The sequence below is a fragment of the Malus domestica genome, chromosome 14 (assembly GCF_042453785.1).
Source record: "Malus domestica chromosome 14, GDT2T_hap1".
Classification (NCBI taxonomy): domain Eukaryota; kingdom Viridiplantae; phylum Streptophyta; class Magnoliopsida; order Rosales; family Rosaceae; genus Malus; species Malus domestica.
Genome location: NC_091674.1, coordinates 26,202,459 through 26,258,423, shown reverse-complemented (window position 1 = coordinate 26,258,423; position 55,965 = coordinate 26,202,459). Strand labels below are relative to the sequence as shown.

The window sequence follows — 55,965 nt, the reverse complement described above, 5'->3', positions numbered from 1 at the left end:
CTATGGGCATATTGCACCACCAAAAGACGAGCAACCGGTGAGACTCATTTCTCTTTGGCATTTGGCTAAGAAGCAATCATTCATCCCAATGTCATCAAGCCAAGTATCACCGCTCTACTACCAAGCATTGAGCAGAACAGTGAGAAGATAGCCACAAGATCTGGCAGAGGAGAAACGCGAGCATACAAATACCCGCATTGCAGCCTACTAGCAGCAGCTCTTCTCCAGCTACAACAAAAGAGCTAAGATTCGGCAGTTCTAGCCCGGAGATCTAGTCCTAAGAAAAGCCTTCATCACTGCCCGCGGAGAGGACTCCAAAAAGATGGATCCCATCTGGGAAGGCCAGTATAAGATCAACAGAGTAGGCGGCAAGAGTAATTACACCTTCGCCACTATGAAACGACAAAAAAGATCGAAAAGCAGTGGAACGACTACAATCTGAGGAAGTACCATGTGTGACCTCCCGCTACATCAAAGCCTGAAGACTCAAACAGCTCGACGGGCACCACCTCACAAGCTGAGGACTATCCAGTTGTTATGCAGTTCCTACCTTACAGTTAAGTTCTCGTTCGTTTCACTCATTTTTCAATGAGAAATTCAGAAGTAATCACAACTTGGCTCGGCTGCATGCTTACAACAACTGATCATTCCTGCACTTCAAAAGAAGACTGCGCCTTTCTTAGGGACTCATCGCAGGAATTGCGCCCCCCGAAGGACCAACCATGCTCTCCAGTGCGAGAGGGTAAACCAATTCCCCGACACCCATATGGGTCAGCTCTCCAAGACGAGAGGATAAACTTTACACTCTGAATATCCAGACGTGGATAAGCCTGGCTGCCCTAGTATAACTAGATCCACGATGGCTTGCGCCGGGATTCCTAGAAGTAGCCACAATGGTCTTTTTCAAGGCTTAGCTAACTGAAGGATTTTGGGTCTCTTGGCCTAATCCGTGGGGAACCGGGCCCTAGAGACGGAGGGGGCACATTACGCAGTACGCCCTATAGACGGCTGCCCTGGAACCCTAAAGCTGCTACCGAGTGCACTAAGGTAGCCTACGGATTCCGAAAGACTGCCTACGGCTTGCCCTTCGAGCAGTAAAGCCGCACTAGACTTATATAATCGCACATTTTTGTGAAAAGGTTAAACAAGCTAGCGCGCATATACGAAGTTTTATCCACTGCCGACATGCTACGTAGTCGATAAGCTTCACATCTGCCAAGCGCGGAACAACCTACACCAAGTCCTAAAGTGTTGTGATACTTGCTACGCAACCTACGGAATTGAAGAAAGTCAAGGTTAACAGCCTAGTGGTTACGCGGACTTGTCTACTTCTGTAAGTAAGGCATCCGGCTGCCAACCCTATGGCTAACAACTTTGCAAAGTTCTACACCAACACCTACGGCTGTATAGGCTACACGAGCTTGTCTGCTTATAAAAAGTAGCATGCCTGCCACTGGTCTATCAAGTCTAAAGGTTAGGGCATGAGCAAAATAAGCGAAGATGAAGAAAAACGAAGGAAAACATATTTATAAACAAATAGCAAAGGCCGAAGGAGTTCAAGCAAAACAAGAGCTACAAGGAAAAACAAAGAAAATCCTAAAGGCTACCTAGAATACTACACTACAGTAGCTTGGACATCCCACAACTACTCGGTCGCCACACCTTCAACAGCCGTAACGCTCTTAGCAGCGGCATCATCCGGCGCTTCACCCCTGGCTGCCCCAGCCTGGGCACTAACTTCTCCAACTACTTCACCAATAGAAGCCTTAAAAGTAAAAGCAAACAAGTCTTCCGGAGAAATAGAGAAGCTCATCTACTCCCTTTTCAGCATAAGCAGCATTCAACTTTTCATCCTTTGCATAAGCAGCAAAACGAAGCTCAGAAACTGCAAACTCAAGATCTTAAATCTGAGGTATTGTAACATTCAATCTCCTTCTCTGTACTTTCATACTTAACTTGGATCGCATCAAGCCTAGTCTTCAAGTCAACAATCTCGTGGCGAGCGGTCTCAAGCTGCAGAGAAGCAGGGGCATAAATAGACCACTTCAAAGCAACAAGCTCAGAATCCAACCTCTTAATCTCCTCGACTGAGGAATAAGCTTCAGCTGCCATAATCTTCGCCACCTCTTTGACGGCCTTGCTATATATGCATCATAGCAAGCAAAGCAGTTCTATATTGGGTCGTATGTTTCGTAAAGGAACTTGGGCAAACAACCTTTTTACCGCTATAAACAAACTTGGCACAAACATTCATGACTTCAAGCAGATCTAGTTTTAAAAGCACATAGATCGCAACAGCATCCCCAGAAGCAGGCTTAGTGGATTTCTCATAGCTGCCCACGCGAGCAATATCTTCTTTCCTAGCAGGCGAATCAATCTCAGCAGCAAAGAGAGTAGGCTTTGACGCCACTTTAGCAGCAGAGTCCACTTTACCACTCTTCATAATAGCAAGTTTCTACAAAGGTGAACCAGACATGGCTCCCAACGAACGTCCTGGTACAGACTTCGGCACTGGGGGCATGATAAAACCTTTACGCTGAGTAATTTTATCAACAATTGTACTAGCCATTCCCAACATGGAAGACGCCACATGCTCAGATCTAGCAACCTTATTTTTCTTCCCATTGGAAGAAGTCATGTCAATCACATACCTCTCGGTAGCAGGCGGACCCTCATGAGCAGCGGAAGAAGCCTTCAGTTTTTTCTTAACTGGCATCTCATGAGCAGGCGGGGAAGATCTCTTCTTTCCATCTTCATTCATAGTAAGCTTCATGACAGCGATCAGACGAGCCAATGCATCCGCCTTGATCCTCTTTACCTCCTCTTTCGGGAACAACCCACATTTCTCTCAGCAAAGAGGACTAAGCAGCCAACGACATTCATGGTACTCAGCAAGGGAGCTCAACCCAACATTCCAGCAGGCAGGAGGCCTGCATGCCCAACATTTCAGCAGCCCATGAGACCCACAATCTCCTCATTTCTCTCAATCGCCAGCCTGGCCCAAGTCAGGTCCAAAAGCCCAAATGACATGAGCTATGCGGCTCGCCTAGCACTGCGCCCCAGTGCCACAATCCGCGACCCCAGCCGCACAAACTGCCCTTAGCTCAAGCCAAGCCAAGTTGTCCAAGCAGTGGTCCCTGCCACGACATTTCCTCGGCCTATGCCGAGCCAACTCCTGGCCCTTGCTAGCCGACGTGCCGCACCACCCCGACGATTGCCCCGCAATAGCACTATCCGAGAAGAAGGCAAGAAAAATTAAATTTTTCTTACATCGGTGCGGCACGGAGAAGACGAAGAAATCAACGAAAGACGGTCCTTTGCACGGGCAAGATGTAGAAGATTGCTAGAGGAGGGGGAACAAATATCCTCTAACTTTCTCTCTCTTGTGTGGTAGACTAAATTGCTCTCCAAAGTTGATTTAATAACCCACTTAAGGTGGACTTAAATAGGCTTTGAGAGAAGTTTATTTTCCCTTCCTAGAAGGATCTAATTTCCAATTAAAGAGAGAATCTACATCAAAATAGGAAGCAGTCCTAAGTTTCCTAAAGCAAGAAGATCTCTACACCTGCTGCCCTTTTCTGCGAGCAGCCCAACAGGTGTGGGGGCATTTGTGGAGCCAAAAATATTCACAAGGCGACATGTGGATTTTTGGACAAAAATGACAAAAATACCCTTGCAGTACAACGAGGTTCCTACGCGCAAGCAGCGGGCAACCCTCTTTCAACCAAGACAGAAGTGCCCAAAATAGGTAACAATTCAAAGTCCATCTCATCAAATCCTTTCTACAAGGTAATTCCCAAACACATTCCTTTTAAAATTATGTTAATTGGCTAATTAATGGGTTTATTGCCTAATTAACCCATTAATTGTCAATTAAACCATCCATTATATCCAAATAACCACAAAATACATCCAATTCAACCCTAAAACACTACATGGCCGGCCATCCCCTTAGCTTTCTACCTTCCCTATCTTTTCCCACTTTATTACCCAAATAAAGCTAATCATTCAATTTGATAACCCCCCATTTATTTCTATCATATTTTATTAGCCAATAAAGTGGCTAATTAAACCACAAATTCACCAAAAAATGGACAAAGTGGCCGGCCACTTCCTTTGAAAAGTGGACCAACCTAGTCCTATAAATAGGGACCCATTTTCACCAAACACTCATTCCAAACATCTTGCAAAAAATCTCAAATACTCTAAACACTATTTCTCTCTAAAATTCTAACTTTGGCATCGGAGGTTCTTCGGCCAAAGCCCCCCCCATTCATCGTGGGCGCGTGAGGCTTTTGGCCTTAACCTAAGGTGCTAGTTGTTTTGTAGGTGCAAAATCATCCAAGATCGAGGAGGAGAAAATTTGCATCCACAACTGCGTTTGACACACTCTGACCGGAATCGAGGCATGCTGCCCGTCAACCGAATGTGATGTAACCAAAAGTGTAAGTGATGTAAAAATGTGAATAAATTAAAACCGAAACTAGAACTTATTTAAACTAATAAAGTGAGTGCGCAGTAGTGGGTAGAACCCATATAATACAAATATTCAAAGCATAGATGACAAAAGAGTGTGCAGTCGAAACTAGTTAAAGTACTTAGTACATAATCGGGAAAAGTCCCTACATTATTTATGGATATGTCATAACCGCCGGATATTCCTCGTCAAGGTTCTAAAAAACGCTAGGCACTAGTCGGGTGGCCGGCTAGGGCTTAGCGCCTAGGCGGTTGAGGCGGATTTAAGTATATGTGTAAAATTTTAGGACTTTTTATGTTGATTCTGTAACATTTAATCAGCCCATTTATTTTAATCATTGTTGGGCCTTTGTTTTTCATTAAAAATGAATTGGGCCTTTGTTTTTCATTAAAAATAAATAGGGCCTTGTTTTAAAAAAGTTCCTAACCAAAATAAACCCTAACTCTAATTGCAAAATTGGACAGCCACCCATTTTCTCTGCAATTGCAAATACCTCTACCGCTTTCTCTCTGTATCTCTCTGTCTCTCTCCCTCTTCATTTCCCCAACCAAGCTGTCCCTCTTCTTTCTTCTTTACCTTGCAATTGCATATCCACTATCTCGTCCCACATCTTTACCCTTTAATTGCAAATCGCTGTCTATCGCTCTCATCCCAGCCAAATCGTCTCACTTCATTTTCTCTACAATTGCAAATCGAAACCCGTCGGGATGGTCGCCCAATCGTCCAACCTCATTACCACATCGGAAGAACGGCGTTGTAATTGACTTACCATCAAAGCTGCTTAGCGATCACCGAGGCCGCCTAGCCCGTCCAATGCCCGTCTAGGCGTCGCTTAATACCCTTTCCGATTTCTTCGACGATTTTGGTTTAATCGCAGCGGCGAACCACTGCCTAACGCCTAGGCCGCGTTTTCGAACACTGTTCCTCGTACACCACATAGTAAATCAGCTAACTAAGACCTGTAGGGGTGAAAAACAGAAGTGTGAGTGGGCAAAAACAAAAGTTTATAAAATCTATTTATTTTCTGAACATACTAACCCCTCACCGTAAAACATTTATAGTTTCCAGAAAATCATATTACGTATAGGTATGAAATCAAATGCAAATCAACAGTAAATCCAGAAGTATGCCACATCACAATATCTCAACAGTAATATAAGTAAAATCAAGTGTTCATTCAATCTATACTAGCACACAAGTCAAAGTCGCCTAATGCTACCTGTACGACTGAACTGATGCTCATCAATCTATGTTAGCACATGAGTCGGAGTTGCCTAATGCAACTTGTACGACATGACTAGGTGTAATCATAATATACGATCTAGTGCTACAATCACGTGAAGACTTGTGCTATTCACGGTCACCTACGAGTCGGAGTTGCCTAATGCAACTTGTACGACAGGACTGACACCTACTTGAATCCAAGGCGAGTGTGCGATGCGAAGGTGAACATACACATGAAAGACTGGTCCTGACCCTAGGTGAACACTAACACTAGGGTGCAGCAATGATGAGCATACTACATAATATAAGGAAAACTAACTAAAAGTCTAAAAAAACTTCCATTTTTAATGAAAAGTCTTTTTTAAAGGTATAGTGAATAGTGACAGTTAAAGGTAAAAATGTGGTTTTTCATTTAAAATGAATAGTACCGGGAGTGTTTTGTTAAAACTCCCTAATATATAAGCATGTCATAACGATTCAATAATTCTAGTCAACATAATAAACTTACCTGCGCATCCCGTAGGATTATTTTAGCATTTCACATTCACAACAGTACAACATTTCTTATAACATTATTTAAACATGGCATGATATACATAAATCAATTCAAAAGCATTTGTAGAAACTATAAAATATATATAGGGATATGATCAAGGGATAAACATTTTGACAAATATTTTTACACTCTTTTTAAGCCTTTAGATCACATGACATCCAAGGGCTCTTATTTATTCATTAAATGACATGGATGCTTATGTGGAATTTAAGAACATACGTCCCTAATTTTCTATGTAATTTTATCCTCGAGTGTGTAAATTGACAGTTATGCCCTTTTTGGCAAAAGTGGAACATGACGTGGACATACTTATTCGGCTTTTAATTATTTTCCTTATTATCGTAATTAAATAGTACTCGTTGTTACGATCGCGTGAGAATGAATTAGACCCGAATCAGATCTGTAACGAAAAAGTTACGTTTATTTAAAGTGCATAAACAACGGGAAAAATAATTAAAAGCCGAATAAGTACATTCACGTCAGGTTCCACTTTTGCCAAAAAGGGCATAACTGTCAATTTACACACTCAAGGATAAAATTATATAGAAAATTAAGGACAGATCGTCATAGCGTTGGTAAAAATCCCGTCACTTGTTTGTAAATGATTGACTGTGCATATTACTTCTCAAAAGAACAACGTTATAATCTCTTTTCGACACTAAAAAGAAAAATACTACTAAATTAAAGATTTATATATATTTTTTTTATTTTGTAATTTTTTAGGATTTTATAAAAATGAAATGGATCACGAAGGCAAAATATCCTATCAAAAAAAAAAAAAAAACAAAGGCAAAATATTTCGTTTTTGATTTTCTGTTTACAGTGGCCAAATATTTTTCAAATTATTAGCGAATGAAATATCGACACGTAGACAATAGCTGCTCCCTCCCATCTAAAACCCTAAACCCCGAACCGGCTGTCAGAAACAGAACACAAATCCAAAAGCTCGCATTTTCGCTCCATCTATGGCGATCAAAACCGACGCCCTGAACTCCCTGAAAGCCACAGAACCGACGCAGCTACTGGCGCCGAGCCCCGCGCTCTCTCAAACGGCTCGAGCCGCCCTGCAGAGCCTCTTCTCCTCCATCAGGCCGTTCACGCCCAAATCGCCGTTCGATCAACTCTTGGTCGACGGATTCGACGCCGAGCAGATATGGCAGCAAATTGACCTCCAATCGCAGCCGCTCATCTCGACCCTCCGCCGCGATTTGAAGCAGCTTGAGAAGAACCCGGACGAGATTAAGACGCTGAAGGTGGTCGTGCAAGGGGAGGAGAAGGTTCTGGAAGCTGGGAACCAGGGTTTGAAGGCGGAAATCGGGGGCTTTGACGAGGAATTGGATGGATTTGACGACGAAGGTGACGACGAGGAGGCGGAGGAGGAAGAGGAAGAAGATGAAGGGAGTGAGAGTGAGGAGGTAGATAGAGAGGATGACGAGGAGAGAGAGGAAAGTGAAAGCGAAGGGGAAGGTAATAATGCGATAGAGGATGGGTTTTTCAAGATAAAGGATTTGAAGAAGTCTTTGGAGGAAAGTGAAGCAATGGAATATGGGCTAGATAAGACCGATAAGAAGAAAAAGAAGAGAGGGGATGACGACGACAATGAAGACGACGAGGATGAAGAAGATGAGGGGGTGAGGATGTGCTTAAATGTTATGTTTGTTGGGTTTTGGCTCTATGAATTTCGCTGAAAGCTATGTCTTTTTCGGTTTCTAACTCGATCTTGTTTTGTCAATTTAGCTTGGAGATTTGGCCATTGGCGACGATGAGGATGACAAAGACAAGTTTGCAAGGTGCTACATTTATCATTTGTCCTAATTGCTTTCTTTTCGTTTCTATGTTTATTGTACGATTGTTGATTATATGCATATGGATCAGTCAGTAATTGATTGCAAATTTATGGTTCATCCGCATTTGTTTCTCTGGTATACCGTATACAGTTTAGTTATTTCTTTGTCAGTGCATCCATTATATGTGATTCATCTGTGAATATGTATTGTGAGCATGTATGTCTCTATTAGTATATGCTTAAGCTTAACTGTTGCTTGTGTGCGACAGATATGAAGACTTCTATGGAGGAAAAAAGGAAAAGCCTTCTAAACGGAGATCAAAGTTGGTTGATGAATCAGAAGATTTGGGGACAAACGATGGAGAAGAAGATGAAAAAGACGAGGAGGAAGATGATCAAGATGAAGATGATCAAGAAGGAGATGAAAATGAACAAGAAGATGACAAGGTACTTTCAAGCCAAGTAATGTAACGGAATTTGAGAGCATGGTCTTGCAGTTGTAGATTCTCCATATTCTCAAAAGGAGTTTTATCTCATTTATTTTTATATTTTTTAATATACAAGCAAACAGCCCTTTCGACCCATGAAAAGAAGCTTAAGAAGCTTCAATCCCAAATAGAAGAGATGGAAAAAGCAAATCTGGAGCCAAAAAGCTGGATCATGCAGGGAGAGGTAATTTTTCTGTTTCTACAGTTCTTTTTTATTTCTATGCCGGACAATAGTCGTATTAGTTATGTCATTGTCATGATACCATGTATCTTTAAATGAATTACATATTTCAATTGTGGCTTTGGGAAACAGGTAACTGCAGCGACAAGGCCAAAGAATAGCGCGCTAGAAGTTGATCTGGATTTTGAACACAATGTTAGACCTGCCCCAGTAATCACAGAGGAGGTTACAACATCAATTGAGGATATGATCAAGAAAAGGATCGAGGAGGTAAACAACATCTTGAGTGAATACATTCCGGGGCTTTGTTTTCTTGCCATCTTTTTCTTATCTAAAATGTTCAGTTCAAAGTTAGCTATTTTTTATGAACCGCATTTTGATCGCTCACCTCTACTTGAAAGTTTTCGACAATTTATATTGATCCCTATAAGTCAGAAATGAAATTTAATTCTCATATTTTTTTTCAACGGTCAATTTTTATTTCTTTTGTTGCCATTTGATTTATATTGTTGCTTGTTTCTTCTACTCTGTGTGTGTGTGTGTGTGTGGAACAGAACCAGTTCTAAAACTGCAGTTAATGTCTTTTACAGGGGCGGTTTGATGATGTTCAAAAGGCTCCTACTTTACCCTCTAAAGCACCAAGAGAATTTAAAGAGTTGGTAAGCATTATTTTTTGCTATATTTGCATTCTAATTTCGATCCATTGTTTCTTAATGAAGCAACTTGTTCAATTTGTCTGATCCTTTTTGTTCAATGTGTAGGACGAGAATAAGAGCAAGAAGGGTCTTGCCGACGTCTATGAGGTATGGTGCTCCTGATGCAAAATGCATCACTAGATAAGCTGCCCAACATGCTTCCAAGTTTTGATCTCCTTAAGCTGGATTTCCGTCCATGTTAACATCTAATTGAGAAACGTAACAATCTTTTGTTGTTCAATTTTCTGCAGGAAGAGTATGTTCAAAAGACGAGTTTGTCTTCTGCTCCATTGTCATTAACAGACAAACAGAAGGACGAGGTGCATGCTTTTATCTTTTTTCTTCTATCTTTTGTTGTTTCATTTGTGTAATAGTTGGAAATTAATTTCCATGTATGCACATGTGTAGACCTGGCATTTTGGACCCGACCCCGTTAACCCGACCCGTTAATATTAGTATTTGGATGGATGATTAATGGGTCGGGTCGCTAATGGGTGAACCCGTTAAATAACGGTTCACTTTGGGTCAACCCGTTAGACCCGTTAGCACCCGTTAGTTGAGGATGTTTTAGTAATTTCAGTAAAGTCTTAACAACAAAAAATAAACTGTATGCCAAAAAAAAAATAATAATTGTTAACGGGTGTTAACGGGTGATCCGTTAGTTTAACGGGTTGGGTTCGGATGACCCGTTAACTTAACGGGTCGAATTAAACCCGACCAAAATCCGATAAACCCGACCCAAACCCGATAAACCCGACCCGTTTACAGGTCTACACATGTATATACTAATATATGTATGTGTTTATATGAGTATATATTTAGATTTTGTTCTACATTTTCTATCCTTATATTTTCCTAAAGGTGCTCATTTACTAACCTTGCGGTCGCTATCTTTGATCAGGCAAGCAAGCTGTTCAAGAAACTTTGCTTGAAGTTGGATGCTCTCTCTCATTTCCACTTCACTCCAAAACCTGTATGCTTCTCAGTCATAAAATTTATTTGTTTATATGCATGCAGTGTATACTTATGTAGTTTGTTAATTGCTTTTTCTTGGACTCGATGTACGCTATCTGGTAGGTTATCGAGGATATGTCGGTACAAGCCAATGTCCCTGCTCTAGCAATGGAAGAGGTAATGTGAACTCTACTTTTTCTACTATAAAGTTGACAATCATAACTGAAGTGTGTGTTATCTCTTCACTGGGCAGATTGCACCTGTGGCCGTGTCTGATGCAGCAATGCTAGCTCCTGAGGAAGTGTTTTCCGGCAAAGGTGACATCAAAGAAGAAACAGAGCTTACACAGGCAGAGAGAAAGCGGAGGAGAGCTAACAAGAAAAGGAAATTTAAAGGTAAGTTTGGACGACAAAAAGTTAGATTATCCTCTTCGCTTTTCATTTCTTCTTCTTAGTGACAAATACTTGCGGCCTTACAAGCGAAGCTCAAACCTAGGCATGCCCCACGAAAGAGGTAGTTCGTAACCACTAGTGTCCCCATGCTTATCCTGGGGTTACTAGTGGTTAGGAACATTCGACTCTTTCGGCCAGATGACAGCTTATGTTCCGCACAAGCTGAATAATCATCTGGTCGAATGACTTGCTGAAGAAAATATTTCTAGGATTGTCTTTCAATTGGACGTGTAGTAGCATTTATTTTAAGGAAAACTAATGAAAAATGTTTGAAAACTTTGAGTTTTAACAAAAATGACAAAATAAAGGGTAAAGTGAATGGTATCAGGATTGACTTTTTAGCGTAAAAATGTGGTTTTTCGTTACAGTGAACAGTACCGAGAACTTTTCGTTAAAGTTCCCTTTATTTTACTCTTGTAATGTATATCTGCTTGTTCATCCCATTTTTATTTCCAGTATTCACCTTTAGTTATGGACAACATTACAGCTAGGGAAGTAAAGAGGGCGATGAAGAAGCCCCGGGACAGCCTGAAGGATGTGAAATAAGCCGTTATACAGCAAGGTGCTCTCCACAAACGAATGAAAATGCTTTCGTAGTTTGATTAGTGTTGCTTTCGCGGCTCTAACCGTTGTGTATGTTGCAGCCAAGGAAGGATAATGAAATGGTGCTTAAGTTAACTCAAGCCGTGGTCGCCACTCATTGATTGATTAGAAGAGAAGAAAGAAGACGAGGGATTGGGGGAGTGAGCAAAAATGGCGTCTCGAGTCCCCCGGTTGCAACGACAACCCATCTGCAAACAATTTCTACGTTGACGAATTCATTTTTTGGGTGGATCTGGAATAGCTCAAAAATACAATTCCATGATTGTGTTTGCAATTATCATAACACTTTTTAATGAAAACACCTTCAAAATATTCACCAAGTGTCGTTATTCCTCAATAAACGCAACAACAAATAGTGCAAAGTTCTTAGCTCATCTTACTACTTTTTCTCGAGTTCCATCCTTCTCTTTTAGTGCTGGGCAGCGGGGAAGTCTTGCCTCGCTGAATCTTCTGTTCTACTTATTCAAGTTTTCTTCCAGCCTGTCAATTGCAGCACCAACACCACTCCTTGCTTCTCTTTGATCTGAATCAGGATGTGCAGCCAGATTCCCTTCATTTGCCTTCCCTACCAGCTTCAAATGGGCCCACCCTGCCACGAAATGCATCAACCCATGTTAGCGACTATAGAATCGACTGAATGTACACTTGGAAAATGACATGGTTGAAAGTGTTACCAAGTGGAAAACCAAACGCCGCCCCTAGGGCAGTACCCAACATCACGTTTCTTGCTCGCCAAGCCAACGATCCTGGCACTGGTTGAAGTAGGAAACAAATGTTATATAACGAGAAGACATTGCATTCCATTGAATTACTTTTAATTCAACATTCTGAAAGGGCCACAAGCATCCACTCAGAAGTCGATGCTTCGGCACATGCCCAATGACAACAACCAGTTAACCAAAAGAAGCCCAAAGATCAGATATGACTCGTACTTATTAGAGCAAACGTAGCAGCAGTGGCTGAACCGGCTCCAACAACATTGAAAACATCATGCACGCCCCTTTTCTCGGCAAGCAGATTCTGCATACCACAAAAAGTTGCAGTAAACAATCCAAGACGCACTCCACCAACTATCGAGCCCCGAGTGACACGAATGAACCTCTTCTCCATTGCATCTCTCATGAGACGATATTGTTCACGCTTGTCTGGCGTGCTCCCCAGCTTCAACATTACTTCTGCATCTTTGCTCTGCCAATCAAATATGTCTGTCGATATCCAATCTTTTCGAAGATTACAACACTAATCAAACACCTCAGTTGTTCAAACATTGTCATGACTAACTACAAAGCATTAAACAAGCACTTTGGAACATTGTTAATTTAGATACAAACTTACAACTGAAGCAGCTGCTTCCTTGCTACCACCGTAAAACAAGCCTGCAAACACCCCGATGACAGTCGCCGTGCCCCAGTTGACAGTTCCTGCTAGTTTCGGAGAATGCTAATTCAAAGAAAACAATGCCATCGTCACTCTCACAGGAATTTCATCAAACACATGGTGGGCAATTCGAATATGATAAACCCCAAGTTCCAATAACATTTAGCAAATCAAACCCAAGTTTCAAATTCTCCAAATTTAACATTTTTTGAGGACCCAATTAAACAAGTTACGCTAAGATCAATGATCATAAACTTGACCCAGAAATGATGATCATAAATTTAACGTTTTTGGAGAATTATCATATCAGAATAGCAGAAAAGTTGAATTTTTGAAAGGATTTTCAGCAAGTAAAGTTAGCAAAGGATGATCCATTACGTTTGAGACGCGGTCTTCGGGAGCTTCCATTTATCAAACAGTATGCTATTTACATGAACCACCCAAAGAGAAAGAAGGCCTTCTATAACACTATGGTGTTTGGTTTCCGAGAAAATTTTCAGCCAAACAGAAGATAGAAAGCAGAATGCAGTTAAGAGTTACTGTTATTCAGGGCAGCCAAACACAAGGTAAGAGGCAATGCGGACGGTGGTAATGAGTCTCCGCCACCGCCAGATTTTCTCGCTCGTGTGCGGTGGCACGTGGAAACTTCAATAGTCAAAGTGAGTATCACAAAAACGACGCGTCGTTGTTTTTCTTTCTTCTTCAGACGTTTGGCATTAGGGTTGAGATGGTGGTTTGTTCACGCCATCATGAGTATTTTAGCCATATCAAAGCTCATTATCCACGTGGTCAACTTTGATTGGGCGTGGTTAATTTATGTTTCCACAAAGGACGTAGAAGGAAATTTTTGTCAGTAATTTCATCTCGGATAATGTTTGTGTCCTCCATAAGAGAACTTACTTGTCCTCTTACTTACGATGAATGAATCTTTACTGTCCGAATATCATAATCGAAACTATTCATTCTTTTTATCATCTATAGACCATATATGCAAAAAAATATTCATTTGGAGCTTTTAATCATTTATAGCACAAAACAAATAAACGGTGCATCATGATAATACTACTTGTTACTAAAAAAATTTATTGGTTTAACACGTAGGGATAACTAAACGGTCTCCAAATTGAATATTTTTTTTTTTGTAGATATGAAAAGAATGAACGATTCTAATTATAATGTTCAGATAATAAAGATTTGTTAATCGTAAGGGAAAGAACAAGTGGACACAAGCATTACCATTAATATCACCTTTTAGTTTTCATATGCTTTTATTTCACCTTCTTTGTTTTTTTTGTTTTTTTATTTATTTTATTTTATTTTATTTTTTTATTTCACCTTCTTTGTTAAGTAGTCATGGAAAAGCAAAAACAATGGAACATAATGCAACCCCATCGGAATCATTTCATGCAATTTTATTACCCTCCCAAGACCCAAAAGCAAACTAAAGCTTCTGCAATATTTCAATTTTTCAAAAGCATACACTAAAGTTTTATAAACAAATAATTCTCCCACCAAAAAGAGGAGCAAAACCCATAAACAACTCGCCAAAAGGAATTCTCAACGCAAATCATTCAAGCAAGGAGAGATTTTTCTGTCAGTAGAGAATACAAATTGATATATTAAGTGTCATAATACAAGTAAGTAAATGTTTAAAAAAATAATTTCAACCACTTATATTATAACATTTTATATACCAGCTCATGTTCTCAGCACACTGAAATATTTCTCAAATCATCCAAGCAAGGTATCATTCATTTGCATTATCCACAAGGTCACTCATATCACCAACCACACCTCTCACTCAAAACTCTCTCTCACTTGCTTCCATGAGTAGCAATACTACTACAACTATGCTCATAATTTCCAGCTTCCTCTGTCTCATATTTTCTTCGTTTCTTCCATCAAGTTCGGCCAACACCTGCAGATCGTATTGCGGAAACCTCACCGTAGATTACCCGTTCGCCGTCCACTCCGGCTGCGGCCACCCGGGTTTTCGAGATCTCTTATACTGCATCAACGATGTGCTCATGTTTCACATAAGCTCGGGATCTTACAGAGTCTTGGACATAGACTACGCTTACCAAGCCCTCACGTTACACGACCCTCACATGTCAACATGCGACAACATGGTGCTAGGTGCCAAGGGCAACGGCTTCTCCGTCGAGCAATGGCGGGCCCCGTACATGAACCCGACCGCCGACAACGTGTTCATGCTGATCGGCTGCTCGGCTCAGTCGCCGCTCTTCCAAGGCTTTCCGGGGAAGCACTTGCCATGCAGAAACGTTTCCGGCATGAGTTGCGAGGAGTACTATGGTTGTCCAGCGTGGAATTCGTTGGGCCATAGGAGGGTGGGCTTCTGGTCTGGGTTGGGCCCACCTGAGTGCTGTGCAGTGCCGTTTGAGGCCATCAAGGCCGTTAATCTCACCAAGCTTCAGTGTCAAGGGTATAGCAGTGCTTACAATCTGGCCCCACTGAAGCTCGATGGGGCCCACGGGTGGTCTTATGGTATCCGAGTGAAGTATTCTGTTCAAGAAAACGATGAGTTTTGTAGAGCGTGTGAGGCAACCGGTGGCACGTGCGGTTACGGTACCGATGGCATTAAGCAATTGTGTATGTGTGGGAGCTTCAATTCCACATCAAATTGTGATTCCGGTTAGACATCCCCATCATGATTCTCCTTTCTATGACTTAACTACGCAATCTGTATATTTTAAACGACTCTAATTTACGAGTAGGTGTATTCGTATTTGAGCATTAAGAGACGGCTATACGATCCTAGCTTGCTCGCCTAGTCATTTATTAGTGCGTAACTTAATTGATGATTGTTCTGTCTGATGTGCAGTAAAATCGGCATCAACAAGAACATACCCTATGGTGGAGAGTTACACATTGAGAGGTACTTTCTTCTGCTCATCGTTATAGTACAACGATTCGTGTCAAATTTGTCATTTTAGCAACCTTGTAAACGCACAAACTAGTTTCGAATGATATAACTTTGGTCTCTGATTATTAATGAGTTTTTTTTTTTTTTTTGCAGGATTACTGTTGTGTCTACTAGCTTGGATTACAAAGAAACATTATTGAAATGGATGTAGAATTTAGCATATGTATGCATTGAGAGAGAGAGAGAGAGAGAGAGAGAGAGAGAGAGAGAGAGAGATGTAAACATAACTTTGAAACTTATTTGCTTCCATTGTTTCACATATTCATAACACTTGGTTTTCGAGTTGCAGAGGAAGAGAGAAAACACAGAGAACAGTAATTATACAAAATACAACCCTTTCCCTTATTTTGTTCTCTCAACTGCGTTGACCTTGCGTAAAGCGGGAGCCTTGTGCACTGGGTACGACCTTTAACTGCGTTGACTCTACAATGGGTCTTCATCGTCGAATCTGATATCCAAACACGTACCAGACATCGTCCTTAGTAAATAATTGTATCCTTAATCATTGTCTGCAGTCATTAAACAAAACGGATTAACGAAATTGATACGTTTAATCACAAAATGAAGATACGAATATATGGCGAGACCACTTACATTGGAGATTGCTACCCATTGGTCAAGGATCCTAATAGCTTTCCCTGACATTTGTGTTTCACGAGCCAAAGAGATACCTTCAGCTAAGGTGTTCACCCGACCGCTGACCAAGAGAGCTGCTGCAGCGGTTAAGATCTGGCCAATAGTTGTAATGAGTAGATTTATCAAACATAGGAAGAAAGTAACAAAGTTCATATTTTGTTGTAACGATTAAGGAAACATACAAATGCATCTGCAACGGAACCCTTCTCCCCTGACAATACACGCTTTAGTGCATCAGCATTATACTCCGGGTCTCCACCCCGCAAATCATCTAAGGTGCAGCGAGGAATTCCAAAATCCACTGTATACAGGGAAAATTACGAATTGATGAGAACAGTGAGTTGAACAAAAAAATCATCCAACAAACTTTAAGTACAAGAATCAACAGTCGAAAACTAGAGACAAGATTCTCACATGGATCAAAGGAGAACTCCTCAATCTTATTAGGAGTCACATCAAGGATATGCCCGGGTCCTATATTCAAATCAATCACGTAAAAGTGAGGCTTTATGTTAAACTAAAAGAAAAATAGTGATGATATTGTATTAGCTCGGACGTAATCTAAAATAAAAAAGGAATTTTACCAAGTGGACTCATTTCATCCAAGCCTTCAGAGTGAACGACTAATGCTCTCTTCATTCCAAAGCTTTGCAAAGCTTTGGCCATCTTTAAGACCTATCCAGATACATGCAGCTCAGTAGTTATAGTGTAAAGTCCAACCTTCTCCAAGTTATCATCGTTAATGCTAAAATTCTAAGAATAAACACTCACCAAGTCATCCTTGTATACACCAACAACAGCAAAAGGTACTCTTGCTGGATTCAACAAGGGTCCCAATATGTTAAACACGGTCTTTACTTTCAGTTTCTTTCTGACAGGGTGGACAATATGCATTGCTGGATGATATTTGGGTGCCATCATAAAGCCAATGCCTACTTCGTTCACACATCTAGTTACCCCCTGTTTCAAGAACAATCCCAACCTGAATGAGCATCTGTCTGGCCAAATTTGAGATCACAACTGCACATTTATTTGAACATTTTAAAAATAAAATATTTAGTGCACCAACCTCAGGGTCCAAATCAATTATTATCCCCAAAGCATCTAATACATCGGCACTTCCACATGCAGAGGAACTCGAACGGTTTCCTTGCTGAGATACAAACAATTGTCTGATAGTATTAACTTTGATACGAGAAACAAAACACAAAAATATCACAATATCAATATAGATGGATGTTACCTTTGCAACTTTTGCACCACAAGCTGTAGCAAGTATTGCAGCCCCTGTGGAAATGTTTACTGTGTTTGCGCCATCACCACCAGTTCCAACAATGTCAACCACATCTCCTAAGCCTTCTATCTTCAAACTGTGCTTCATCATCGCCTTTGCCAATCCCACAATCTGTTTAATAATAATAACCATTAAAATAATTATCCAGGAAATAAGCTATATCACGATATGCTTGACCTACTGAAACAACAGGATCAGATCAGAAAAACAATAGAAACAACCTGAAAAAACCAAGCCACCACAAATGCAGAACAGACCAACAAACTAATAAGATGGCACAACCAGAAGAAAAACTATCAACCCAAGTTCTGTTATCATGCACCCTCGGAACAGAAAGTGATGCGGGAGCAAGCATACAACTTGGAAATTGCTCACATGCATTGGAATTGGAATAATAATGGCAGTGCACTTTTAATTACTTTGAAATTTGTTAAGTCCATTTAGAATATGGTGAGAGTCTTTTAGGAAGTTGTAATTCATTTATACTTACTTGATCTTTGTTTCCTTTAAATTATGATGTAATACAATCATTTGGGGGAGAAAATGATTAATGAAAAATAGTTTATTTGCCTTGTGATTATCAACTTATCACATGGATGCTTATTATTAGAAAAAAAAAAACATTCATATTTTTCCTAGACGAGGCTCTGTAGTAACTTACACATTCAATCACCAGTTCGCTGATTTCTACTTTGTTCCAAAGATGCCATTATGTAGTCAGTATTCCTTGCTAACATACTTATTCTAGACAAAAGTATTGCATGCATTGTAAGCAATTTTCAGATTAACGAGGTAAGCCTTTTCAATCAGCTGCAACCATCCACCAAGAATCAGATCCTGTGAACCGGATTAGTTATGATCTTTCACATGACCGACTAAAAATGCAAAAAGGTCCCTGCTTCCTAGAATAGAGGAGCACAGAAGAAAATCCCATTGAAAGAATCTGTCTGTACATTTAGATACCGAAATTTCACTCACCCTTATGACGGCTAACTCAATCAAATTTGAACGGATAGATGCACAGAAAGGAGGAAAAAGTAGCCTTTCCAACAATTACTGTCAATGTGGACTCTATAGTTCACAAATTTCACAAACAAAAGTTCACAGTTCTCTAATGGTAGCATTATTATTCAAAATAAAATCGATTTCCGAACGGATTATAGATTCTAGATTGGCTTGAGTAACGAATAATATGTCCACGACGAAAACACAAGTAAAAGAATGGCCAATGCGTGAGAATGGATGCATTCGCATAGAAGTGCAATCACATAATTTGATCTACTCAAAATTCAAAAGTTTCTTTTTTCATAAAGAATACTTACTTCTTCATAAGTCTCTCCTTTGGCTCTCAACAACACAAGAAACGCACTGATCAAAGCCTCATTGGCACCATCCAGCAAGAACTCCAACGACGCTTCAGCTTCCTCCTCCGTCAAATCCACCCGACTAATCAAAGACTCGATCAACTGCACAAACCATACCAAAATCTCACAACCCAATTCATGTTCTCCCCCAAAACAAAAATCCAAATCACAAAATCCACAGAAAAAAATTTAAAATTTAAAGAACCTCAATTGTCACCTCACTGAAAGAAGCTATCTGCGGCTTCGAATTTGGTTTCTCAGAAACGCTGGGCGCGGAGGAGAGCACGGCATTGACACGGCCAGCAGCTGAGCTTCTCTGCATTGTTCTGGTAACTGAAGGAATGCAGCAGCTGCTTCGGAATTCGAGCTTAGTGCAGTGAGTCAAGGAAGCAAGACTGGTCACAGATTGGAGCTGCGTTGAAACTGCCATTGCAGCAAAACCTCTGAGGTTTTGGAACTGAGAAGAGTCCTACAATGTCTATAAATTTCAATTTCCAAGACGACAATCCAACTGCCCAATAAAAATTGAGCGAAATCTGGGGATTTTGAGGACTTTTGCTCCGGATCCCCTCCGGATTCAAAAAATCTGGGCGTAATGATAAAATAATTCAGACTATTAAAATTTGATCCAACGGTTACAAACAGTGTCATCTAAAAATTATGATAATGTAGCCGTTTGATCAAATTTCAATGGTCCAGATCATTTGATCCTTGGGCTCAATTCTTTTAGGTCCGGAGGGGATCCGGTTCCTGAGCCTAAGGATCAAATGATTTAGACTATTGAAATTTGATTAAACGGCTACAAATAAGGTCCCTCTAAAAATTATAATAATTGTAGCCATTTGATCAAATTTTAATGGCTCGGATCATTTGATCCTTGAACTCGGTTCTTTTGGATCCGGAGGGGATCCGGTTCCTTTATAAACATTCACAATTCCCTTTTGTGGAAAATCAGTTCCCATTTCTTTGGCTGGTAAAAAATCAATTATTCTTTCCTTTATTTTGTGATTTTCTTCTAAAATGCGCACAAAGTGCAAACCTTTTTCTATTTACAGAGGCATATCAGTTGGACCAAAAAAAAAGGAGGTGTCTTTTAAAGAGGAAATAAGAATCCTCTGCAAATTTTTTACCTTTTTAAAACTAGACATTCGTTTCATTTTAAAATAAGAAAAACTAAAAAAAAATTTAGTTTTAATGAAAAATAACAAGTAAAGGTGTAGTAAATAGTACCAGAGAAAGGTAAAATATGATTTTTTGTTACCGGATATGTTTTGTTAAAACTCTCTTTAAAATACGGAGGTATTTAATATTTAATTTTTTTACCTTTTTTAAACTACCCACTTAGTACTACGATTTAATGTTATTTTTCTTTATTTGTAAATGAAAGTCTTAGGTTTGATTATCGCCAAAAGAGAATTTGAACTATTTTTAAAAAATAACAAACAATTAACCGAGATGTATTCAATTGGGAATTTGAGAGATTTCAATGAATTTATAAATCCATGGATTTTTATGGAGTCTAATTGATTTGTAGAGATTCCATGTAAAATTTTGATTCAATTCTATAAAAATCTCATATAAAGAGGTGAGATTTGTGGATACTTAAAATCCACTACAAAATCTCTCAAATTCCTCAACGTTTTCGAATTCTTTAAAATCAAATTCTAATTGAATATACCTGGAATGTTATAAACTTCTTTAAAATTCTAATTGAATACACTCGGTTTCTAAGGATTTTAATACATTATTTTAAAATCCTAATTGAATACACATTGAATTTTAAAGAATCAGTTAAAATCCTGATTAAATATCCCTAAATTCATTAAAAGAATTAAAAATCCCTTAAAATCTTAATTGAATACACCCCCTGTCACATCCCGGCCCGGGCCCCCACCACATCCCGGGCTCAACTTCGTCGTAGCACAATATTGTCCGCTTTGAGCCCCGACCATGCCATCACAGTTTTGTTTCTGGGAATTCACACGAGAACTTCCCAGTCGGTTACCCATCATAGGAATGCTCTCGCTCGAACTCGCTTAACTTTGGAGTTCCGATGGAACCCGAAACCAGTGAGCTCCTAAAAAGCCTCGTGCTAGGTAGAGATGAGAATATACATATAAGGCTTACATGATCCATTCTTCTAAGCGATTTGGGATGGTACAATCCACCCCCCTTAGGGGCCCAACATCCTCGTCGGCACACTTTCGGACAGGGATTGGCTCTGATACCAAATTATCACATCCCGACCAGGCCCCCACCACATCCCGGGCTCGACTCCGCCATAGCACGATATTGTCTGCTTTGGGCCCCAACCACGCCCTTACGGTTTTGTTTCTAGGAACTCACACGAGAACTTCCCAGTCGGTCACCCATCCTGGGAATGCTCTCGCCCGAACTCTCTTGACTTCGGAGTTCCGATGGAACCCGAAGCCAGTGAGCTCCCAAAATGCCTCGTGCTAGGTAGAGATGAGAATATACATATAAGGCTTACAAGATCCACTCTTATGGGCGATGTGGGATGTTACACCCCCTAAGTGTTGTTCATGAATTAAAATTCATGAAAAATAACCTGAGATTTATATAGAGGGAGAGAAAGAGAGGTTGAGAAAGGTGAAAGAGGAAAAAGGAAAAAGGATAGATGAGAGAGAAGTGGGCAAGCGTGAAGAGGAAAATATGAGAGAGTTAAAAAGATGGACTCATAATTCTTGTCCAACTTTGATTTATGCTACCACATTCAGGATCAGACATACCATATACTTATTTAAGGACTTACAGATGAGTTTTAGCCCTTTTTTTAAGTTTTTATAGATCGCTCACTAAAAGAAATTGCGAGACTCAAACCTAAACCTTGATCTAACAAAAATAACGATCAGTACCCACTTAATTAATCTTGTTGGCGGACCATGTTTCAATTCTTCATCTACCTTCTACCTCGTTTTTCTTGTAATACATGAGGCTCTACACAAGTACCATTTAGTAAATAGTGTCTTCAAATTGTTGGTAATTAGTGTCTCAATTAACATGTAATTATTTAAAATAAATTGAAGGCGCCTCCGTAATCCTTTGCCTGATTTATACATCTCAATTCCCACCTACCTTAGATTTCACGAATCGTTATGCTAATATAACCAAAACGTACACGGGTGTGCACATGCTTGAAAACTCAAACAGCATTAATGGGGGATCAAGCATTAATTGAATACTGTGAGACTATTAATGTAACATCCCACATCGTCCAGGGAAGAGGATCCTGTAAGCATTATATGTATATTCCTACCTCCATATAGCACGAGGCATTTTAGGAGCTCACTGGCTTTAGGTTTTATCGGAACTCTGAAGTTAAGCGAGTTTACGCGAGAGCAATCCCATGATGGGTGACCCACTGGGAAGTTCTCGTGTGAGTTCTTAGAAACAAAACCGTGAGGGCGTGGTCGGGGCCCAAAGCAGATAATATCGTGCGGCGGAGCCGGGACTGAGATGTGACAGAATTGTATCAAAGCCACCGGACAATATGGTGCTACAGTAAATGATGAGGTTATTCCTTCCTAGTGCTACAAACATGTTGAGTATAAGAACACAAGTAAGGGTGTCGAATCCACAGGGACTAATTAGACCTATATAACCACTTGTTTTGCAAGAACCCTAACAGAAAGTAGAACTAAACAATTTAGGCAGTTTTGAGGTTGTAACTTGAAATACACGGAAATGAAATGAATACAAGTAAATGAATCACAAGTAATGTAATGAGGTAGAACCAAGGGAGTTGAGGTTAGGGATTGTAACAATATGGAGAAGGCTAGGGATTCGATTTCACCTTTTCTAATCAATTCCATATTGTTAATTCAGATTATGCTCATCAATCTATCTATTTCTTGAGTTTGTTTCACTTAGATATGATCATCCATATGATGTGTGGTTTTGATCAAATATTCCTAGTCATGAACCTAATTGTGATGTGCAACTTTGGTTCCTAAACAAGAATGTATTAAGCATAAGAAACTTTCACAAAACCAAAGGAAACACTTGGCATGATGTTTGCCAAACATTCCCTTCAATCATTCCCATATCTGCCAAGGTTATGCATGATGTGTGCTCTAAGATTGGCTAAACAACTTATGGTTAATTCAAATGGTGATCAAGCATTAAAATCAACACACAAAGTCACAATTAAATTAGAGAATGAAACAAGAAATAGAATGATAAACTGAGCATTCCAAATTAACTACATGGCAATCTTTCTAGGCTACATCGAATCCCTATAGAGAGATTAGTTACACTTCATGTTTACAAAGATTTGACATATAAATATAACACATGAGTGTACATAAAATTGAGAAGAAAAACCCCTTGAAGCAAAACTGGAATCGAAGATCACTTGAGAATGGCCTTCGGTGTTAGCTCTCCAAGTGTGGTGTAACTCCTCCAAGAATGATGTATAAATGAAGGTGGTACGGTTGTGGTGAAATGGTTGGTGTAATATGGTGAAGAGGATGGACAGAAAATGGAGAGGTTGTGTGTAAGAAGAATAGAATGAATGTGTAAGGAATGTCGAATCTGGAGTGGGATAGATAGAATGTAGGTTATGGAATGTAGTGTATATAATGGAATGTAGAGTTGGTGTCCAATTGAAGATGGAATTCCGAGAGTTTCAGATTTCTTGAAGGAGCTCACTTAAAGGGAATGGATGGAATAGCTTTTGGATTCAGATCCAAGATTGGATCTTAACAATTGTAAAATATGGAGTGCTAGTGTGTGTAATGATGGGGTAATTCCTTTCTGAAATGGATAGTGCACGGCATGGGGTTGAATGGGCAAGCATGTGGTCATTTAAATGGAGGAGCATGTGAAATCTGCAAGGACAGGCTGTCAAGGATTAACAATGCACGGCATGGGTGAATTAGTGGGTGAAATGTGGCTGAATGGTGTAACTAATGGGGGGTGAATGTTCTAGGTGAAGAAAGGGGGTTGAAAGGGTAACCAAATGCATGGCAAGGTGTGTTAAACCTCCCAATCTGAATCCAATGCATGTGCCATGCATAAAATCACCCAATCTGGCCGAATTGCACCCTTTGTCAATTCCTGAAATTCTAGCAACCAACTTGTCCTCAATTCTTCACTTGGACTTCAAGTTAACTCACAAGATGTTCTCCATGCTTGAACTAGCTCTCGGTCACAAAATGTGGTGTTTTTGCTTCATTGCCTTCCAATTGATCCTAAAACAAACTTAACTACACACTAACACCAAATAATGTAAAATGCAACAAGTTTGATCAAAAACATCACAAAGACACAAAATATGAATGCTATAAATGCATATGAAATGTGAACTAACAGTAAAGTCGAGCCCGGGATGTGGTAGGGGTCTGGGCCGGGATATGACAATTTGGTATCATAGCCACTCTGTCGTGTGGTGCGAATGTGCCGATGAGGATGTCAAGCTCCTAAGGGGGGTGGATTGTAACATCCCATATCGCCTAAGGAAGGATCATGTAAGCCTTATATGTATATTCTCACCTCTATATAACACGAGGCCTTCTGGATGGTGCTACAGTGGAGTCGAGCCCGGGATGTGGTAGGGGTCTGGGCCGGGATATGACAATTTGGTATCATAGCCACTCTGCTGTGTGGTGCGAATGTGCCGATGAGGATGTCGAGCTCCTAAGGGGGGTGGATTGTAACATCCCACATCGCCTAAGGAAGGATCATGTAAGCCTTATATGTATATTCTCACCTCTATATAACACGATGTCTTCTGGGAGCTCACTGGTTTCGGGTTCCATCAGAACTCTGAAGTTAAGCGAGTTCGCGCGAGAGCAATCCTATGATGGATAACCCACTGGGAAGTTCTCGTGTGAGTTCCCATAAACAAAACCGTGAGGGCGTGGTCGAGGCCCAAAGCGAACAATATCGTGCTACAGTGGAATTGAGCCCGGATGTGGTGGGGGCCCGGGCCGGGATGTGACAATTAATCTATGGAGCCTTTCATTAATTGGGTTTGTCTTGGCTAGCCATACACTTCATATTTTATTAACACGCTCTTAACAATATTTATCCGAAATGTATTGAGTTTCAAAGACACTTTCTTTTTTCGTGTAAAAGAGTTTAACTTCATCATGTTTCATTAACACACAATTGACAATGTTTACTCGCCACGTGTTGAGTTTAGTTCTCTCTTTCTTTACTTAAAGATGGTTTAACTCTCTCGTATTGCATTAGCACGAAGTTAACTTTCAACCAAGAATAAAACATGAGCTTACCACCAAGTCATGAGAGAAGAGTCAATTCTCTTTTTCTTAAGTATTGCTTGTTATACTTGTGCCCCACATTTTTCAGTTTTCAATTCGTTTTCATCTTAAAGTTCTAGTTCTATGACCTCATCAATTCAGTACTACACGATTGCGAGAGAGCAGAACGTACTGTCCTGTCATAATTGCGAGTGTTTATAGTTGTGTCTTTTGTCATAGCCAACAAGGTTGAAACTTCCAAGAACAAAATTTGAATTGAGAGGGCGATCTTGCCGATGAACTTACCCTAAACCGACACAGATGAACAAGTAAAGTATACTAGAACTCTTGCGAGAACCATGTCGAACGAACTCGACATAATGACCCGTAACTTCAGAACAAGCGATGCTAATGATATTTCTCTTTATTCGTAAATGTAAAATATTACATTCGAATCTTACGGATAACATGTTCACAACAAATTTATTCTTCCATCTGTTACTTAACGTAAATATCTTAATTTATGTGAATTTAGTTAATGTGAAAGTCAAACAGGCCGAGATGGGCCTGAGGACCAGTCCATCCATGAATGACAGGCCCGTATTACACTCTTAAGGCAAATTGGACTGTTCGTCAAACTCTTTGCAATTCTAATTTGGGTCACTGTTCAGTAGGGGTGGGTTCGGTACAGTTACCGTACCAAAACTCTTGTACCAATTACCGTACCAAACTTTCGGTTTGGTAAAATCTATTACCATTACCGTACCAAATTTTCGGTATACCGAAGTTCGGTATTGCCAAAAATTCGGTTAGCATGGTATGGCAATGGTAATTGCCATTTTGTTTTGGGACAAAATCTGTTTTTGTTTTTTTAACCCAATTCAAGGGCAAAACTTTTTTTTTGTACCTTTATCTCATACATTATAGATTAAATTCATCTATTATTCATTAGTCACAATTCACACACATAATAATTCAAATGATGCATCAAAGATTCATCATGAAAATTAAGCTTACAATCCAAATAGAAGTTATGAACCAAAACAAATAGAAATTAACAATCCAAATAGAAATCAAAGTTTCAAACCAAATGAAAATTGGAAGTAAACTTCAAAAAGGAGAATTCATTGATCAGTTATTCAAGCTTGAGATGTCGAAGCTTTTAGAGGAGGCATTGAACTTGTAGAAGATTAAGTTTGTGTCAAGCATACATTACAAACAAAGAAAACATATTAATTAGTAGCAAGAAGAATTAAAGTTGAAAACCATTTAATAACAAATTTACTAAAAAAATTAAAGCATATCTTTCTTGTTTTCTCTTCTTCCATTTCCTTGTAAAATTGAAGCATATCTTCCGTTGGTTCCTTGTAGAAGTTTACTTCATCTGCCCTAAGCCAACCACTAGTACGCACTATTGCCTTCATTATTTTAGGAGTCAATGATACCCTAAAAAGGTCCACAACCCTCCTCCCTAAGCTAAATGCATTTTCACTAGCAACAGTAGAAGTGGGGATTACAAGGATATTTTGGCTATTTGTGAAAGAATTAGGAACTCTTTTTTGTTTGATTTTCACAATTTTAAGAGATCAAAGTCACCAACAACAATGCTAATATAAGTAGGGTTTTATTTTCAAATTATTGGAATATTATAAATATGTGTTATATAGTTATCTATTATATAATTTATCAATTATAAATTATATTATATTTTCGGTATGATACGGTAATACCGTAGTAATTGTATCCATTAACAATACCGTACCATGAAATTTCGATACGGTACAATACCGTACCATTACCGATTGGTACAAAAAATTTGGCACAAAATCGACATGGCGCAATTCGATTGGCATGGCAATTTGGCAAAAAAATCCACCCCTACTGTTCAGTCAACTGGGGACCATGACTTTAATCTCGATATGGAAAGGGAAGAATATGCCATATTTAGTAAGCATCCCGAAAGTGTTAATGCAAATTATTGCTTTGACCTTTCCCAGTAAACCTTTGGAATTCCGCACATAAACAATTTTCTTTACCAAATGGAGTAAATCAAATGTATGATATCATCGATAAGCATATATATATATGTATCATGTTCATGCATGTATCATGACTGAATATATCATGTATGTATGAATGTCTGTATGTTATGTATGCTGAGACATCCAAAGAGATTCTGCAGAAATCGCACATAACCTCTTAAAGAAGCAAACAGCTAACTGAAGCACACAGAAAATGAGCACTCAATTTTTTCAGTCAATCTGTGCAAAACATGGCCGCTCTGCCCATCATTTGTTGCATGCGGATGGAAGATTTTTGCACCCTTCTATATTACACATACATATCCACACACACACACACACACACACACACACACATATAAAATCAAGAACATCACAAACTTAACTAGCAAGGTGCTAAAAATGACCCGTTTGATATATAACCATTTCGTTTTTAATTTTCAAACAATAAAAATTTGATAAAGATAATACTATCAAACGAGCTGTAAATTGATCAAACATCAGAAAACGTTTGATGACCTCAATGATGCGAGAAATAGACGATAATCAAGCATCATTAAGCTAAAACATGTTTTGCAGAAGAAAGAAAAGATAAACCCTAATGGCATACAAAAGCACAAGGGAGGAAGGAGGAAGACGAAGGAGGCTATGCATATGAAATGAAGAGGATCTTGCTATGCTTTGGTTTATATAAAGGATCTGAGAGGGTCCAGGGTCTTCTAGGGCTACTGGAGAGGGGGTTTGGGGCAACGGGCAGGTTTGTGGCATCGAAGGATGGGTTTTGGGCAGGGGTGTCTGAGCTGCCCAAATAATAAACAAATCTGCAAGTTGGATGCTTATCTCTTGGTAGAGTAGGTGTGACATGTAATGCATAAATGTAAAATATGTGTGTGAAATATACAGTAACATTTGTCAAAAGCACATTATAGCTCAGTGTCATATGAAACAGAATGCGCTCATGTTTTTCCCTTTTTAGGGTCATGAGTCGGTGGAGCAAGACAAACATCGAACTCTCAACTTATTTCGATTTGTTGTTTTATTTTTCTTGATCATTACACTAAAGGTTTGATAATTTCTAGCACGATTTGTTAACATGTAAGGATAAAAAAACAATAAATTTTGGTTAATTTGTTAACGAGTCAGAGATTATCAGGTTACCTGTTAAAAATTCATTAATGAATTTGATCGTTATCAGGTCACTCATTAAGAACTCGTTAAAAATCCGTTAAGGTTACTAATTTGACATAATACGACCCATTAAAATAACAAAAATAACACACATACAACACGACAAACACAATCCGTCTAGATATAACTAGTTCTAAGAGCTTTTGTGGCTCATTATTTCATTCTCTTTGTCGCTTGAGATAATCTCAAGAACTTTCCTCGTGAGGAAACAAATCTATAAGATTAGCCGTGTTTGTTTTTCGTATAATGTCTCTCATAACACATGAGCATGACTAAAGCAAAATGATTTATGCATTTCTGTTCTTCCGTCTGCCCTCCTAAGTGCATCGAAAGAAAAAAAATGAGTGCGAAAATCATTTTCCACGACTAAATATAGTCCTCATCCATATAATCACGAGTGCATGACCAATTAGATTGGCTCATAAAGCTAATAAAATCTTTTTGCTCACAATTTTCACAAGATTTGAGGAAATATAGGTTTCTGATTTCCATAAGATCTTAGAGATGTTATTAGCACGATAAATAAGAGTGCCGTTTAATCACAATTACACAGTTGGGGTTGGGAATTTCCAACTTTCAAAATTACTGCCTACAATATATTGTAAAAGCTGACACTTTTATACAATTATTTGGGACAGTGCTATCCACACACCTATTTTTATTTCTAACACATCCCTCTCAATTTCCGACCGTCCGATCAAACAAATTGAAGAAGACCAATAGCCAAAAATCAATAAGAGCATGTGGGTAGTAATAATAGGTGTGTAAATAGCACTATCCTTACTTTAAATTGTAACTGTAGTACTGTACTGTACTGTACACATATCTATGCATAATACATGAACAAGCTATTCCCAGCAGCACTAGCAATCAAGTTTGTTTCTGGATGCCATGCCAAATGTAGAATCTTGGAGCTTAGGTCGTAACTACTGTCATTACCGCCCGAGCTTGAATTTTCATGCCCTGAAAACTCAGAAGAAGGACGTGTTTCAATCCGCAGATAGAAGCATTCTATATAAGAAAAATGCACGGGAATATAATGAGGTTCAGAAGCCCAACCATGCCGGTAAAATCCTCGTGCCAGGTTGCTCAAGGATGACCTCCTTGCCCTTGGAGCAGTCTGGAGAATTGGCTTCCTGCTTTCAAGTTTAGAAGGGAAGTAAAGGGTTCAGAGAATAAGTTAAACATAACTTGCATCTGTATAGCACAGAAATTATGTACACTTTTTAAGTGAGAGTTGACTTGGTTTCACAATTCGGACTGTCTAGTATTATGGTACACCATTTTGTAAGGGAGAAGTGACCATTTCGCACTGAGAAAATTTAAATAGAAAGTTTGAAGAAAATTTTCATAATCCCTCAAGCCCAAGGAGATATCTACTTCTGGAAGAGGATCCAACAACGAACGGTTGTCCCACGAAAATGGACCCTGCCCGCTTGACTATAAGGTTCCATTGCGCCAACTCGACAAATTACAATTTGAGGGAATTAGGACAGACCTGTTGGGAGTTTTGCTAGCTTCTATTGTAGCTCCTTCACTTCCATCTCCATGGGAAAAAATGCGCACTAGGTTGCTAAGTCAAAATAAAAGAAAGTTGTAACAGTTGGGCAAAAGCAAGCAAATACAAGCTCCACAATTTTGATTGGTAACAACGGTACTGACTGAATATGTGAGATCCTGTCAAAGGGGCATACCTATAAGACCCGGTTGCAAAATGAAGTCCATCTCCACTGAAACAGCACCCGAATTTATCAAATATGCGATCATTGTTATACAACTCAGATAACTGCATAGGAGAAAAAGGCTGTCAGCAGTAGGGACTACGGAGATAGGTTCAGGAAAGGTTGTATATGTGAACTTATGAGTAAAAGCTAATGATACCACATGTCTGCTGCAAGGGCAACTGGGTAAGGGACCTAGTTCAAAGACAAGTTGAATCATAATGACACCCATTCAATTCATTTGAAACTCAGTTCACAGGTTTCAAAAATTAATGTGGTGATATTTTAATGTAGGAAGTTTATGCTCCAATTATCCAAGAACCTCTCTTGGAGCCAAAACGTTGGTTTTTCTCCGCTTACCTTAGGGCGCAGTTGTTCATGAATCTTGTATATTGCAACTGGTGAAGAATCCATATGCATGTCCCAGATCTAAAACAGAAACATAAGCAGCAATCGAATCAAATTTGCACCAACAGAAAGAACTTTGAAAATGCCATCATAAACTTGACGATGACATAACTTTATAAGCATCACATTTTTAGAAGGAAAATCCAAAATCTAAAAGTAAACCTCAACCAAAATAAAGCACCTTTAGATTCATGTAGTCGCGACTTAAGATGTGCCGCCCATCCTTAAAAAATTTTATATCAGAGATAGATGCAATAATTTCTGTGAAAAATGACTTTGGCACATGGGAATCTCCATCTTGTAATCTGTCAATCCCTCCAATTCCAAATAACGAGTATCAGTACATCCTCATGCACTATATCAAAACTAATACCACACAGATCACAAAAACCAACAGAAACTGAGATTAGACTCACATTCTTGCACTGTGATCACATAACGCTGACTGCCGCATGTCAACTAAACGAATAAAACCTCTTGAGCTGCTGTATGCAAGCAGATTACAATGAATTGGATGGAATTCAGCCGCTGTTAAGACCTCTGGATAATAATTCATCATCAGCATATATTTTCATTTGATAGATACATTGGTAGAGCACAGGAATTGTTTTGTCAAAACTGAGTGAACAGGTTGGTCAGATATTGACACCCCTGTTGGTTAGTGTCCCATCATAAATAAGGAACTGCGGTCGAAAATTATGGAAGCAAAACCTAATGCCATGGCTAAATTGAAAGAGGGAGAACCATTTAGAACTTTACAGAATCTGAAATTTTCTCAAAATTCAATTCTCTGAAAACATACAAATTTTAATCTTTCTATCTCAAACATTCTAACTCAATTCCAAACCATCTTTCCCACAATTTTAACCTATATCTTGATCGGTATCTTCCCACAAATGGAACATATCATCATCCGAAAAAAAAATGAAATGTTTGGATGATATTAAGCATGTTCAATTGAATATATAAATATAGGCGTTCATAGAAATTATAAGATGTAAAGACTAAGGGTAGACTACCAGTAAGGTCCTCCATGTTTGGTGGCTTCATATCAAGGATATTGAAACACTGGTCACTGATCTCAAGATTCCACAAGTTTATTCTAAGGTCATCCGCAGAAAGAAATGTTTCACCATCGCTGTACAAGGGTTTAAAGCAGATTATCTTTTAGATGCTATACATTTAGTTTAAAACTTATAAAATCCATGTTATTTCGGCAATTTAAAGAAGCAATAAGGACAACCAAATAAGGAAAAAAATACACGAAGGTGCATCTGCATAGTGGATAAACAAAGTGGCTTCTGAATATCATAATTTTTCTGGCAGAGGAAATTTTTAGCTAGACGAGATACTGATTTTGAAATAAAGCTATCCACAAACTTTACCTATTATTTGAGATGGAGTTAATATTAAAATCATGAGCATGGGCATACACCTTTCGGCATCTTGTATGAGCATTGTCTTCAATGTCAGCAACCTAGTCACATAAACAAGTTATAAATAGTAAATTTGAACACTGTGCAAAACTTCTAACAAGTTACAACACAAGAGCGATGCCAACAGATAAAAAGAAACTTTACTAAAACGCACGGGTACTAACCTTCGTATGCATGTCTTCAGAAGATGACATGTTTTTAGTCATCTTCTCTATCCATTCCCGACGATAGCCATTAGGAAAAGGTGGTTTATCTTCTCTGCTAATGAAACTCCTTTCTGCCAGAAGCAGATTATCCGAAGATGCCAGTGGACAAGGGGTCATTTCTTTTACTTTCTTCACCTTGGATTCCTTAACCTGTTCCCAGAAACAAGAAAACGAACTAGTCAAAAGTGGAAATGCAATATTAATAGAGCTGTGATATGCCTCTAATTTGGTTGTGATAATTTCTTGTTGTTGGACAATAAAACACGTAAAGTAGCATCCTTTTCAACACAAACTGCTCTATCTTTGTTTCTTCACTGTTGTTTTCTCATGTATCACTTGGCACATTAATTTTTCTGATTTTTGGTTTTCTGATGCATTTTTTCATTCAAGAACACAACTCCATTGGCTAGCAGCAAGTGTCCACCATTTTAAGTAAAATGATTTAATTAGAAAAGTTCATACCTTCCACAGTTTTATCGTCTTGTCATTTGTTGAAAGCATGAACTGGGATCCACTAGATGTTGCACACCATCTTACTTTGTTGATCTTCTCTTCAATCTCCACACTCTTTAAGTAGTCAAACTGAGTAAAACGTAATAGCATGATAAAGTAATCATCCCCATCGCACAAATAGAAGCGACAGAACAAAACACATGCACCGGTATTACCCAATTTAGGCATCAACGCGTATCATACATGGTGCATCATTAAATACAAGATTTTAAAACATACCTCAGGTTCATGACTCTGAAACTCAGTCTTAAACTGAAATTCAGGATGCTGGGTGGACGTGAAATCCAACTGCTCCAATTCATGTTGAGGGCGTTGCTGATTTAAAGTCTACGAAGCCAATTAACAATTAAGGGTAAAAAGAACGTAAACCCAATTTCATCCAACATTAGATGCCAGCCTAACAAGGAAGATAGCCCCAAGTGAATTCAAAAGTTTTCATATTTGAAAAATGTCCATTTAAAATTTTCCTGAACGATAAAAAAACGTGTTGGCAATTCTCACATGTTTCCCATCCTTCCTCTCGAATATCACACATCGGCCACCCCGATCTCCAATGGCAAGGAAATCACCACTCTTGTCGAATCCAATTGCGGATATCATATCACCTACACGAAAAAACATCACTTCTGGAGTTCATTTCTTTACTTCTTTACGTAATCAACGTAACAAAAATATATTTGAAACAAAATAAATCCAAGTTCTTCATTTGGTTTCGAAAAGAATGAATCTTTGGAAAAGTAAAACCGACATCTGCATTCCCATTTAAACCAAAAAATCAACCAATTAAAACCATAGTTTTAAAGTCATTTATACATTTTCCCAGCTCAAAAGAAGCAAAAAAGTAAAATTATCGCAATTCATCTCCATTTTCCAGAACTTTCTCAGTAACCAAACACAGCATAAGCAGGAAAAATGAATATTTCAATCAATAGCACAACATACATACGTATATACATACCTACACACATACACACATACACACATACACACATACACACATACACACATACATACATACATACATAGAGAGAGAGTATAACCATCGTGAAGGTCTTCTCCGGGAGCTCGTTCGCCGAAGACCTGAGAGAATTTCCACTCTAAAGGCAGAGGGGCCGGAGGGCCAGAGCTCAAAGTCATGGCTGCTGCTGTGGGCTTCCAATACGACGACGCTGGTGGTCGCTTCGTTGGTTTTTTTCTTTGGTAAAGCTACAAGTCTTCGTTGCCGAGTCTCTGAGATTCCCAATCTCCGTCAACCACTCGAATTTCCCAGGAAAATGATATTTCCAGATATGCGCCAAATTTTTGCTTTGGTTTCAAGGCTGGGCTCAGTTTCTAGTCCATCGGTTTTAAGGCCCAATTACCTTTTTCTCCGAGCGGACTCAACATTATTGCCGATTGATGTGTGTTCCTTCGTGCCCAATTCGAATCCGCCCTTTACCTCGGAGATTTTTCAATGAGGCTGTTACACTACGTATCACAATATAAATGAAGTATCACTTAAATTTATTTTTTTTACCTATATTATGACACATGATATATGAACTCCTATTCTGAATTCATGAAATTATGTTTTCTAGGAAGCTACTTGCATGGAGTGTGACTTCCCGTTCTTATCAAATATTGTACGTGTAAATTACTATTAATTGTATAATCTTGCATTATTGGATTGTGAATGTACGCGATCTATCGTCACATACATTCTCAATAATTTATTGTTCGCCCTATTCAATTCAAGCAGCCTCAGCCCTTTGGTTGAAAAGGCATTGTGGTTAGGTTTATGTTTCTTCTGATTCAGTATAACTTTTTTTTCGTTATCAATGAAATTTCTCTCGTACCGTTGAAGTTTTCTATTTGAAAAGGCATTGGATGTCAATAATTTCCAGCATCTTTTGTCCCCTTTTTTGGACAATCCATGTTACTTGTTTAAATACAACATTCATACTTCGTACAAAGTACTGGACTCTGGGGACCCTATTCCATCTCTTGTTTGTGACGAAGTGTACTTCATAAAAGTTTTGGACACATCTGAGTTGAGTATGCTTGCATTCAAAAATGGAGGCTGCTTTGGTGAAGGGATAACATGTTTTTCATCAGTGAGCATCCGAACCACCTCGGCCATAGATGGTCTCACTGCAAGAGAAGCTTGTGTGCACATAAGCCCGATCTGAAGTACATCGGATGCCCCTCTCTCGGGGAATCCACCTTTCAAGGTCGGATCAACAGTTTCGGTGATATTTTTTTCCTTGTAATGCTTCCAAACCTAATGTCATAAGGAAAAAATAAGATGCTACTTACGTGTTAAGAAATACGCATACTGGAATTCGTCGTTGGAGACTTTGCTTATAAAATCAATGATAATCACGTCGTTTGATTGAGCATATCACTAGATGTACCAAAGTGTAACAAATAAGGGAGATGAGTCTTACAGAGTAGAGAACTGAACTTGAACCCTCTACGAAAACACGGTTCTTCTTGCCGCATACTATCTCAAGAACCATCACACCGAAGGCATAAACATCAGCTTTATCAGTTAGTTGTCCTCGAACAAGATATTCAGGAGCCATATATCCCCTGCAACAAAAATCAAACTACTTTGTAAGTTCTGTATGTAAAAGATATGCATCAAAGTCAAAAGGTGGAACAAAATTACTGGTAGCGATTTCTTGAATTCTTACAGTGTCCCCGCGATTCCTGTGCTAAGGTGAGATTTATCCGGCCCAACGCATCGGGCAAGTCCAAAATCAGCAATCTTCGGAATAAGATTCTCATCAAGGAGAATGTTGCTGGCTTTTATGTCTCTGTGAATAATTTTTACTCCACAACTTTCATGAAGATACACAAGTCCCTCAGCAATTCCGCAGATGATATCGAATCTTTGTTGCCAACTTAGAATTTGCCTTGTGTCGTTACCTGCACGAAATAAGTAAACTTGTATTAATGTTATATATGTACACAATGAAGTGATGAATTAAGATGATAACTAGCTAGGTTGGAGTACTCACCAAAAAGGACTTGATCAAGGCTTTTGTTGGCTACATATTCATACACCAAAAGACTTTCTGGACCTTCAATGCTGCAACCCAGAAGCCTAACAAGGTTCTTGTGATGGATGCCGCTGATGAGATTCACCTCATTGAAGAATTCGTCCACCCATTGGCGCGTATTGAAGTACAATCTTTTAACTGCAACAGTTCTACCATCTGGAAGAACTCCCTTAAATACGGAACCAGCTCCTCCTTGGCCTAATTTCCTCAAGGCATCAAAGAAATCGGTGGCCTTTTCAAGCATTTCGTACTTGAAGTTCAAATTGTTCTTGTGTATAGAAATGGAAACCCCAATTGGATTATTGTACACTAACAGAAAAAACTTAAGGATCCAATGAGAACATGTAGAACAAGAATTAACTAAAAATAAGAGGTTGAATTAGGACTGTAAGTTCAAGGTGTTTACCTTCGGTTCTTTTATAAAATCTCTTGTACGCCATGAAAACTCCAAAGAGAGCAAGCAAAGAACTCGCCATGGCAATTAGAATGGTAGCTACAGTTTGCCTCACTTTTATAGAAAAAAGAAGAAGAAGAAATTACTAAGATATTGAAGAAGAATCATTAATCCAAAGCCCATGTAACAAACAAATTTTAAAAAGATATCTTATTTAGACATATCCCAAGTGTAATGATATTTAGACACTATTCGTGACAACATTACCCCCACACTCTCTAATGTAGATGAGTTTCACATAGAATGGTTAGGTCCACCTATACTAGAAAGAATCGATAATGGTGTTAAGATTTTGTGTCTAAATAGCATTATTGAAATTGAAAAGAGAAAGAAATATTGAAATTAGGCTCACCAGAGTCATTTGAACCATCTTCAATTCCATAGAAGTTCTCATTTGAATACCTCAAAAAACACCCTGCAAACATAGCCCTGCCTTCAACTCCAGGCACACATCCGACGAGGCTAGCCCCGGCTTCTTCCAAGCACTCTCTGCACCCGCTTGCATTGATTGTCTTCCAGCACTGAGCCAATGCATACACACTCTCCACTCCTCCTCTCTTCCCGAAGACACCAAAGCCTCCATGACTTACAGCCAATTCTGTCACATTTCGAATCACACCCTCCACCTTTCTAGCAAACTCCTTTGTTCTGAACTTCGAAGCATCGATTCGCGAGCTAACACACTTAACATTCTTGTACTCGTCATCAACTGCCTGGTGAGAAAACTCATGATCATCATAACCAAGAAAGCAACCGTCAAGATATATACGAGCCGAGGTGGAGGGAAGGCAGAGGGGGAGCTTTGTTCGAGACACTGCAAAGCAAGCGGAGCATTCGGTTGGTGACAGATCATCATAGCATTGAGCAAGGGCATACACTTCTGGTGCTGGTGAGGCAATAATGTATTCTCCCCAGCGTTTTGCATTGACATTGTTGGAGATGAAGTTCATTACGTTTACGAAGTTTGGAATGAAGTTGCTGCTGGAGTTATGCTTGCCATGTCCACAGAATCGACCCGCCTCGGAGATTCGAGGGTGTGAGACGGAGGGAGAGAAGAAGAACGCGGAGAATATGAGGAATATGTAAATGAGGTTTTGAGGATTTGGGATTGGTAATTGCATCTCATTCAAATGGTCAATGGGTTACTCTTTCTCCAGAAAAATAGTTATGCATGAGAGAGGGGTTGGTGAGGCCTCAGCGTCCATGTTTATCGTTTTCCATGCATGGAAGATTCAGTTGGAAGCCAAAGGCCAAGAACGAGCCGCCTAAGTGCACCATTATTGACACTTTTAGGGCCCAGTAGGCAGAAGCTTTGAACCTACTTGCTTAAACCCTACGTCGACGTATATTCTAAGTTTCTATGATTGAGTATTTAAAAACTAGCTCTTATATATTAATCAATGGTCATGGTGGAATTTACGAATGAGCACTAAGAGGTGCGCGGTATAACATTGAAAAGGTACCTCTTATTTTTGGTGTGCCTCTCTAACTAGGACAATTATGAGTGAGACTGCATGAGGTCGATGATTGTTTGACAGGTATATTCATCTCTACTACCAAAACTAGCCAAAAGAGTTTCTTCTCATCCACCTCCTCCAGAATTAAAAGATTACAAATTAATATACACAGAATCGTGATTCTTTGAACATTTGATCTAATCGATTATGAATTAAAATTTTTTGTTTTTTAATATATAGTTAAATATTTAATCTACAACTAAAGTCACTTTGGTATAACGTAATACTCAACTGGAAGTAAAGTTGAAATTTCAGCATGCTTCCAGCATCAAAGTTAGAAGTTTGATGAACCAAATGTTACCATGCTGCTAAACATATTGATTTTTTGGTTCGTTATTTTTAATACAAATGTCCGGCATGATGAGAGAGAAAAAAAAGGGGGGGACTGCTTAAAAGAAAACAACATCAGTAACCCTTTAATATTGTTTTTTGGTCAAAAGTAACTGTGTTAGATACAATAATTAAAATTTTCAGGCGTAAAGGGTAATTAATAATTATAAGTGCTATTTCAATATGAGATGCTGATCAAATTCCCATTATCATATTATAAGCCATCACAAGAATATGTAAGAAATTAAAACTTGTTTTATCTGCTACATTCGTTTAATGTTTCTGGGAGTAACTTGCAACCAGTAGTTTCCTTTTCTTTTTTATTTCTTATCCTACTCAGACTTGTGGTAAACGTGCAAATAGGACTCTAAAAAATTAATATACAGTAAGACGTTTATATAGTCATAATGTTGGGGCTAAACCGATTTTATATTTCTAGAAAGGTTATTACTTAATAAAGGTGTACTTAAAGAATACTACTTTTTGACTTAATGATCCTTATTGAAAGTTGTATGGACACAAATAACTGCATTATCAGCAGTGGAGCATGAAAAATTTTAAGTTGCATTAGTGGAAGACACCTAATCTTTAAAAGCTAGTGCATGCATGTAGTGCTCACTTTGATACTTTCGCTTTCTAAGTAAATTTTATATAACATTGTTCAGGTTGACGATGTATTACTTGCATACTCAAAGACCTGACATCAAACAACAAAAAAGTATTGTCCCAAATAACGTTAGAGAAATAGTTTAGTTCATCATAACTTGTATTGCGACATTTGAATATTATTTGTACTTATTGATAGTTATTATTACGTAGAGATAAATTTCCTCAAGACGAACCTAGTAAAATGATAACTTATTATAATATGGAATTTATTCTACACATAACTCCAAGTTGGGACTAGAATATTTATTGTACATATATATATATATATGTATATTTATCTGCAAGTGGTTTCTTGCCTTTTCTCTTTATCAGATTCTTCCTTATCTGATGCCATTAAACAATTTTATTGGACAATAATTCCATTAAACATAATACGAAAATACAGCCATGCAAACGTAGATGTCTTTGTTTTCTTTGTTTTTTACTAAGCAGGAGAGAACCACTAGGGAGCCTAATATAAGGGTTGAGTGCGGTTTGGGTTAGTTCGAATTTGGGTCTAACCGCACATTGTGGTTTTGTCTGAATTTCATACCAAACTGAAACCCAATGGCTTAATACCGACATATATCGGTTCAATAATGTTTTGGTTAGGTTTTTAGTTAGGTTTGTGGTATAACGTGCAACTATTACCAAAATAACATCTCAGAGCAAAGCCGAAATAAGTATTAGAAAAAAATTATTATTAAAACATCAATTTATAAGAAAGTTCATCTTCAAACTATCAACCTTGATACTTAAATTTGCAATCTTATAACTACAGAATACTTAATTTGTTGAGGGCAGAAATTTTCTAGAGGCAGTCATCATAAAAACAAGTAAATTCTGTTCACAATTTTACAAAATCCATATTCTTAGGGCTTTTGTTGACAATATACCTAGTCTTTGTCTTTAGGGTTTTGTCTGTCATTTGTTTTTTTTAGCCTATTTTCCTCTCCGGTAATTCTACCTTAGTAAAATCGAAATTAATGTGTGCCCACCCTTCGGTCTATATCCGCATGCTTAGCCCAAATCCTGAGACAAAGCTGATAGGGCCACTCAATGCTTTTAGCAATGAGAACTTAGCCCATCTTAATTAACTAATTTTCTCACTGGTGGTAAATCTTAAATAGCACAAGTTTTCCTCAATAAGAGCTAATATTGCGAGACATTCTATAGTCAGTTTATTCGCATCTCGTAACTATTCTGCATAACAAATCTGTCCTTACACGTGCTAATAACAAAACGAACATTAGTAAAGGAAGATGTAACCAAAGCGAATATGCATATTTGTTCCCAGCATTGGCTTAAGATCGACCGAGGTTCATAATTAATCTTGGTTTCCATAAAGACTGTCCATAACAGCATATTGCATGTTCTCTGATGGCTTCCAATGGCGCTTCCTTTGATTTATAAACCAATTGTTTATTTGTTTCTGATCCAGTCGAGTCACTTGGGCAAGACTAATTTTATCAGCTTCCTGCACAATACCAAAAACAAGAAATTTCAAAGGAAAAAAATAAGTATAAAGTATTGGTCATACTTATATAATGCGAGTGATTTCCACACTCCATTTTCTCCTCTGGAGTACTTTGTTTATTTCTAACTTTCAAATTGAATAAGCCCAAGGGGATCAATAGACAAAAGTATACAGAGTTGTGCACAGAGAGAAGACGGGTATTGAAACTTATAAAATCAAGCTGTTATAATTTATAGTTACCGTTGGGTAAGGCCATTTATAGTGAAGGTTCCACCAATCAAAGAGAATTTGCCTCGCTTCTCTAGGGAGCTTTCCATTCTTCTTCTTCTTGGTAAACTCACGTTTAAGAGTGCTTATATAGCCACTGTATCTACGCAACAGTTTATCCTTTAGCTCATGATTTTCATTTGTCCGCGGAGAGTCTTGAGCCTCTATCTCTCCTCCACTCCAGTCTTCTTCGTCTGATGAACCAGCAGCGTCGTCTGCAATGAAAAAAACCCTGATTTGTACAATTGAACGGAAATCCAATATGCCAAATTTTAAATAACTTGTTCTGTTGTTTATAAGTAGCAGAAATGTGCTCCTAAATTAACCACCTCCACAAATAAAGGTCACAAAAGAAGGAATAAAATTCTACCCATAATATTTAATTGAAACTGCTTTAAGAAAACCCTATGGAATTGGTTCCACACTCAACTGCTTCATGGTTTCATTCCTAACATACTGTAAGATGTAATCACATAATTAATTAATTTCTACATTCTAATTGTCAGTGTATAAGCCAAGGCGACAATGCTAAAAAATACTCAATTCTCTCTCAATTTAATTCTTCCAATTCCGGTTATGGATTTACCAAACGAGTCCTTCTATTTGTTAAGTTTTTTTTTTTATTGTCAAATCTTTTTATTTGTTACGTTTAGACTTGAGACTTTGAGTCTCGACCATGTGAGCATGGAGAGATGGATCCCCATGATCCCAAATGGGCATGGAACAGAATTGTGGGACCAATTGATGAAACAGTGGGCCAGCCATGCACATCAGCTATGGAACCATCCATCCATTGATCATCTACGAGAGACCCTGCATGCACACATGGAGAGCAGGATTTCATGTTTCCAGGGATGTGATGTATCATAAAGCCATGGTGCTATACTGATGGCGGGGTCCGGTAACATCAACTGACAGCCTGAAAACAAAAGTTTTGAGTTTAAAAAGAAAACCAAAAAGAAATACTGAAGAAGTTCGTTCTGTCGTATCGTATGCAGTCAAGTATGAGTGGGCTCATCGATCGATCTGTTCTTTCAGTCTGAGTGGTAAGGTTACCCGTAAGGCACGGCACTATACGTATTATGATTCTTCTACACTCAACTCCAAAGAACGCTCATTGCCTGACGGCCTGACGGCCTGCCTGCAGCCTGCTACACTCTCAAATCTCCATCAGTTCAGTTGACTCTCAAATCTACCGTGTCAACTTTTTTTTCAATTTCTTGCAGTTCCGAGAAAGGTTGCAGAAAGCATCTATACCTTTGTGCTTTCCCATTTCCTTTTTTCCTGTAGTCCTATGGAAATTGGTGCGCAACCCAATTTCATATGACCAAAATAGAAAATGTCAATCTATTTATCTAAACAGCACAAACAAAACCCTTTTTCAATCTAATCAAAGAACATAGTAACACATTATATAAATGATATATGTTTCTAAAAACAAATGGTAAATATAAAAAAGAATATATAATTTTTCGCACACATTTTTACGACTTTTAATATACCTGTTTATTTCAGTTACTTGGTTACCACTTTCTGACACGCCCCAATTTGAACCCAAACTAGCAGCGCAACAGTGCACGCCCCGGTGAATAAATAAAGTTACAACGTATAGAGCCAACACCTAAATGTAATGTTATAATTAAGACAAATAGTAGCAGTAAAGCTTTTGAAATTAATCAAAATCAAACCTCAATTGCAAAAAATGAGTTTGAAATTCGTCATTTAGTAATTACGATAGTAAAAAACTTGTAAGAATTATGGACGCAGATGTGAGTATTACATGAGTGCTACATACAAGACTGGTTTGGGTTTCGTGCCAGAAATATGGATACAGAAGATCATTTAACACATACCACCTAAGGGAAGAAAAAAGCATCGGATGCACCAGCAGCCACCACAGCTTCAACCAGTCTTGCTTCAAGTTTGAATGCTTAAAAGCTGAACCCTACCTGCAGCGGGAACTGCGGGGGTCCTTCTGGTCAACAAATCAACCACATTTAAACTTCTTCCCCGCTATCCAATCTATCGATTGACCTTTCTACCCTCTGGCTGTGCCCTCGCTATGCCCTTTGTTTTTCGTTGTCCCCTAATAATAATACACGGTTTCCAATGCCCTCACTAGCTAGCTAGTGGGTGGGTGCACCGTGCACATTTACTACTGCACAGCATGCAATGAAATTTCAAATCACTCGTGCACGCACAGTGATTGAGCACATGTAGCAAAACCTAGCTGCATTCTTTACCTGACATGATACATGTGAATTTGGACTTTCATTTCAATCCAGGGAAGATGACAAACATTGCAGCAGACCCAAACGAATAGTTAGTGCTGATTTAGTATTGAGATGATTTTGAAAAAAGCTAAGAGTTTTTTATGTTTAGTAAACATTTAGCTTCAATTTTTTTTCACAATTTTAGATGAAACAAAAAACAAGAAGCTGCAAAATCCAACTTTGAAAAATCAGTTTTTTTTCATATCTGTTTTACATAAAAATTTACCAAACACTATAATACTTCTTTTTTTTCAAAAGCATTTTTATAAAAAATTTTACCAAACAAACACTCTACAGTTTTATTTCACAGCCGCTTATTCTCACATCACAACAGAAACAGTTTTTTTAAAAACATATCAATACCAAACCAACCCTAAGATCTTAAAATTGGCGTTTGGGCGCTCTTGTTTGTGGCATGTATATATGTACTGTTTGTATTACGAATTTTACTTCGTTGATTTGCTTTAGAACAAAGAATGATAATGGATATGCAGACATAAGACTGTCACAGTTCAAAACTTAAGTAGGCAAAAACACAGAAGGTTTGGAAGAAAAATTCCCTATGCTAGGAAGTAGAACCTATAGATACATAGATAACCAATGATTAACACCAAAACCTAATGCCTATGTACCAATTTTCAATAAACAAAGTACTATATTTAATCATTTACTATTTGCATGCAAGTGTAACATCAATATTTTAATTAATCTTACTACTAGAACTTTGGCTATCCCAAAATGAAATGGCAGTTAAGGCAAACCTGGTGTTATAGCTAGATGTGACAATGAAGGAACATGGAATTTCAAAGACTAATTTTCCAAGATGCTCCATAAAAATGAGGGTTTATTAATTAGCCGATAAGAGATACTCCCCCATCATACACGAAGTACTGCTAAAAATCATAACAGATAATACACAAACTGCTCTTGTTAATTAGCCGATAAGAGCTACTCGTAGAAAAAGGAGTAGCTAAAATTTGAAATTCTTTTATGTACTCACCTTTACTGGAAAAACAAAGGAGGAATGACTAATGAGAGGATTATTTTAGAGTGCTACTACCATTTCCATTTATAAATTATATAGACAAAACTTACTAGATATGATTTAAGACTTTCAAATTTCAAACTTGTTCCAGCTAAGAAACGTACAATCTGCAGGTAGAGAACACCCAAAACATACTTGGTATAAAGCTTCAACAGCTCTTAACCATTAACATAATAACATGAATAGATGGCACATGCCAATTTCATTTTATCTTAAAGACTGCATGTACATCGAAGGTATCCTCGTGATATAGTATTTGAAAATTAAAAAAGAATCTGCTCAAGCATGTCATTGACAGAAAAAGGACACCCTGCAAGCACAATAAGTAATAGAAGCTTTCAAACTCAGTAGCCGAGAGCCTTAAAGGTGATGAACTCTTTTGAATTTAATGTTAAATTATAGTTTCTTTGCATGCCTAAACCAATTAAGTAGTAACAACCAGGTTCCCACACCAATGTTCCCAAACATAATCCATAACATCCTATGAAAAAAGCTTGCTTTTAAAGTGGTGCAAATAAAAAAAAAAGCATATTGTCATACTATATCTGCAAACTTATTGCCTTAAGCACAAAAGGTAATGCTAAACTAATGATTTCAATGAGAACATCAATCTGTTGCAAGTACGAATCTCATGGATTAAGCCATTATACAAATATATGCACAACCTCAAAAGTTGGAGATAAACGGTGAATGAATACAAGGTAAGTCCCCAAGGCAGACAATTTTGGAAATGTAACTTAGCCTGATATGTATATAAAACTGATTTTCGTCACATGATTCCATACGAGGAATCTCCTTGTCTTCATCATGTGGATGATTAGAAGAAAAGTGGTTTGTTTCAGCTTGGATTAAATTTTATACAGTTGAAACCGCCACCAGTTATTCCTAATAATTCTTGTAAGTGCTCTTTATTTGGTTATATGTAAGAATTTGATCAAGTACAATTATTTTACCAAGGTAAAGTTCTTAATGCCCTTACATGACATGCACAAAAACTCATGCTCTATTGATCATATCCAAATAACTTGAAGATTTAAGTTAAGAAACCCACAATCAATATTTTGACCATTCCAATAAATGAAAGTTTAGTATAAATGCAAAAGCCAAGAGCCACTCACACAAGGAAAATTAAGCCAATCCAACTAGATGCATACATTAGATGTCTCCAATTAGATTATACACTTTACCGTGTGAGCAAGGAACAAGCAGACATTAGATTATTTTCCCCCTCTAAACACTTCTTAGCATCTCTATAAGTTGGATAAAAAAAATGACTTCACGCCCATACTAAAAAGTTAAAAACATTTAAGGAAAAAAAATTGTGTAAATAACCTTTTTTTTTACAGGTATACAGAGAATAATACCCATATCTATATGGGCAGATACCAACACAAGTTATATAATCAGAGGCCAATACAAATTACCTATAAATAAAGCAAAACTACATATAAAAACAAGGTGGTTCTTAAAATATGCAAACTAACAAACAGAAATCAGTTTATGTAGACCATATCATGAAAAAATAATCGAAAAGTATATATAACTGTGAGAAGATATATTTTCGCTCTTCCCAGATTTTTCAAAAGGTTAATTATTATGTCAAAATTATGAAAAAATAACTTCTACCAAACTCTTGCGCAAAACATTTATCTTATGAAAATACTTCTTTAACACACACTAACCTGCCACCTCTATTAAAAAGAGAGTTAAAAATGGGTCAGTTTTTTGCGTCTAAATAGCATTGCCCTAATAATATAATATGTTCTTCTAATGTGCAACATCTACATAGGAAAGGTTCTCCCTTAATAGAGGCGTCTTAAGATGCCTCCTACCCATCCGCCCAAGTAAGATAGTTCAATCACTTGAAAAACATTATCTCATGAAAATACTTCTTAACATACTAAATTGCCACCACTATTAAAAAATGTGCTAACAAGTGAGTCAGTTTTTTGCGTCTAAATAACATTGCCCTATAAAAATACTTCTATTGTGCTCATGAGGTGATGTTTGGATAAGAAATGGAAAAACAAAACTTATACAAAAATGCTACTCTAAAAATACTCAAACTTATATACATACATACATACATATATATATCTCAACATCCGCCTCAAATTAAAGCTCACATTTTTATTCTATTTTTTGAGATAGTCGCTCAATTAACTAGCCAGGACCATAAGCAGCTAGACACGAAAATTAATATGTATCATATGCTATAATCTAGGGCACTGCCACATAGAGAACTCGTCTACATCTGTGAAATCAAGTGTCACCAAATACCTTCAAATCACACTGTTTCTGATCTATTTAGGGTCCCTTTTATCTATTCTAGGGTTTCTTAATTTACCTGATCACAAGCTTAATTTGTACACAAGTATAGTACTGCTCTCTTCCTTCTCCTAAATGGATTAGAGTTAATTTCTGCCTCTTGTAATAAGGTGCACAGCACTAACGCGCGCCTATAGCTAAATGTATCACATAAAGCAATACCTAGAGAAAACAAAGATTTGGGTTAATTAAAAGAGAAAGTTGAAGGAGAGAGAGTACTGGTATTATTGGCGAGCGCGTTGAGCTGCGTCTCCATCTTGTTCAAGAAGGTGATTGCTTCATCGAATGGCCTCGTAAGATCCGATTTGTACTTGAACAATATATCGCAGTAACTTTCCTAAGAAATGAGAGAGAGAGAATTAGCTAGGCAAAACACAAAGGAGATTTCATCATACACAGTTTGAATAGAGAGAGAGAGAGAGAGAGAGAGAGAGAGAGAGAGAGATACCATGAAGAGATCGAGGTCAGGATCGGCAGTAGCCATGCAAGTTGAATCGGTGGGTCTCCTGGAAATTAGATGATCACTTTGTGGCCGGATTTCGTCCAACACACTTGCTATTTCTGGTGGCGCCCCCACCTACACATTTGCTATTGTAATTCAGCCAAATTAAACACCAACATAAACAATTAATTAATAAACTAAAGAGCATCCAAAAAAACATAAAGCCACTTCATTACTAACTAAATGGTCACATATACTTATCAAATCTCCAAATTTGTTGAGGATAGAAACCGTTTGATTATCATTTGTTTTCAGTTTTTATTTTTAACTTCCTTCTGAAAACTCAAAACTTATTTGCTAACCGTTTCTACCGAGACTAGCACATATAATATAACATCTTTATTTCTTGGTATTCTTGGATAGATATGTTAGGGTTTACTAACTATATAGTAACAGTACTACACCTTTTGGCAATCGATGTAAGCTTGAAGAAGCTTAGGGTATAGAGGATGTGAAGCGATCATCTCATTCATTTGACAAGAAACCTCCTCTCCCCAACCTCTTTCCCCTCCTCCTCTTTGAATCCCAGCAGCCACCACCGAAGCAGCGTCCGACACTCCGGACGACGACCCTGAAAACATCTGGTCCGGTCTCATCGTCCCGGGTATCCGCTGCTCCCCCAAAGCCGCCGCTAAAGGCTCAAAGCTGGCGCTCCTGCTCCTGTAGTTGCAGTAGTAGTCCAACTGATGATCAGGAACCGTCTGATTCGCCGAGAAAGGCATAGCAGCCATTGACGAAGAGTAGTAAAGATCAGAGCTGAAACCAGCTGAAGGCGTTGACGATGAGCCGGCGAGGCCGTACAGATCCTCCATCATTGGTGCGTTTCCAAGAAGAGATCAGGATAAGCTATATCTGCTTAGGGAAACTGGGAAAGACACAAAGAAGAGAGCTTCCAGCTTATTATTATAGGGATGAAAAGTGGAAGTGTGAGGCCAGAGAGAACGCAGAGTCTTATCATTATAAATTAATTTAGGTTTAAAGTTGGTCACTAATCGTAGCAAAATAACATACGGAGGTTGTACAAAGCGGTAAATTACTGGTTCAAATACTTTCCTTTTGGCGTGGGTTTTAAAAAATGAAAACTAATGAAAAGGGCTTGAAAACTTTGAGTTTTAATGATAAGGACAAAATAAAGGATAAAGTGAATAGTACCAGGATTGACTTTTTAGTGTAAAAATATGGTTTTTCGTTAAAATGAACAGTACCGGGTGCTTTTCGTTAAAATTCCCTTTTAAAAATGTAAGCTTATATGTGTGTAGATTTTTTCAACAACTGTATGTAGATGCATCTACGCACATATGATCAACTGGCATCCACATGTATTTATGTAAGAGTTAATTAGTTGATTAGTCACTTGATATTAAATTTAATAGTATTTTTTTACTTAAAAGTTTTATGTTCCAATTTCGTCGGTAACAAGTTCGATCTTAAATTATTAGTTAACTTTGTGTGTTTTTTGGCTCGTTTGAAAGCGCTTTTAAAATAACTAAAAGCTCTTTTTGGATAAGTGTTTTTTGGTTCCAAAAGCACTTAAAGTACTTCCTACAAGAAACACATAATTGGTGTTCTTGCAATAAGCACTTCAAGTGCATTTTCAGGATTTACTTACGTATTTTACTAAAGATTGATCCCAAAAATATTTTAACTAACAACGCTTTCAGCTATTTTAAAAGTAGTTCCAAACAAGTCTATATATAATCTCTTACTGTTTAATATAAATGTATCGTGTATTAAAATAATAATAAATTAATTTTGACAATACTAAATTAAGAGTAATGATAGGTAGATTAAATTTGTAAACTAAAATGACGTGTTACTAATAAATAATAAGTACTTTAATCAAAATTTAAGTAATAAATCTAATCATCAATTTCTATATTATTTAGTTTACAAAATTTAATTTACAAACTTAATTTCTCTAGCATTACGCTTATTTTAATAGTGAGTATTACTTTATGAAGTGCTTGTATATTGGGAGTGTAAATATTTAGCGTACGAAAAAAGAGAATCCGGAGCTATGCCTTGTTCACAACCTGATTTTACTTCTTTTCACTCTCTGATGATGACTTTGATTTAACTGACCGAAAAACATTTCAGGACTTGGTCCATGCAATTGCACAGAGCGTTCCAGTCAAATTCCATACTCTTATTCGTATAGGCCATAAATATTGATTCCCAATTTCTGAGTCTAGTACGTTTACTAATTCATAATTAGATTTGAGTAATTAAATTAAGAAGGAATTTAATTAAGAAGGAGTTGGATTGAGTCAGATTCATATAAAAAGTTGTTTACTAAACTATCTAGAATTAAGTATGCATAATGCTAATTCTTAAAAGCTGTTTACCAAATACCCATAAACTAGAATTAAAGCTAGTATAATTACTAAACTGCCTATATTCTAAATAAGTTAATTATGTGCCAGGTAATAACTTCAATTTTCATATTAACATATACTTATAAATTATAGAAACTTTCTACCTCTTCTTATAATGTAAACCATAAATTTTTGCCCCATTTCCACCTTTTAAAACCTTTTTTTTTAAATAAAAAATTACCTATTTTTTGCCCCTTTATCATTTAGTACTACGGTTTAGTGATATTCATCTTCACTTGTAAATGAGAGGTCTTAGGTTCGATTCTCGTCTCATCAAATGCGAGTTTGAACCACATTATTGTTAGCACATTGTCATGCTAAGCTCATTCCCTCCCTCTTAATGTAGATAATATCGTTCCATAAAATAAAAAAAAAGGACCTATTTTGTTGCAATCTAACTCTCTAATTAAGCGCTTCTCCAAACTGCTATAAATACACCTAGGCAAACTTTAATTTCCCTAACTGTTTTTGTTTATGCCATCATCTCCAAACTGCAATAAATACATCCTAGGCAGACTTGAATTTTATAAAATATGTGGGTATAATGAGTAAAAATCATGCAGTCCTGATTGCCCACAACTCCTGGAATTCAATTCCCACCTCTCACCTGGGAATCCAATTCCTCCAAAAGGAGGAGTTGAATCCTATTTTTATGTGGACCCCATACAGTTTTGATTTCTCCAAATCTTAGTAAACACAAGAATGATTCATAATCAAAATTTGATTCTTTATTTTCATTTCGATTACGGATGCGTAAACACTCCATAATAGTATGTCATGCACCAGTTTTACTATCTACAGTGTATCTCATGGACTAATGTATAGTAGACTTTCAGTTTTTGTTATCTACAACTTCACGCATAAGGAGAATGTGCTCTTTGTAAAAAAATCAAAGTTTCATATGCGGGCATAATATTTTATTTTTCTGTTTTATGAAGTCACTTGAGCATAGGTGTCAATGCCTAATTTTAGATAATGAGCAATAGTTTCTTAATGATAAGTAACCATGGAGTGTCCGAAGCTTTTGAGATTAACAATATACAAAATACAATCAGCTTGTTATTGTGTATTATGTCGATTATTCCATAATAAAGTCACTGGTGTTACATATACTTAAGTTCTGGTTGTACACATCACTTGTAATTAACATCAAATGATATTGAAACGTGATACAAAATTATGATATTTTTCAGCACATCTCTTTTTACTTCTCACGCAGTTCTCAACTTTCGATCATCGAATTGAAATAGTTGAAGAAGATTATAAAACAAAAATTAACAAAAAATATGTGAAAAGTAAAAATGGATACGTGGATAGCACCACCCTATTTTTAACATTACACTTTTTTAATTACAAGCCAGTATTGATCAAAGTGACGATTAAATTCACTCACATTCTTCTCAAAACACAAACAAATATTAATATTACGAATCCATCTCTCGTTTTGCTCTCATACATATTCTGAAAACAATAAAACCTCGCTAAACTAACCATTATTAAAGGATGAGTTCTATGCTTCATCTTCTAAACACTGATAAATTATCATTAGTGATGCATGTGAATCTTTTAAAGGCACTAGCTGAAATAAGTATTTTTAATATTTTGTTGGAAAAATAATTCATTTTTATCATGTCATCATTACATTATCGTTGTGTGGTCATTATGTCACTGACATATGATCAAAATTATCATTGTTACTAAAAATAATCATTTTTATAATCAAACATAAAAAACTGACAATTTCAACTAATTGCTTATCTCTTTACAACGGCTAAAGTTGTGCGCAAATTACTGTTCCTAACATACATACATACATACATACATACATACATATATATATATACATACATACATATATATATATATATATATATATATATATATATTCGTTCAGCCAATTATAATTGTGTGAGACGATGAGTGTTGTTTGTTGTCCACGCGTATTAAGGGCGTTTATGCATGGATTGCTTGGTTTAAGTCCTCCAGAGGCCAAAGAATAAAATAAGCATATGATCTCACAAAGGATGTCGCCCACTACATACGCTTTGCTACCTACCATATATGACTGGTACGACTTTGTATTATATGACAGAGTATGACGAGAGAGAGAGACTCAGTGGTTTATACTGTTGAGTGAAAGAACTGATATACCAATGATAATTAATGGCGATGCAGAGTAGCGTATCGGAATCGGATGCATATCTAATTAATCTCCTATTTTTATACAATCCCGTTTCATCACCATAATAAGCAGCATATATATTAATTAATCAAGGTGTTTGCTTTTCTAAGTTTTCTTCCCTTAAAAAAAATAGATTGAGATTATATTAGGGAAACGAATGTCAAAACATAGATAAAGTTGGTTTTCTTTGGATAAAGTTACCAATATCCTCTTCCATTCTTTTTTTCTTTGTTCTTCGCTTCGTGTTATTTCAGTAGTTAATAATTGTTATTACACATGATTAGTTGATTTAACATTACCTAATGTTCTCTTAATTGAAGGGAGTCTCAATTTCAAGCTTTCAGCTTATACAAATGAAGACCTGACAAATAAATTATTATTTTCGATTTCAAGTTGGGTTGAACACGAATTGCAATGGATTGACACAAACAACCGCATTAAGTTAACAAACATCCAAACACAAATATGACCCAAGAATGAACGAGTATATTTTACTAAATAATTTATTTACTTAAACATCATACATAAAAACATTGAGTTTGATTAAAAACACAAAAGAAACACCCAAAGATATTGTCCAAGTTATAATATCAACAGCTTAAACATATAATAGAATACAAGAACTTAAATTATCAACAGATTACTAATGAATTTCGTTGGTTAACAGGAACATGACTTATTTTAAAACGGGTCCATCCTAAAACAGTACGACCCGCGCTATAGTTCATAATACAAAATTTTTGTGCATGTTTGTGTCATGTTAACAAACCGTACATGATTTTATAGAAGTTGTTGATGTACAAAATCGGAGGGGTCTTGGAACAATGTAAATCCGATCGTGAATCTGCAAGAAAGTAAAGAACACAAGATGTATCGTGGTTCACCCCAATGTTTGGGCTACATCCACACTGATATTGTATTTCTCTGTTTGTGAGAGGATTGTGAGGGTGAGAGCTCTGTAATGTGAGAGTGAGCTTCTGAGGGTGAGAGTAGGAATGGGCAACAGTTATGGCGGGCAGGTAACCGCGGTTATTTACCCATAACTGTTTATGCTCATACCCGCATAACCGTTTACCCGTTAGGTAATTGCATAAATGGTTATATCCATACCCATAACTGTTTATAAACGGTTAACCATACTCATAACCACATACTCATTTAACCGTAACCGTTTAATACCCGTTTACCCATTTACCATTTTTAACCCGTTTATCTTTTTTTTTTTTACCATCTCCCATTTTTCACCCGTCTACATGTTTTTTAACAACTTGAAAATTTAAAAAAAAATGTCATAATTTTTTTTTATGACAATTAAACACTGTTATAGGTAGGTACATTCATCATACATTTCCGTATTTTAATTTTTTAAGTCCTTATACTATTCCAATAATTGAAATAATAGTTTACGGACGATATTTTTAACTGTTACCAATGAAGGTAAATATAATATTTGCTAAGTATTATTGGGTTACAAAAATTGTTTAGAAGACATTTCTGTCAATTTCACGGTTACCTGTACAACAACAACAACAACAACAACAAAGCCTTTTCCCACTAAGTGGGGTCGGCTATATGAATCCTAGAACGCCATTGCGCTCGATTTTGTGATGTCCTCCGTTAGATCCAAGTACTCTAAGTCTTTTCTTAGAGTCTCTTCCAAAGTTTTCCTAGGTCTTCCTCTACCCCTTCGGCCCTGAACCTCTGTCCCGTAGTCACATCTTCGAACCGGAGCGTCAGACGGCCTTCTTTGCACATGTCCAAATCACCGGAGCCGATTTTCTCTCATCTTTCCTACAATTTCGGCTACTCCTACTTTACCTCGGATATCCTCATTCCCAATCTTATCCTTTCTCATGTGCCCACACATCCCACGAAGCATCCTCATCTCCGCTACACCCATTTTGTGTACGTGTTGATGCTTCACCACCCAACATTCTGTGCCATACAACATCGCTGGCCTTATTGCCGTCCTATAAAATTTTCCCTTGAGCTTCAGTGGCCTACGACGGTCACACAACACGCCGGATGCACTCTTTCCATCCAGCTCGTATTCTATGGTTGAGATCTCCATCTAATTCTCCGTTCTCTTGCAAGATAGATCCTAGGTAGCGAAAACGGTCGCTTTTTGTGATCTTCGCTAGATTGCTCCGGTCATTAGTGTGGATAAGTATATAAATGGATAGAGATAGGAAAGCAAACACAAGATGTACGTGGTTCACCCAGATTGGCTACGTCCACGGAATAGAAGAGTTCTCATTAATTGTGAAGGGTTTACACAAGTACATAGGTTCAAGCTCTCCTTTAGTGAGTACAAGTGAATGATTTAGTACAAATGACATTAGGAAATATTGTGGGAGAATGATCTCGTAATCACGAAACTTCTAAGTATCGGAGTGTGGTGTCGTCTTGACTTGCCTTATCTGTCTCATAGGTAGATGTGGCATCTTCTCTGGAAATACTCTTCCTCCATCCAGGGGTGGTATCTTTAACTGGTGGAGATGCACAAGGTAATGTATCAATTTCACTTGAAGCTTACTTGTAGTTTCAGGCTTGGTCAAGCGCGATACAAACCATGTAGTAGGAGTCCCCCAAGTCGCCGAGCTAGGGGGTCTGCTGAAAGAGGTGACAGACAAGGTAAGCAATCAGAGCTCCGACTGATTGTTCACCTTCTCCCCATCTTGCAGCAGCATGAAGGATAAAGAGAAGAAAAATGAGAAGAGATGATATGAGATACTTTTGCTTTTGAAGAAGTAACGTTCCACAGGCTTATTCTTGAACTGAGCTGGAGGGTTTTTTGGTTTCCTCCAGAGTATAAGGCCGACTGAAGAATTTGAGGGTCAAAACAAGTCCATCAAATCTAGAGTACGTTCCACCCTGCTGATATGGGATACTTTCGCTTTTGACAGAGTAATGGATGTATCGGCACGTGTGCTGTTACGCTTGTCTCCACATGCTTCCTTGTATCCTTCGCACTTGCCCTATCTGTTCCTCAAGCAGATGCGGAATCTTCCCTGGAAACATAAGATGTTGAAGATGAGTACTCGAGAGCAATGCCAGGTAAGTAATCAGGTAAGGGGTTCCAGGCAGTCAGTTCCTGGCTGGAAGCTTGATTCCAAGTGCTGACTGATTGCTCTCTTTCTCCTTGTCTTGCAGGTAAAAACAAGGCCAAAGGAAAAGACAGGGAAAAAGCATGATATGGGATACTCTTGCTTTTAACCCTGATGATATGAGATATTCTTGCTCTAGTATAGCTTGTTTGCAGAGGTATTATCGGGGGGAAAGAAAGCTGAATATTTCGAAAGGCTTCGTTGGGAGTGCCCTCTCAGATATGATGAAGGGTTGAGCATTTTTGCAAGTCTGCCTGTCCGTTGGGGATGGAGGTCGACATATATAGGAGTCTCCCTAACAACAAGTAGTAATGCTATTCCTTTACCCTGCTTGGTCATAGCACAGTAGTGGGAGCTGCCAGTTTCACATGTTTTAACTCTGTCAGAGCACTTTGAAAAAGTGGTCTGTGGTATATGGCTCTCGAGATTCGGAGAACGATGCCTCTTCGATTTTTGAGAAAGCAATCATGCTGGGGGTCTGACTCTCGAGATTCGGAGAGCAGTCTCTTCGATTTTTGAGGAAGTAATCATGTTGGGAGTCTGGCTCTCGAGATTCGGAGGGCGGTGCCTCTTCGATTTTGGAGCAAGCAATCTTGTTGGGAGTGTTGTCTCGAATGTGAGTAAAGGTTGGGCATGTTTGCTAGTCTACCTTGCCACGAAGCACAAAGGTTGACACACAGGGACTTTCCAATTATCCAGCAATGGTACTGTTCCTTTACCCTCTCTTCGATTTTGAGAAAGTAGTCATGTTGGGAGTCTGGCTCTTTAGATTCAGAGGACGGTGCCTCTTCGATTTTGGAGCAAGCAATCTTGTTGGGAGTGTTTTCTCGAATGTGAGTAAAGGTTGGGCATGTTTGCTACTCTACCTTGCCACGAAGCACAGAGGTTGACACACAGGGACTTTCCAATTATCCAGCAGTGGTACTGTTCCTTTACCCTTGTGGGTAATAATATGGTAACTAGACCTTCAAAATTTATGTGTCTAAACTTTGTTAGTGCTGTTTCTTTGCTATTCTTTTACCTTTCTTGGTCAGAGCGATGTAGTGGGAGCTGCAAGCTTCACGTGCTCAACTTTGGCAGAGAATTTTGGCAAAGTTATCTGTGGTACCCATGAGTTATTGTTGCGTGTGGGAAGTGAGTGATTGAACAGTAAGATTCATGTGCTTTCTACTTCACCAGAAGTCTTCGACAGAATGCCCATAATTTCTGCAAAGCTGAGTGTGTGTGTGACAGGTGCTGACAAGGCTAGAAAAGTAGGTGCCTCTTTGATTTCTGAGATCGACCCTCGTGGTCTATGAGCAGCCCAGCTTTTGAGAAAGCGAGCGCCTCTTCGATTGATTCGGAGAACGATGCCTCATCGATTTTTGAGAAAGCAATCATGTTGGGGGTCTGGCTCTCGAGATTCGGGGAGCAATGTCTCTTCGATTTTTGAGAAAGTAATCATGTTGGGAGTCTGGCTCTCGAGATTCGGAGAGCGGTGCCTCTTTGATTTTGGAGCAAGCAATCTTGTTGGGAGTGTTTTCTCGAATGTGAGTAAAGGTTGGGCATGTTTGCTAGTCTACCTTGCCACGAAGCACAGAGGTTGACACACAGGGACTTTCCAATTATCCAGCAATGGTACTGTTCCTTTACCCTCTCTTCGATTTTTAAGAAAATAGTCATGTTGGG

At 38.1% G+C, this 55,965-nt stretch overlaps 7 protein-coding genes and 1 long non-coding RNA gene across 18 annotated transcripts; 2 read left to right on the top strand and 6 right to left on the bottom strand.

The window, feature by feature from the left end:
• Positions 1-7,170: 7,170 nt before the first annotated feature.
• Positions 7,171-11,728, top strand: LOC103431152 (M phase phosphoprotein 10-like). Of its 2 annotated transcripts, none has more exons than XM_029092583.2 (13): positions 7,171-7,888; positions 7,995-8,047; positions 8,313-8,490; positions 8,608-8,715; positions 8,845-8,982; positions 9,303-9,371; positions 9,474-9,515; positions 9,659-9,727; positions 10,309-10,380; positions 10,485-10,538; positions 10,615-10,756; positions 11,301-11,375; positions 11,458-11,728. In XM_029092583.2, the coding sequence occupies exons 1-12, from the start codon at positions 7,223-7,225 to the stop codon at positions 11,357-11,359; spliced, it is 1,650 nt and encodes a 549-aa protein (XP_028948416.1). In that variant the 5' UTR covers positions 7,171-7,222; the 3' UTR covers positions 11,360-11,375; positions 11,458-11,728. The 2 variants fall into 2 exon arrangements, with proteins under 2 accessions (XP_028948416.1, XP_028948415.1); XM_029092582.2 differs by having other exon boundaries at positions 8,605-8,715.
• LOC103431151 (uncharacterized) lies at positions 11,655-13,534 on the bottom strand. Its single transcript, XM_008369294.4, has 5 exons — positions 13,172-13,534; positions 12,752-12,856; positions 12,349-12,604; positions 12,091-12,168; positions 11,655-12,005 (listed from the first exon to the last, which is right to left on the bottom strand). The coding sequence occupies exons 1-5, from the start codon at positions 13,199-13,201 to the stop codon at positions 11,872-11,874; spliced, it is 603 nt and encodes a 200-aa protein (XP_008367516.2). The 5' UTR covers positions 13,202-13,534; the 3' UTR covers positions 11,655-11,871.
• A 990-nt stretch (positions 13,535-14,524) lies between these two features.
• LOC103415234 (uncharacterized) lies at positions 14,525-16,025 on the top strand. Its single transcript, XM_008353574.4, has 3 exons — positions 14,525-15,445; positions 15,636-15,689; positions 15,831-16,025. Exons 1-3 carry the CDS (start codon positions 14,620-14,622, stop codon positions 15,875-15,877), a joined length of 927 nt encoding a protein of 308 aa, XP_008351796.2. The 5' UTR covers positions 14,525-14,619; the 3' UTR covers positions 15,878-16,025.
• Positions 15,956-19,670, bottom strand: LOC103415235 (anthranilate phosphoribosyltransferase, chloroplastic-like). Of its 4 annotated transcripts, none has more exons than XR_011575349.1 (11): positions 19,237-19,670; positions 18,990-19,133; positions 17,617-17,778; positions 17,443-17,526; positions 17,145-17,333; positions 16,958-17,048; positions 16,788-16,847; positions 16,556-16,674; positions 16,332-16,466; positions 16,160-16,246; positions 15,956-16,106 (listed from the first exon to the last, which is right to left on the bottom strand). XR_011575349.1 is itself a non-coding variant. In XM_070812027.1 (10 exons), the coding sequence occupies exons 1-10, from the start codon at positions 19,459-19,461 to the stop codon at positions 16,217-16,219; spliced, it is 1,239 nt and encodes a 412-aa protein (XP_070668128.1). In that variant the 5' UTR covers positions 19,462-19,670; the 3' UTR covers positions 15,956-16,216. The 4 variants fall into 4 exon arrangements, 2 of the variants coding, with proteins under 2 accessions (XP_070668128.1, XP_008351797.2); XR_003768524.2 differs by having other exon boundaries at positions 19,249-19,645; XM_070812027.1 differs by having other exon boundaries at positions 15,956-16,246.
• Positions 19,671-28,926: 9,256 nt separating this feature from the next.
• Positions 28,927-34,189, bottom strand: LOC103455205 (serine/threonine protein phosphatase 2A 55 kDa regulatory subunit B beta isoform-like). Of its 7 annotated transcripts, none has more exons than XR_011575478.1 (15): positions 33,789-34,189; positions 33,250-33,353; positions 32,968-33,075; positions 32,698-32,817; positions 32,194-32,385; positions 31,979-32,070; positions 31,613-31,731; positions 31,010-31,133; positions 30,775-30,898; positions 30,546-30,614; positions 30,346-30,380; positions 30,159-30,250; positions 29,963-30,037; positions 29,524-29,600; positions 28,927-29,427 (listed from the first exon to the last, which is right to left on the bottom strand). XR_011575478.1 is itself a non-coding variant. In XM_008394793.4 (14 exons), exons 1-14 carry the CDS (start codon positions 33,883-33,885, stop codon positions 29,291-29,293), a joined length of 1,533 nt encoding a protein of 510 aa, XP_008393015.2. In that variant the 5' UTR covers positions 33,886-34,189; the 3' UTR covers positions 28,927-29,290. The 7 variants fall into 7 exon arrangements, 4 of the variants coding, with proteins under 4 accessions (XP_008393015.2, XP_008393016.2, XP_008393013.2 ...); XR_011575477.1 differs by having other exon boundaries at positions 29,524-29,603; positions 33,771-34,030; XR_011575476.1 differs by having other exon boundaries at positions 33,771-34,029.
• A 382-nt stretch (positions 34,190-34,571) lies between these two features.
• Positions 34,572-37,608, bottom strand: LOC103455204 (cysteine-rich receptor-like protein kinase 1). Its single transcript, XM_008394790.4, has 6 exons — positions 36,599-37,608; positions 36,199-36,300; positions 35,751-36,101; positions 35,424-35,658; positions 35,175-35,319; positions 34,572-35,008 (listed from the first exon to the last, which is right to left on the bottom strand). Exons 1-6 carry the CDS (start codon positions 37,365-37,367, stop codon positions 34,685-34,687), a joined length of 1,926 nt encoding a protein of 641 aa, XP_008393012.2. The 5' UTR covers positions 37,368-37,608; the 3' UTR covers positions 34,572-34,684.
• Positions 37,609-39,877: 2,269 nt separating this feature from the next.
• Positions 39,878-47,609, bottom strand: LOC103455203 (homeobox protein knotted-1-like 6). The gene is made up of 5 exons (XM_008394789.4): positions 47,038-47,609; positions 46,580-46,708; positions 46,351-46,468; positions 40,459-40,700; positions 39,878-40,218 (listed from the first exon to the last, which is right to left on the bottom strand). Exons 1-5 carry the CDS (start codon positions 47,446-47,448, stop codon positions 40,069-40,071), a joined length of 1,050 nt encoding a protein of 349 aa, XP_008393011.2. The 5' UTR covers positions 47,449-47,609; the 3' UTR covers positions 39,878-40,068.
• On the bottom strand, positions 41,542-42,462 carry LOC139191424 (uncharacterized). The gene is made up of 3 exons (XR_011575479.1): positions 42,339-42,462; positions 41,988-42,106; positions 41,542-41,777 (listed from the first exon to the last, which is right to left on the bottom strand). It is a non-coding gene; the product is annotated as an uncharacterized lncRNA (long non-coding RNA).
• Positions 47,610-55,965: the final 8,356 nt, after the last annotated feature.

Bases quoted from the DNA above. Each gene is read 5' to 3' on its own strand.
- LOC103431152 (XM_029092582.2), top strand. From the start codon at position 7,223: ATGGCGATCAAAACCGACGCCCTGAACTCCCTGAAAGCCACAGAACCG. The intron at 8,491-8,604 runs GTACTTTCAAGC...TTTTTAATATAC, and splicing joins ATGAACAAGAAGATGACAAG to AAGCAAACAGCCCTTTCGAC. The intron at 10,539-10,614 runs GTAATGTGAACT...TTCACTGGGCAG, and splicing joins CTGCTCTAGCAATGGAAGAG to ATTGCACCTGTGGCCGTGTC.
- LOC103431151 (XM_008369294.4), bottom strand. From the start codon at position 13,201: ATGGAAGCTCCCGAAGACCGCGTCTCAAAC. The intron at 12,857-13,171 runs GTAATGGATCAT...TCTTTGAATTAG, and splicing joins CCGAAGACCGCGTCTCAAAC to CATTCTCCGAAACTAGCAGG. The intron at 12,006-12,090 runs GTAACACTTTCA...ATTTCGTGGCAG, and splicing joins GGCGTTTGGTTTTCCACTTG to GGTGGGCCCATTTGAAGCTG.
- LOC103415234 (XM_008353574.4), top strand. From the start codon at position 14,620: ATGAGTAGCAATACTACTACAACTATGCTCATAATTTCCAGCTTCCTC. The intron at 15,446-15,635 runs GTTAGACATCCC...TCTGATGTGCAG, and splicing joins CACATCAAATTGTGATTCCG to TAAAATCGGCATCAACAAGA. The intron at 15,690-15,830 runs GTACTTTCTTCT...TTTTTTTTGCAG, and splicing joins GGAGAGTTACACATTGAGAG to GATTACTGTTGTGTCTACTA.
- LOC103415235 (XM_070812027.1), bottom strand. From the start codon at position 19,461: ATGGCAGTTTCAACGCAGCTCCAATCTGTGACCAGTCTTGCTTCCTTG. The intron at 19,134-19,236 runs GTTCTTTAAATT...TGGTTTGTGCAG, and splicing joins TCAGTGAGGTGACAATTGAG to TTGATCGAGTCTTTGATTAG. The intron at 16,247-16,331 runs GTAAGTGGTCTC...TAATGACTGCAG, and splicing joins AATGGGTAGCAATCTCCAAT to ACAATGATTAAGGATACAAT.
- LOC103455205 (XM_008394791.4), bottom strand. From the start codon at position 33,885: ATGACTTTGAGCTCTGGCCCTCCGGCCCCTCTGCCTTTAGAGTGGAAA. The intron at 31,732-31,978 runs GTAAAGTTTGTG...ACCCTTGTACAG, and splicing joins AACTCCATCTCAAATAATAG to CGATGGTGAAACATTTCTTT. The intron at 30,615-30,774 runs GTGCTTTATTTT...TTTCTGTTTTAG, and splicing joins GCGACTACATGAATCTAAAG to ATCTGGGACATGCATATGGA.
- LOC103455204 (XM_008394790.4), bottom strand. From the start codon at position 37,367: ATGCAATTACCAATCCCAAATCCTCAAAACCTCATTTACATATTCCTC. The intron at 35,659-35,750 runs GTGAGTACTCCA...TATTTCGTGCAG, and splicing joins CCTTGATCAAGTCCTTTTTG to GTAACGACACAAGGCAAATT. The intron at 35,320-35,423 runs GTAAGAATTCAA...TTTTTGTTGCAG, and splicing joins ACAGGAATCGCGGGGACACT to GGGATATATGGCTCCTGAAT.
- LOC103455203 (XM_008394789.4), bottom strand. From the start codon at position 47,448: ATGATGGAGGATCTGTACGGCCTCGCCGGCTCATCGTCAACGCCTTCA. The intron at 46,709-47,037 runs GTGTAGTACTGT...GCAAATGTGTAG, and splicing joins CTTACATCGATTGCCAAAAG to GTGGGGGCGCCACCAGAAAT. The intron at 40,219-40,458 runs GTAACTATAAAT...GGTATTGTGCAG, and splicing joins ATAAATGGCCTTACCCAACG to GAAGCTGATAAAATTAGTCT.